Source organism: Triticum aestivum, chromosome 2B (assembly GCF_018294505.1).
Source record: "Triticum aestivum cultivar Chinese Spring chromosome 2B, IWGSC CS RefSeq v2.1, whole genome shotgun sequence".
In the NCBI taxonomy this organism is placed as follows: Eukaryota; Viridiplantae; Streptophyta; class Magnoliopsida; order Poales; family Poaceae; genus Triticum; species Triticum aestivum.
Genome location: NC_057798.1, coordinates 142,852,786 through 142,923,302, shown reverse-complemented (window position 1 = coordinate 142,923,302; position 70,517 = coordinate 142,852,786). Strand labels below are relative to the sequence as shown.

General features: G+C 46.3%; 5 protein-coding genes across 8 annotated transcripts; 3 read left to right on the top strand and 2 right to left on the bottom strand.

Annotated features, from left to right (window-relative positions):
- The first annotated feature begins 20,600 nt into the window (after positions 1–20,600).
- LOC123040849 (hydroquinone glucosyltransferase-like) lies at positions 20,601–22,265 on the top strand. The gene has a single exon (XM_044463592.1). The coding sequence runs from the start codon at positions 20,639–20,641 to the stop codon at positions 22,115–22,117; it is 1,479 nt and encodes a 492-aa protein (XP_044319527.1). The 5' UTR covers positions 20,601–20,638; the 3' UTR covers positions 22,118–22,265.
- Positions 22,266–35,489: 13,224 nt separating this feature from the next.
- On the top strand, positions 35,490–37,105 carry LOC123043943 (uncharacterized). The gene is made up of 3 exons (XM_044466555.1): positions 35,490–35,663; positions 36,584–36,746; positions 36,840–37,105. The coding sequence occupies exons 2-3, from the start codon at positions 36,585–36,587 to the stop codon at positions 36,885–36,887; spliced, it is 210 nt and encodes a 69-aa protein (XP_044322490.1). The 5' UTR covers positions 35,490–35,663; position 36,584; the 3' UTR covers positions 36,888–37,105.
- Positions 37,106–37,404: 299 nt separating this feature from the next.
- LOC123043941 (uncharacterized) lies at positions 37,405–40,397 on the bottom strand. Of its 4 annotated transcripts, none has more exons than XM_044466552.1 (5): positions 40,253–40,397; positions 39,520–39,881; positions 38,629–39,424; positions 37,791–37,898; positions 37,405–37,722 (listed from the first exon to the last, which is right to left on the bottom strand). In XM_044466552.1, the coding sequence occupies exons 2-4, from the start codon at positions 39,877–39,879 to the stop codon at positions 37,876–37,878; spliced, it is 1,179 nt and encodes a 392-aa protein (XP_044322487.1). In that variant the 5' UTR covers positions 39,880–39,881; positions 40,253–40,397; the 3' UTR covers positions 37,405–37,722; positions 37,791–37,875. The 4 variants fall into 4 exon arrangements, with proteins under 4 accessions (XP_044322487.1, XP_044322486.1, XP_044322485.1 ...); XM_044466551.1 differs by having other exon boundaries at positions 40,060–40,310; XM_044466550.1 differs by having other exon boundaries at positions 39,520–40,008; positions 40,253–40,293.
- A 494-nt stretch (positions 40,398–40,891) lies between these two features.
- LOC123043942 (E3 ubiquitin-protein ligase SP1) lies at positions 40,892–46,492 on the bottom strand. The gene is made up of 11 exons (XM_044466554.1): positions 46,207–46,492; positions 46,064–46,116; positions 44,375–44,499; positions 44,192–44,287; positions 43,228–43,365; positions 43,087–43,152; positions 42,870–42,982; positions 42,684–42,794; positions 42,211–42,254; positions 42,029–42,128; positions 40,892–41,408 (listed from the first exon to the last, which is right to left on the bottom strand). The coding sequence occupies exons 1-11, from the start codon at positions 46,281–46,283 to the stop codon at positions 41,306–41,308; spliced, it is 1,026 nt and encodes a 341-aa protein (XP_044322489.1). The 5' UTR covers positions 46,284–46,492; the 3' UTR covers positions 40,892–41,305.
- A 161-nt stretch (positions 46,493–46,653) lies between these two features.
- Positions 46,654–50,282, top strand: LOC123043940 (DEAD-box ATP-dependent RNA helicase 57). Its single transcript, XM_044466549.1, has 11 exons — positions 46,654–46,978; positions 47,059–47,195; positions 47,481–47,572; positions 47,709–47,805; positions 47,899–47,979; positions 48,058–48,290; positions 48,797–48,991; positions 49,066–49,156; positions 49,436–49,558; positions 49,682–49,832; positions 49,915–50,282. The coding sequence occupies exons 1-11, from the start codon at positions 46,747–46,749 to the stop codon at positions 50,115–50,117; spliced, it is 1,635 nt and encodes a 544-aa protein (XP_044322484.1). The 5' UTR covers positions 46,654–46,746; the 3' UTR covers positions 50,118–50,282.
- The last annotated feature ends 20,235 nt before the right edge of the window (positions 50,283–70,517 follow it).

Sequence of the window (70,517 nt, the reverse complement as noted above, 5' to 3'; positions counted from 1 at the left end):
GCTGGGCATAAAACCCTTATAATTTTGAGCTTCTGTAAAAGAAGCCCCCAGGTATAATGAGTGCGGATGGCACATCAAGTGTATGTGAACAATGCGAAAGTGGGCCCTTAGGGGCTTTTTAATAAAAAAGGTTATGAAGAGAGAAACAAAAGGCAACCGAAGTGTAAAAATTTGGACGGAGGAAGGGGGCGAACTCTTAGTTCGGCGCTAGGCATAGAATCTTCGGAGGCGGGCTGCGTTCCATGGGTTCGGCTCGAGTCGGTTATCCGACGCATTTCGTAGACGGTACGCCCCGCCAGTCAGGACTTGATCGATAATGAAGGGACCCTCCCATTTGGGCTTGAGCTTGTCCTTTTTCTTGTCCGGCAGTCGTAGAACTAGTTCACCAACGTTGTAAGTCTTGGCCCGTACTTCTCTGCTTTGATATCTTCGGGCCTGCTGTTGATAAAATGCGGAACGAGCCTTCGCGACGTCGCGTTCTTCCTCCAATGTGTCCAAGTTGTCCTGCCGATCCAGCTCGGCCTCTCTTTCTTCGTACATGCGCACTCGAGGTGAGTCATGAATAATGTCGCAGGGCAAGACTGCCTCTGCGCCGTAGACCATAAAGAATGGTGTGAATCCGGTAGTGCGGTTAGGCGTTGTCCGCAGTCCCCAGAGTATGGAGTCAAGCTCCTCGACCCAGTGCGTGTCAGATTTAGTAAGTGACCGCACTAGTCTGGGTTTAATGCCGCTCATTATTAGACCATTTGCTCTTTCCACTTGACCGTTGGTTGGGTGATAGACTGAAGCGTAGTCGAGCTTGATGCCCATATTTTTGCACCATGACTTAACCTCGTCGGCTGTGAAGTTCGTGCCGTTGTCGGTGATGATGCTATGGGGGACTCCGTAGCGGTGTACTACCCCGGATATAAAGTCTATCACTGGTCCAGACTCTGCCGTTTTGACCGGTTTGGCCTCTATCCATTTGGTGAATCTATCCACCATGACCAATAAGTATCTTTGCTTGTATGTTCCCCCTTTTAGGGGTCCCACCATATCAAGCCCCCAGACCGCGAACGGCCAGGTAATGGGTATAGTTTTGAGGGCGGTGGGCGGCATGTGGCTCTGATTAGCAAAGAGCTGACAGCCAACGCATTTCTGGACTAAGTCCTGGGCATCTGCCCGGGCCGTCGGCCAATAAAATCCTGTACGGAATGCCTTTCCTACAAGGGCCCGGGCTTCTGCATGGTGTCCGCCTAGTCCGGCATGAATTTCAGCCAGGAGGCTTCGCCCTTCCTCTTCGGAGATACACCTTTGAAGGATTCCGGTTGTACTTTTCTTATAAAGTTCTCCCTCATGGACCTTGTAGGCTTTCGATCGCCGGACAATGCAGCGGGCCTCGTTTTGGTCTTCGGGAAGTTTCTGCCTAAGCAAGTAGGCTAGGAAAGGTTCTGTCCATAGGGCGATTACTGCCATTATAACATGGGCTGAAGGTGTTATGTCATCGGCTGAATTGCCGATTGGCGCGGTTTTTTCCGGTTTGTCACTTCCGGACTCCTCTTCCCATAGTACGGATGGCTTGAAGAGCCGTTCCAGGAAGATATTTGGAGGGACAGCATCACGTTTGGCACCGATGCGTGCCAGTACGTTGGCCGCTTGGTTATTGTCTCGGGCTATGTGATGGAATTCGAGTCCTTCAAACCGAGCTGACATTTTTAGGACAGCGTTGCGATATGCTGCCATTTTCGGATCCTTGGCGTCAAAGTCTCCGTTTATTTGGGATATTGCGAGGTTTGAATCCCCGCGCACCTCTAGGCGTTGAATGCCCATGGAGACTGCCATCCGGAGACCGTGTAGCAGGGCCTCGTATTCGGCCGCATTGTTGGAGTCCGGGTACATTATTTGAAGTACATACTGGACTGTGTCTCCGGTTGGGGACGTCAATACGATGCCAGCCCCCAGTCCGGCCAACATTTTAGAGCCGTCGAAATGCATAGTCTAGTTGGAGTATGCGCTGTACTCTTTAGGGAGTTCGGCTTCGGTCCATTCGGCAACAAAGTCCGCCAGAACTTGTGATTTTATAGCTCGCCGAGGTTTGTAAGTTATATCGAATGGTAAGAGCTCAATGGCCCATTTTGCAATCCTGCCCGTTGTGTCACGGTTGTTTATAATGTCGTTGAGTGGTACTTCAGAGGCCACTGTTATCGAACACTCTTGAAAGTAGTGCCGGAGTTTCCGGGACGCCATGAACACCGCATATGCTATCTTCTGATAATGCGGATAGCGGGACTTGCAGGGGGTTAACACAGTGGATACATAATACACTGGTTTTTGAAGAGGGAATTTGTGCCCTTCTGTCTCTCATTCGACGACGAGGACCGCACTTACAACTTGATGCGTTGCTGCGATGTATAAAAACATTGGTTCGCCCGGTTTGGGTGCAGCCAGGACCGGATTTGTTGCCAATATGGCCTTTATTTCTTTGAGTCCGGCAGTGGCAGCATCCGTCCACTCAAAGTGTTCGGTGCGCCTGAGGAGGCGATAGAGGGGCAACGCCTTTTCTCCTAGACGGGAGATAAAGCGGCTTAGAGCTGCCACGCATCCTGTTAATTTTTGTATTTGTTTGAGGTCTTTTGGAATGTCCAACTATGACAGAGCTCGGATTTTAGCCGGGTTTGCTTCGATTCCTCTACCGGACACGATGAAGCCCAGCAGCTTTCCGGCTGGTACGCCGAAAACACATTTTCCGGATTCAACTTGATGTCGTATGCTCTGAGGTTGTCGAACGTGAGCCTCAAATCGTCTACTAGAGTTTCGACGTGTTTTGTTTTGACGACTACGTCGTCTATGTATGCTTCGACTATTTTGCCGATCTGGGTAGCCAGACATGTTTGAATCATGCGCTGATATGTTGTGCCAGCGTTTTTAAGTCCGAAGGGCATCGTGTTGAAGCAGAATGGTCTGTAAGGGGTGATGAATGCCGTGGCAGCTTGGTCTGCCTCTGCCATCTTGATTTGATGGTAGCCAGAGTATGCGTCGAGGAAACACAATGAATCGTGCCCTGCGGTAGCGTCGATAATTTGGTCAATGCGGGGGAGAGGGAAGGGATCCTTTGGGCAAGCCTTATTGAGGTCTTTAAAATCGACACAGAGGCGCCAGGATTTGTCCTTCTTTGGTACCATTACCAGATTTGCTAGCCATTCCGGATGTTTGATATCTCTGATGAATCCGGCTTCCAATAGTTTGGCTAGCTCTTCTCCCATTGCCTGTCTTTTGGGTTCGGAGAATCGTCAAAGGGCCTGTTTGACTGGCTTGAATCCTTTTAGGATGTTTAGGCTGTGTTCTGCCAATCTGCGTGGGATTCCGGGCATATCCGAAGGATGCCAGGCGAAAATATCCCAGTTTTCCCGAAGGAATTCGCGCAGTGCGGCGTCTACTTCGGCGTTCAATTGTGCCCCAATGGAGGCCGTCTTTGTTGGGTCCGTTGGATGGACCTGGAATTTTGTTATTTCGTCTGCTGGTTTGAAGGAGGTGGACTTGGATCTTTTATCGAGTATCACGTCGTCCCTGTTCACCGTGGAGTGCAGCGCTATGAGTTCTTCTGCCGCTAAGGCTTCGGATAGTGCCTCGAGGGCTAGTGCGGCTGTCTTGTTTTCGGCGCGGAGTGCTATGTCCGGATCACTAACGAGAGTGATTATTCCGCTGGGCCCAGGCATTTTGAGCTTCATGTACCCGTAATGAGGTACTGCTTGAAAAATTGTGAATGCCTCTCGTCCTAATATGGCGTGATATCCGCTGCTGAACGGGGCCACTTGGAACGTGACTTCTTCGGATCTGTAATTGTCCGGCGAGCCGAACACCACATCGAGTGTGATTTTTCCGGTGCAGCGCGCTTCCCGGCTAGGGATTATTCCTCTAAAGGTTGTGCTGCTTCGCTCAATACGGCTCCAATCGATTTCCATTTTTCGCAGAGTTTCCTCGTAAATGAGGTTTAGTCCGCTGCCGCCATCCATGAGGACTTTTGTTAGTCGAAAGCCGTCCACTATGGGACTAAGTACCAGTGCGGCTGGCGCTCTGGTTTTTCGGAATTTAGGCTCGTCGCTGGCGTTGAAGGTAATAGCTGTGTCGCTCCATGGATTTGCTGTTGCTACCTGGTAGACTTCGGCGAGTCCGCGGATTGTTCGCTTTCGCGTATTGTTAGATGCGAAGGTCTCGAAGACTGTTGATACCGTACTGGTATTGTTGGAGTGGTTTTCCGGGGCTAGAAGCTCCTCGCCACTTTTGGCCACCTGCCGTAATATCCAACATGCTCGAAGGCTATGTGTTGGGACGGCTCCCTCTGTACTATGAAGCTTACAGGGTCCATTGAGCCATCCCTCCAGTACGGTTACGTGCCCCTTATTGGGTTTTTGCTTTTTCTTTTTTGCATATGGGGCCTGAGTGTGAGGCGCCCTCTTGTTGTGGACTGGGGCTGGGGCCGGATTATCCCAAAATTGATTTTCGGTTTTTCGGAAACTCTCCATCGCACAGTACTTTCGTACTATGGACGCCAGATCGGTGAAACTTGTTATTTTGCGACGATCGATGGCGTTCAATATTCCCTTGTCCGTGCAATTATTGCAGAAGATTGAGATTGCGTTTTCCTCTCGGCAGTCCTTTATCCTGTCCATAACCAGGAGGAATCTGGCACAGTAATGGTGTACTGTTTCGGCGGGCTCTTGCCGTATTAGAGATAGATCGCATATGTCTGGGCGGGTGGGTGGACTAAAGTCCGGATCCCTGCCCATCTTGGGGCTCAAAGGCCGAGGAGTTTCTGAATTTGGAAGCTTGGTTTGCTGGACACGATCCAGCGAGTCCGGAGCGATGCATGATTTTAATTTCAATGCTCGATCGAAGTCCGTCCCTCCGCGGAAATCCGGCATGGAGGGTTCGGGAATTCGGACATGAATAGTTTTCAATACAGGCGAAGAGTCGCCGTATTGCTCCTCTACCACTGCGACGTGGTGTGTGGCCTGGGGAGAGTTAATCTCTCTCAGATCAGTTTTAAGCCTAATCTGGTCGTAGTCCGTAGCGACTCCCAGGGCGGCGATGCGATCCAAGAGCTCATTAACAGACGAGAGCTCGATTGGATCCAACCGTTCGGCAGCTTTCGGGCTGACGCGAAGATTGCTTCTGACGACTTGAGAAGCCATTGTCGAAGCGGCGGCCGGACAGGTGGTCATAAGAAAACCACCTAGCCGGATAGTTTGGCCGGCGGCCAAGGCCCCTTCGGCGAGAACACCATCTTTGAAGACGGGTGGAGGCATCTGCCCTATCGGTGACGACACAGAGGAACTCTAAATGAAAGCACCAATGTCGGTGTCAAAACCGGCGGATCTCGGGTAGGGGGTCCCGAACTGTGCGTCTAGGCGGATGGTAACAACAGACGAGGGACACGATGTTTTTACCCAGGTTCGGGCCCTCTCGATGGAGGTAAAACCCTACGTCCTGCTTGATTAATATTGATGATATGGGTAGTACAAGAGTGGATCTACCACGAGATCAAGGAGGCTAAACCCTAGAAGCTAGCCTATGGTATGATTGTTGTAATGTATGTTGTGTCCTACGAACTAGAGCTCTCCGGTTTATATAGACACCGGAGAAGGCTAGGGTTACACAGAGTCGGTTACAATGGTAGGAGATCTACATATCCGTATTGCCAAGCTTGCCTTCCACGCCAAGGAAAGTCCCATCCGGACACGGGACAGAGTCTTCAATCTTGTATCTTCGTAGTCTTGGAGTCCGGCGGACGATGATAGTCCGGCTGTCCGGACACCCCCTAGTCCAGGACTCCCTCAGTTAGGAAACATAACCATCTTTGATTAATGAGCTAGTCAAGTAGAGGCGTACTAGTGACTATATGTTTGTCTATGTATTCACACATGTATCATGTTTCAGGTTAATACAATTCTAGCATGAATAATAAACATTTATCATGATATGAGGAAATAAATAATAACTTTATTATTGCCTCTAGGGCATATTTCCTTCAGTTTCCGGTTAATACAATTCTAGCATGAATAATAAACATTTATCATGATAAATAATAACTTTATTATTGCCTCTAGGGCATATTTCCTTCAGTCTCCCACTTGCACTAGAGTCAATAATCTAGATTACATAGTAATGATTCTAACGCCCATGGAGTCTTGGTGCTGATGATGTTTTGCTCGTGAGAGAGGCTTAGTCAACGGGTCTGCAACATTCAGATCCGTATGTATCTTGCAAATCTCTATGTCTCCCACTTGGACTTGGTCCCAGATGGAATTGAAGCGTCTCTTGATGTGCTTGGTCCTCTTGTGAAATCTGGATTCCTTTGCCAAGGCAATTGCACCAGTATTGTCACAGAAGATCTTCATTGGTCCCGATGCACTAGGTATGACACCTAGATCGGAAATGAACTCCTTCATTTGCTGCTTCCGAAGCAGCTATGTACTCCGCTTCACATGTAGATCCCGCCACGACACTTTGTTTAGAACTGCACCAACTTACAGCTCCACCGTTTAATAAAAACACGTATCCGGTTTGCGATTTAGAATCGTCCGGATCAGTGTCAAAGCTTGCATCGACGTAACCATTTACGACTAGCTCTTTGTCACCTCCATATACGAGAAACATATCCTTAGTCCTTTTCAGGTATTTCAGGATGTTCTTGACCGCTGTCCAGTGATCCACTCTTGGATTACTTTGGTACCTTCCTGCCAAGCTTACTGCTAAGCATACGTCAGGTCTGGTACACAACATTGCATACATGATAGAGCCTATGGCTGAAGCATAGGGAACATTTTTCATTTTCTCTCTATCTTCTGCTGTGGTCGGGCATTGAGTTTGACTCAACTTCACACCTTGTAGTACGGGCAAGAACCCTTTCTTTGCCTGATCCATTTTGAACTTTTTCAAAATTTTGTCAAGGTATGTGCTTTGTGAAAGTCCTATTAAGCGTCTTGATCTATCTCTATAGATCTTGATGCCCAATATGTAAGCAGCTTCACCGAGGTCTTTCATTGAAAAACTTTTATTCAAGTATCCCTTTATGCTATCCAGAACTTCTATATCATTTCCAATTAATAATATATCATCTACATATAAAATTAGAAATGCTACAGAGCTCCCACTCACTTTCTTGTAAATACAGGCTTCTCCAAAAGTCTGTATAAAACCATATGCTTTGATCACACTATCAAAGTGTTTATTCCAACTCCGAGATGCTTGCACCAGTCCATAAATGGAACGCTGGAGCTTGCACACTTTGTTAGCACCTTTTGGATCAACAAAACCTTCCGGCTGCATCATATACAACTCTTCTTCTAGAAATCCATTCAAGAATGCAGTCTTGACATCCATTTGCCAAATTTCATAATCATGAAATGCAGCAATAGCTAACATGATTCGGACAGACTTAAGCATCGCTATGGGTGAGAAAGTCTCATCGTAGTCAACCCCTTGAACTTGTCGAAAACCTTTTGCAACAAGTCGAGCTTTATAGACAGTAACATTACCATCAGCGTCAGTCTTCTTCTTAAAGATCCATTTATTCTCAATGGCTTTCCGATCATCAGGCAAGTCAACCAAAGTCCATACTTTGTTTTCATACATGGATCCCATCTCAGATTTCATGGCTTCTAGCCATTTTGCGGAATCTGGGCTCATCATCGCTTCCTCATAGTTCGTAGGTTCATCATGGTCAAGTAACATGACTTCCAGAATAGGATTACTGTACCACTCTGGTGCGGATCTTACTCTGGTAGACCTACGAGGTTCAGTAGAAACTTGATCTGAAGTTTCATGATCATTATCATTAGCTTCCTCACTAATTGGTGTAGTTGTCACAGGAACAGGTTCTCGTGAGGAACTACTTTCCAATAAGGGAGTAGATACAGTTATCTCATCAAGTTCTACTTTCCTCCCACTCACTTCTTTTGAGAGAAGCTCCTTCTCTAGAAAGGATCCATTCTTAGCAACGAATGTCTTGCCTTCGGATTTGTGATAGAAGGTGTACCCAACAGTCTCTTTTGGGTATCCTATGAAGACACATTTCTCCGATTTAGGTTCGAGCTTATCTGGTTGAAGTTTCTTCACATAAGCATCGCAGCCCCAAACTTTAAGAAACGACGACTTTGGTTTCTTGCCAAACCACAGTTCATAAGGTGTCGTCTCAACGGATTTTGATGGTGCCCTATTTAACGTGAATGCGGCCGTCTCTAAAGCATAACCCCAAAACGATAGCGGTAAATCAGTAAGAGACATCATAGATCGCACCATATCAAGTAAAGTATGATTACGACGTTCGGACACACCATTTCGTTGTGGTGTTCCAGGTGGCGTGAGTTGCGAAACTATTCCACATTGTTTCAAGTGTAGGCCAAACTCGTAACTCAAATATTCACCTCCACGATCAGATCGTAGAAACTTTATTTTCTTGTTACGATGATTTTCCACTTCACTCTGAAATTCTTTGAACTTTTCAAATGTTTCAGACTTGTGTTTCATCAAGTAGATATACCCATATCTGCTCAAATCATCTGTGAAGGTGAGAAAATAACGATACCCACCGCGAGCCTCAACATTCATTGGACCACAAACATCAGTATGTATGATTTCCAACAAATCAGTTGCTCGCTCCATAGTTCCGGAGAACGGCGTTTTAGTCATCTTGCCCATAAGGCACGGTTCGCAAGTACCAAGTGATTCATAATCAAGTGATTCCAAAAGTCCATCAGTATGGAGTTTCTTCATGCGCTTTACACCGATATGACCCAAACGGCAGTGCCATAAATAAGTTGCACTATCGTTATCAACTCTGCATCTTTTGGTTTCAACACTATGAATATGTGTATCACTACTATCGAGATTCAATAAAAATAGACCACTCTTCAAGGGTGCATGACCATAAAAGATATTACTCATATAAATAGAACAACCATTATTCTCTGATTTAAATGAATAACTGTCTCGCATCAAACAAGATCCAGATATAATGTTCATGCTCAACGCTGGCACCAAATAACAATTATTCAGGTCTAAAACTAATCCCGAAGGTAAATGTAGAGGTAGCGTGCCGACCGCGATCACATCGACTTTGGAACCGTTTCCCACGCGCATCGTCACCTCGTCCTTGGCCAGTGCTCGCTTATTCCGTAGTCCCTGTTTCGAGTTGCAAATATTAGCAACAGAACCAGTATCAAATACCCAGGTGCTACTACGAGCTCTAGTTAGGTACACATCAATAACATGTATATCACATATACCTTTGTTTACTTTGCCATCCTTCTTATCCGCCAAATACTTGGGGCAGTTCCGCTTCCAGTGACTAGTCTGCTTGCAGTAGAAGCACTCAGTTTCAGGCTTAGGTCCAGACTTGGGTTTCTTCTCTTGAGCAGCAACTTGCTTGCTGTTCTTCTTGAAGTTCCCCTTCTTCTTCCCTTTGCCCTTTTTCTTGAAACTAGTGGTCTTGTTGACCATCAACACTTGATGCTCCTTCTTGATTTCTACCTCCGCAGCTTTTAGCATTGCGAAGCGCTCGGGAATAGTCTTGTTCATCCCTTGCATATTATAGTTCATCACAAAGCTCTTGTAGCTTGGTGGTAGTGATTGGAGAATTCTGTCAATGACACTATCATCAGGAAGATTAACTCCCAGTTGAATCAAGTGATTATTATACCCAGACATTCTGAGTATGTGTTCACTGACAGAGCTATTCTCCTCCATCTTGCAGCTATAGAACTTATTGGAGACTTCATATCTCTCAATCCGGGCATTTTCTTGAAATATTAACTTCAACTCCTGGAACATCTCGTATGCTCCATGACGTTCAAAACATCATTGAAGGCCCGGTTCTAAGCCGTAAAGCACGGCACACTAAACTATAGAGTAGTCATCAGCTTTGCTCTGCCAGACGTTCTTAACGTCGTCAGTTGCATCAGCAGCAGGCCTGGCACCCAGCGGTGCTTCCAGGACGTAACTTTTCTGTGCAGCAATGAGGATAATCCTCAGGTTACGGACTCAGTCCGTGTAATTGCTACCATCATCTTTCAACTTTGCTTTCTCAAGGAACGCATTAAAATTCAACGGAACAACAGCACGAGCCATCTATCTACAAACAAACATAGACAAGCAAAATACTATCAGGTACTAAGTTCATGATAAATTTAAGTTCAATTAATCATATTACTTAAGAACTCCCACTTAGACAGACATCTCTCTAGTCATCTAAGTAATCACGTGATCCAAATCAACTAAACCATAACCGATCATCACGTGAGATGTAGTTTTCAATGGTGAACATCACTATGTTGATCATATCTACTATATGATTCGCGCTCGACCTTTCGGTCTCCGTGTTCCGAGGCCATATCTGCATATGCTAGGCTCGTCAAGTTTAACCTGAGTATTCTGCATGTGCAAAACTGGCTTGCACCCGTTGTAGATGGACGTAGAGCTTATCACACCCGATCATCACGTGGTGTCTGGGCACGACGAACTTTGGCAACGGTGCATACTCAGGGAGAACACTTCTTTATAATTTTAGTGAGAGATCATCTTAAAATGCTACCGTCAATCAAAGCAAGATAAGATGTATAAAGGATAAACATCACATGCAATCAATATAAGTGATATGATATGGCCATCATCATCTTGTGCTTGTGATCTCCATCTCCGAAGCACCGTCGTGATCACCATCATCACCGGCGCGACACCTTGATCTCCATCGTAGCATCATTGTCGTTTACGCCATCTATTGCTTCTACGACTATCGCTACCGCTTAGTGATAAAGTAAAGCAATTACAGGGCGTTTGCATTTCATACAATAAAGCGACAACCATATGGGTCCTGCCAGTTGCCGATAACTTCGGTTACAAAACATGATCATCTCATACAATAAAATATAGCATCACGTCTTGACCATATCACATCACAACATGCCCTGCAAAAACAAGTTAGACGCCCTCTACTTTGTTGTTGCAAATTTTACGTGGCTGCTACGGGCTGAGCAAGAACCGTTCTTACCTACGCATCAAAACCACAATGATAGTTCGTCAAGTTGGTGTTGTTTTAACCTTCGCAAGGACCGGGCGTAGCCACACTCGGTTCAACTAAAGTTGGAGAAACTGACACCCGCTAGTCACCTGTGTGCAAAGCACGACGGTAAAACCAGTCTCGCGTAAGCGTACGCGTAATGTCGGTCCAGGCCGCTTCATCCAACAATACCGCCGAACCAAAGTATGACATGCTGGTAAGCAGTATGACTTGTATCGCCCACAACTCACTTGTTTTCTACTCGTGCATATAACATCAACGCATAAAACCTAGGCTCGGATGCCACTGATGGGGAACGTAGTAATTTCAAAAAATTTCCTACTCACACGCAAGATCATGGTGATGGCATAGCAACGAGAGGGGAGAGTGTTCATCCACGTACCCTCGTAGACCGTAAGCGGAAGCGTTAGCACAACGCGGTTGATGTAGTCGTACGTCTTCACGATCCGACCGATCCAAGCACCGAACGTACGGGGCCTCCGAGTTCAGCACACGTTCAGCTCGATGACGATCTCCGGCCTCCGATCCAGCGAAGCTCCGGAGATGAGTTTCGTCAGCACGACGGCGTGGTGACGATGATGATGTTCTACCGGCGCAGGGCTTCGCCTAAACTCCGCGACGATATGACCGAGGTGGAATATGGTGGAGGGGGGCACCGCACACGGCTAAGGAACGATCCGTAGATCAACTTGTGTGTCTATGGGGTGCCCCCCCCCCGCCCCCGTATATAAAGGAGGGAGGGGGGAGGTGCGGCCGGCCCCTTAGGGGTGCGCCTAGAGGAGTCCTACTCCCACCGGGAGTAGGACTCCCCCCTCTTGCCTTGGTGGAGAAGGAAAGGGGGGAGGGGAAAGAGGAAAGGGCCCCCCCCCCTTCCTTGTCCTATTCGGACTAGGGGGGAGGGGGCGCGCGGCCTGCCCTGGCCGGCCCTCCTCTTCTCCCTCTTGGCCCACTAAGGCCCATTATCCCCCGGGAGGGTTCCGGTAACCTCCCGGTGTTCCGGTAAAATCCCGATTTCACCCGGAACCATTCCAATGTCCAAACATAGGCTTCCAATATATCAATCTTTATGTCTCGACCATTTCAAGACTCCTCGTCATGTCTGTGATTACATCCGAGACTCCGAACAAACTTCGGTACATCAAAACTTATAAACTCATAATAAAACTGTCATCATAACGTTAAGCGTGCGGACCCTACGGGTTCGAGAACTATGTAGACATGACCTAGAACCATTCTCGGTCAACAACCAATAGCGGGACCTGGATGCCCATATTGGTTCCTACATATTCTACGAAGATCTTTATCGGTCAAACCGCATAACAACATACGTTGTTCCCTTTGTCATCGGTATGTTACTTGCCCGAGATTTGATCGTCGGTATCCAATACCCAGTTCAATCTCGTTACCGGCAAGTCTCTTTACTCGTTCCATAATACATCATCTTATAACTAACTCATTAGTTACAATGCTTGCAAGGCTTAGGTGATGAGTATTACCGAGAGGGCCCAGAGATACCTCTCCGACAATCGGAGTGACAAAACCTAATCTCGAATTATGCCAACCCAACATGTACCTTCGGAAACACCTGTAGAGTACCTTTATAATCACCCAGTTACGTTGTGACGTTTGGTAGCACACAAAGTGTTCTTCCGGTAAACGGGAGTTGCACAATCTCATAGTTGTAGGAACTTTGTATAAGTCATGAAGAAAGCAATAGCAATATACTAAACGGTCAAGTGCTAGGCTAACAGAATGGGTCATGTCAATCACATCATTCTCCTAATGATGTGATCCCATTAATCAAATGACAACACATGTCTATGGTTAGGAAACATAACCATCTTTGATTAATGAGCTAGTCAAGTAGAGGCATACTAGTGACTATATGTTTGTCTATGTATTCACACATGTATCATGTTTCTGGTTAATACAATTCTAGCATGAATAATAAACATTTATCATGATAAATAATAACTTTATTATTGCCTCTAGGGCATATTTCCTTCAACTTTCTCACCCGTAGCGATGCTTAAGTCTGTCCGAATCATGTTAGCTATTGCTGCATTTCATGATTATGAAATTTGGCAAATGGATGTCAAAACTGCATTCTTGAATGGATTTCTGGAAGAAGAGTTGTATATGATGCAGCCAGAAGGTTTTGTTGATCCAAAAGGTGCTAACAAAGTGTGCAAGCTCCAGCGTTCCATTTATGGACTGGTGCAAGCATCTCGGAGTTGGAATAAACGCTTTGATAGTGTGATCAAAGCATATGGTTTTATACAGACTTTTGGAGAAGCCTGTATTTACAAGAAAGTGAGTGGGAGCTCTGTAGCATTTCTAATTTTATATGTAGATGACATATTATTAATTGGAAATGATATAGAATTTCTGGATAGCATAAAGGGATACTTGAATAAAAGTTTTTCAATGAAAGACCTCGGTGAAGCTGCTTACATATTGGGCATCAAGATCTATAGAGATAGATCAAGACGCTTAATAGGACTTTCACAAAGCACATACCTTGACAAAATTTTGAAAAAGTTCAAAATGGATCAGGCAAAGAAAGGGTTCTTGCCCGTACTACAAGGTGTGAAGTTGAGTCAAACTCAATGCCCGACCACAGCAGAAGATAGAGAGAAAATGAAAAATGTTCCCTATGCTTCAGCCATAGGCTCTATCATGTATGCAATGTTGTGTACCAGACCTGACGTATGCTTAGTAGTAAGCTTGGCAGGAAGGTACCAAAGTAATCCAAGAGTGGATCACTGGACAGCGGTCAAGAACATCCTGAAATACCTGAAAAGGACTAAGGATATGTTTCTCGTATATGGAGGTGACAAAGAGCTAGTCGTAAATGGTTACGTCGATGCAAGTTTTGACACTGATCCGGACGATTCTAAATCGCAAACCGGATACGTGTTTTTATTAAACGGTGGAGCTGTAAGTTGGTGCAGTTCTAGACAAAGCATCATGGCGAGATCTACATGTGAAGCGGAGTACATAGCTGCTTCAGAAGCAGCGAATGAAGGAGTCTGGATGAAGGAGTTCATTTCCGATCTAGGTGTCATACCTAGTGCATCGGGACCAATGAAGATCTTCTGTGATAATACTGGTGCAATTGCCTTGGCAAAGGAATCCAGATTTTACAAGAGGACCAAGCACATCAAGAGACGCTTCAATTCCATTCGGGACCAAGTCCAAGTGGGAGACATAGAAATTTGCAAGATACATACAGATCTGAATGTTGCAGATCCGTTGACTAGGCCTCTCTCACGAGCAAAACATGATCAGCACCAAGACTCCATGGGTCTTAGAATCATTACTATGTAATCTAGATTATTGACTCTAGTGCAAGTGGGAGACTGAAGGAAATATGCCCTAGAGGCAATAATAAAGTTATTATTTATTTCCTCATATCATGATAAATGTTTATTATTCATGCTAGAATTGTATTAACCGGAAACATGATACATGTGTGAATACATAGACAAACATATAGTCACTAGTATGCCTCTACTTGACTAGCTCATTAATCAAAGATGGTTATGTTTCCTAACCATAGACATGTGTTGTCATTTGATTAATGGGATCACATCATTAGGAGAATGATGTGATTGACATGACCCATTCCGTTAGCCTAGCACTTGATCGTTTAGTATATTGCTATTGCTTTCTTCATGACTTATAATGTTCCTGAAACTATGAGATTATGCAACTCCCGTTTACCGGAGGAACACTTTGGGTGCTACCAAACGTCACAACATAACTGGGTGATTATAAAGGAGTACTACAGGTGTCTCCAAAGGTAGATGTTGGGTTGGCGTATTTCGAGATTAGGTTTTGTCACTCCGATTGTCGGAGAGGTATCTCTGGGCCCTCTCGGTAATGCACATCACTATAAGCCTTGCAAGCAATGTAACTAATGAGTTAGTTATGGAATGATGCATTACGTAACGAGTAAAGAGACTTGCCGGTAACGAGATTGAACTAGGTATTGGATACTGACGATCAAATCTCGGGCAAGTAACATACCAATGACAAAGGGAACAACGTATGTTGTTATGCGGTTTGACCAATAAAGATCTTCGCAGAATATGTAGGAACCAATATGGGCATCCAGGTTCCGCTATTGGTTATTGACCGAGAATAGTTCTAGGTCATGTCTACATAGTTCTCGAACCCGTAGGGTCCGCACGCTTAACGTTATGATGACAGTTTTATTATGAGTTTATAAGTTTTGATGTACCGAAGTTTGTTCGGAGTCCCGGATGTGATCACGGACATGACGAGGAGTCTCGAAATGGTCGAGATATAAAGATTGATATATTGGACGACTATATTCGGACACCGGAAGTGTTCCGGACGTTTTCGGAGAAAACCGGAGTGCCGGAGGGTTACCAGAACCCCCCGGGAGAGTTAATGGGCCACATGGGCCTTAGTGGGAAGAGAGAGGGGCGGCCAGGGTGGGCTGCGCGCCCCCTCTCCCTCTGGTCCGAATTGGACTAGGAGGGGGCGGCGCCCCCCTCTTTCCTTCCCCCTCTCCCCCCTCCTTCCCCCTCCTAGTAGGAGTAGGAAAGGAGGAGTCCTACTCCTACTATGAGGAGGACTCCTCCTCCTTGGCGCGCCCACAAGGGCCGGCCGGCCTCCCCCCTTGCTCCTTTATATACGGGGGCAGGGGGGCACCCCATAGACACACAAGTTGATCTACGAATCGTTCCTTAGCCATGTGCGGTGCCCCCCTCCACCATATTCCACCTCGGTCATATCGTCGCGGAGTTTAGGCGAAGCCCTGCGCCGGTAGAACATCATCATCGTCACCATGCCGTCGTGCTGACGGAACTCATCCCCGAAGCTTTGCTGGATCGGAGCCCGGGGATCGTCATCGAGCTGAACGTGTGCTGAACTCGGAGGTGCCGTACGTTCGGTGCTTGGATCGGTCGGATCGTGAAGACGCACGACTACATCAACCACGTTGTGCTAACGCTTCCGCTTACGGTCTACGAGGGTACGTCGACAACACTCTCTCCTCTCGTTGCTATATCATCACCATGATCTTGCGTGTGCGTAGGAATTTTTTTGAAATTACTACGTTCCCCAACATCATCATCACCGCGATCTACACCAACAACTTCACCGCCCTCATCACCAACTCTTCCCCCCTCTATGCAGCGGTGTAACCTCTCTTTTACCCGCTGTAAACTCTACTTAAACATGGTGTTCAACGCTACATATTATTTCCCAATGATGTATGGCTATCTTATGATGTTTGAGTATATCCGTTTTGTCCTATGGGTTAATTGATGATCGTGATTGGTTTGAGTTGCATGTTTTATTATTGGTGCTTTCCTATTGTGCTCTCCGTGTCGCGCAAGCGTGAGGGATTCCCGTTGTAGGGTGTTGCAATACGTTCATGGTTCGGTTATAGTGGGTTGCTTGAGTGACAGAAGCATAAACCCGAGTAAGGGGGTTGTTGCGTATGGGATAAAGGGGACTTGATGATTTAATGCTATGGTTGGGTTTTACCTTAATGATCTTTAGTAGTTGCGGATGCTTGGTAGAGTTCCAATCATAAGTGCATATGATCCAAGAAGAGAAAGTATGTTAGCTTATGCCTCTCCCTCAAATAAAATTGCAATAGTGATTACCGGTCTAGTTATCGATTGCCTAGGGACAAATAACTTTCTTGTGACAAAAAGCTCTCTACTAAAACTAACTTTATTGCTTCTTTATCTTCACAGCCCCTAGCTTTTATTTACGTGCTCTTTATTATCTTGCAAATCTATCATATCGTACCTACAAAGTCCTTCTAGTTTCATACTTGTTCTAGGTAAAGCGAACGTCAAGCGTGCGTAGAGTTGTATCGATGGTCGATAGAACTTGAGGGAATATTTGTTCTACCTTTAACTCCTCGTTGGGTTCGACACTCTTACTTATCGAAAGAGGCTACAATTGATCCCCTACACTTGTGGGTTATCACACACAACTAAAACACACACAAACCAATGTATATAACAAAATGCTAGTTGCAAATGTGAAAAGAACAATATTTTTATTTTAAAAACCATCATATGAAATCATACATGGTAAATTTGAAAAAATGTATAAAATGAAAAAATAAAAATAAGCCATGCTCTTAATGATAAAAAATGACATGTTATTACTAACAAAATCGCAATGCTCTACAAAAATAAAAATAAAATGCCATGCTCTACAAAAATAACCATGCTATTTAAAAAAATGACATGCTCTTAACAAAAAAATGCCATGGCCTAAAGAATATATATCTCATGGTATATACAAATGCCATGTTCTTTAAATAAAAATGTTGTGCTCTTTGAAATAAATGTGCTATGCTCTTAATAACAAAAATGTCATGATGGGGCACATGTTTCATGTTTGACACACTGTCAGCCTCCATACCCTCGGCCTCTCACTCGCCTCAAATCCATCCCGAGAATAGCTTCCTCCGGTGCCCTCGCCCCACCACCGCCTAAGACCCCACCGCCTTGTGCCAACCCCGCGTTGGTCCCTTCCTCCATGCGCCGTGCGCAGGAGCGCTGCTCCGCAGAGATCCCCATCAAGCAGCGGCTCTCCCCAGGCGTCCTCCTCATAGATTGACGACGACATGCGTAGGGTATGAGTGCATTAGGGTGGAATCAGGTGTCGTGCCTACTAGAGCGGTGTCAGAGCCGAGCGTGCAGAGCTCCAGCGGTACCTCGGCCCTCAGAGATGGAGGACACAGTGAAAGGGGGGAGGGGGCATGCGAGCGCTACAAGTCACCCTGTGCGTTCGGTTTATTCGGTTTACATGGTTTGGTTTATACGTTTTTTCGGTTTGTATGGTATTAATACCTCGGTAAATACAGTATGAAAATAAAATACGGTTCGGTTTTGGTATATACCAAATTATTTCGGTATGATTTCGGTATATACCATAAAAACCAAAGTTGACGCGAATTTAAAAATGATGTATAATAATTTGCAAATTTATGACTCAAAACACATACTATTTTACACAAATAGTATATGACTACATATATAAGTATATATGAATGCTTTGAATCATCTGTTGATGGTTATGGACGTGCTCGTATTTTTAAACGAGAAAAATGATTATGTTACAAGAAAATTTACGTGCTTAGTAGTGAATTTAACTCATGTACAAGAAAAATGACAACTTTTATGGTTTTTCATCTCAAGAAATATAAATTTATTTTTTACTTCGGTTATTCGGTTAAGTGTTTGGTTTTTCGGTATATACCATAAAAACCAAAGTTCAAATCGGTATGAAAAGTTCACACCATACCGAAAGCAGAAACCATAAAAACCATAAAATTGGATCGGTTCGATTTATTTTTGATATGGTTTTTCGGTTCTGTTTTTAAACGCACAGAGTGAGCTACGAGTGGTTAAGGAAGTCCGTGAGTGGGTACATTCGCCGGGTTCCTCACCCCAGCGAACGAGATCGTGTTGCCGATGTGGCAGATGGAGCTGCACCCAGATTCGTGCGGCCCATCCAACCAAAAAGCCATTTTGCACGTTAATGTAGCATTACATCTGCTACCACACATTTTGTTTTTGTGATTCGCGCTAGCCCATGCATATGTACTCCCTCCGTCCCATAATGTAGGACGTTTTTTGACATTAGTGTAGTGTCAAAATACATCCTATATTATGGGACGGAGGGAGTATATTTTTTGTTTTGGTCTTTCAGTTTCTGGTATTCCTATTTAATAAAATCAACTATCAGTCAGATGGGCCCCGCAATACTACTTTTGTCAATGACAGAAACTACTCATACATTTCTCCTCTCTCTCCCTCCGAGATAAATCCAAAGACTTTATTTTATCTTAGACAATTTAAATCAATCATATCTTTAAAATATAAGTTCATTTATGAAATAATTTATATATTTGAACTCCAGGCGCGAAGGCCTTTAGAAGTAGACAAATCTTGGATACATTTCAAGCATGTTTAAAATTTGACGTTTCACATTTCATATGTGAAATAAACCTATTTCACTAGAAAAATATGAACATGTGAAGCTTATTACTTGTAAATGTGTAACAGTTTGATTTCGAAAGAGTGAAATATGTTTTTTTAATATGCAGTTGATATAGATGTCATTTTTTTGAAAAAAAAAACACTAGTGAAATGTGAAATGTGGGTTCTGAAATATGTTATTTATGAACTTTTTTTGAATGGGTGGACTATGTTATTAGGAAATATTTTTTGAAATGACTCAAATATGTTTGAAAGTGTGTGAAATATGTTATTTATGAAATCCTTTTCAAAATGAGTGGAATATGTTATAAAATATTTTTCAAATGAGTGAAGTATGTTAAATGAAATGAGTGAAATATGTTTTTAAATTTATTAAATCTGATTTAGAATGAGTGAAATATGTTATTAGAAAATCTTTTCTAAAATGAGTGGAATATGTTATCATAAAGAATGTGAAATATGTGAAATTGGTATTTTTAAACCCGTTCAAAACATATTCAAGGTCAGTCTTGTTTTAAAGGTCTGTTCGCCATGAATTTAAATATGTAAAAAAAATTCAAAAACAATTTTTTGGTAAAAAAAAGTTGTAAGCCATTCAAAATGATATTAGAAAAATAAATGCAAGTCTTTAGCTGGAGAGGGGATCTTTGTGCATGCAGGTTTTTTTTCTCCTTCTCACTATCTTATGTGGACCCCTCTATATTTATATTGATGTGTATTCATCTGAGAAAAAAAATTGACATCTTATACAGAAAAAAGTAGCACTAATCTGGATGCAAAGAGGAACGGTTGAGGATGTGTCAGTACCTAGCGATACTGCACAATTTTTCACTTTACCCATCCAACGTGAGTTAAGGCGTTAGGGCATGTACAATGAAGGCACTGGTATAGTGCTGCTCCAGATTCCACGTAAGAGGGGAGACGTGAAGCACTACATTCATCCAACCCAACATGGTCCCCTCGTGTGTCATCTCTCTGTCATCTTTTTTCTCCTAAGCTTAAATCCTGTACACTTTAGTCCATCACTTTGCCTCTTTCTTCCCTTTCTGTCCTACTTTTCTGGTGAAGCACCGGCCTCTTCTGCAGGAACCGGTTCGACCCTGCAGGCAGCTACATTTTTTCGTTTTTCCTCCACAACTGCGTCGCATCCGACGTGTAGGGCTGAGGTAGTTGTCCAATATGGAGCGTTGTCCATGCCCTTATGGGGAATAAAAATATGACGTTCCCAGATAAGATTTGCCATATATGTTTGTTCAAATTTCAAATTTAGAAAAATGTATGTGCCTTACGAAAATGATTTTTTTTGCGTGTGTGTCGGTGGATGGGTGGATGGGTGGGTGGGTTGGGGGGGGGGGGGGGGGGGGGGGTAATCGAATGGAGGAGATTCGACACAAATCACAATATATGTACAGATGGTGAGCAGTGGCACAAAACGCGCACATAATTGCACAATAGTGCACTGATGCCCAAGTGCATGTCGGCATTGGTATCACGAGTAGCACACATTCGTATCACGCGTAACACGCGGTTTTCTCCTTATATGTACACGGCATGGAGGTCGCACAAGCATAGCCGGCGTATGGAGTCGTTGAGCAGCGTGGGCTCCGTGGCCGCAGCGCCACCTGCAGAGCGGCTGGCGGAGCGCCCGCACGTCGTACTTCTGGCTAGCCCCGGCGCCGGCCACCTCATCCCCCTGGCCGAGCTGGCGCGGCGGCTCGTCGAGCTCCATGGCTTCGCGGCCACGGTTGTCACGTTCACCAACTTCTCCGCCCCAGAACTACTTGCTTGCCTCCCCGCCTCCGTCGCCACCGCCGCGCTCCCCGCCGTTCAGATCGACGACCTCCCCGCCACCGCCCGCAACGGCGGCGTGCTCGTGGAGCTCAGCCGCCGCTCCCTCCCCAATATCCGCGCCCTCGTCCGCTCCATCAGCAACTCCAGTACAGCCCCGCTCGCCGCGCTGGTGCCGGACTTCTTCTGCTCCAGTGCGCTGCCCATCGCCGTCGAGCTCGGCGTCCCGGGATACCTCTTCGTCCCTAGCAGCCTGGCCTATGTCGCCTTCACACGCCACATCGTTGAGCTCAACCAAGGCGCCGCTCCCGGCGAATACCGCGATCTTGTGGTGCCTCTCGAGCTTCCCGGCGGCGTCTCGCTATGCGGCGCGGACCTCCCGGACCCGGAGCACCAGCTTTACCCGCAACTTGTCGAGTGGGGCCGGAGCTACTGCCTCGCCGATGGCGTGCTGGTGAACACGTTCTACGAGATGGAACCTGCTACCGTGGAAGCGTTCAAGCAGCTGGCGGTGCCGGAACAAGGTTCATGCGCGTTCTTCTTCCCGCCGGTGTTCCCCGTGGGGCCATTCGTCAGGCAGACAGACCGCCACGAACCCACCGCCGGTGCGTTGTCGCCGTGCTTGGAGTGGCTTGATCGTCAGCCGGCCGGTTCTGTGGTGTACGTCGCCTTCGGGAGCGGCGGAGCACTTTCTGTGGAGCAGACGGCCGAGCTCGCGGCTGGTCTCGAGGCGAGCGGCCAAAGGTTTCTTTGGGTCGTGCGGATGCCAAGCACCGACGTCGGCCGTTGCGGTGCCGGCGGCGACGATCCGTTGGCGTGGCTCCCCGAGGGCTTCTTGGCGAGGACAAGTGGGAGGGGCCTAGCCGTGGCGGCGTGGGCGCCTCAGGTGCGCGTGCTGGCTCACCCTGCGACGGCCGCCTTCGTGTCGCACTGCGGGTGGAACTCGACGCTGGAGAGCGTGGGCTGCGGCGTGCCCATGCTCGCGTGGCCGCTGTACGCGGAGCAGAGGATGAACGCCGTTCTCCTGGAAGAGAAGCTCGGGATGGCGCTGCGGGTGCCGCCAGCACGAGAGGACGGCCGATGCTTGGTGACGCGCCACGAGATCGCCAAAGCTGTGAAGGAGCTCGTGGAGGGCGGTCAGAAGGTGCGCCGCCGGGTCGAGGACCTGCAGAAAGCGGCAGCACGTGCGTGGTTGCCGGAGGGGCCGTCGCGCCGGGCGCTCGAGCAGGTCGCCGTAAAGTGGAAGGCGGCGCTCGGCACCGCGAAGTAAAACACATGCAGGAATGGGCGTGCGCATGCATGTACTGCATGGTCTCCATGGCGCTCATCGTATTTATTTGCAGTGTCGTGCATGAAGTACTTTATTATTTTGTTGTCGTCTTGTGGTCATTTCGTCTGAAGTGATATAACGCGTGCTACATCTATGAATACGTGGCATATGGATCTGGTTTTTATTTTAAAAAACCGACTCTAAGTCCTAACACACCCATTAGGTGTTATCGTGTGGTAAGCAATTCAAATTATTTTAAAAATAAAAGAGTTTGTCTAGGTCTCAGTCGACTGAGACTTGACGAAGTCACAGTCCACTGACGTGGCATGCATGTGGCCCTGACGAGCTGACCATGTTGTTGGAACGTGCCCACGTCCCGCACGTCAGGTGGCTAGCCATGCAGCCCGAGTCATGCGCCTCTCCATCAGCCCACGTACATCGTACTTATCTTCTCCTGCATGCTAGCGATAGCCGGCTCATGCCGTTGTACTCTCCCACGTTCTCTGCTTCTCTCTCCTGTAATTTGTATATATGTACTCTAATGGATGAATAAAAGCAAGTGTGTGAGTGTGACATATCTCAACTTGGTATCAGATATCAGCATCCCGATCCCTCTTTCTCTCAACGCTTCCGCCATGCATTGTTTTTTCCGCCGCACCCGCTCGGCCGACTTCGACGCGCCGGCGTCCGCTCCGTTCGCCGCCGTTCACGTCGCCGCGGCCATTCCCGCTGCGGCTGCACCTTCTCAGGCAGCTCCCGCTGCCGCGGTCACCACCACCCCGGCTGCACCCGCGCCCCGCCGTGCGCACCTCGGCGACTTGGGCAAGACGCCAGTCCCTGAAGGCGTCGCGGCTCCTTCCTCGTCCACCTCGGCGCCCCGTGCGGCGCCCTCTGCCCAGCCAGCCACCGGCGTCCTGCGCACCGCCGGCAGCACCCCCGTCCCGCGCCTCACGCTGGGCGGCCCCGGCAGCGCTGTCGTCACCCACCTCGGCCCGGGGCGCTCCGACGCCGGTCCTTCCTCCACTGCCGGCCTCCCGCCCTCCATCGCGCACTACTTCACCAGCAAGCTTCATCTCGAGTCCGGTAACTACTCGCGCTGGCGTCAACTATTTTACATCATCGCTTGCAAACATGAGGTTCAGCATCACCTCGACGCCGCCACCGACCCGCTCGGCCAGAGCGCCGTGTGGCGAGACGACGACTTGTCCATGGTGTTGTGGATGCACGGCGTCGTCACCGAGGAGCTCCTGGACGTCGTGGCATCCCCGGACAGCACCGCCTATGACATCTGGACCCAGCTCCACGTCCTCTTCATGGACAACCAGCCGGGCCGCGCCGTCATCCTCGGCGCCGAGTTCCGGAACCTCGTCCAGGGCGACCTCTCCGTCGCCGAATACAGCAGGAGGCTCAAGTCCCTGGCCGACGCTCTCGAGGACGTCGGCGAGCACATCTCCGATCAGGCTCTCACGCTCCAGCTCATCCGCGGCCTCAACCGCAAGTTCCAGATCATGGCGACGCTCCTCCCGATGCAGTCGCCATTCCCCTCCTTCGTGCAGGCCCGCTCTCGCCTCCTCATGGAGGAGATCTCCGCCAACGAGCGGGCTCGGCTGGACGGCCGTCCGGAACTCCCCGCCGCTGCTCTCACCTCGGGCACGCCCCGAGTGGTGGCCCCTCTCCCTTCCCTGGTCGCGGATCAGGCAGCGACTCCGCCAACAAGGGCAAGGGCCCCACTGCATCTCCCCCAGGCGACAGGGGCAGTGGCTCGCGCGGGCGTGGGCGTGGTCGTGGCCGCGGCCGCGGCCGCCAGTCATCTGGTGGCGCTCCCGCTGGACGCAGCGCCGCTCCAGCCGGGCCGCAGCCCCCGACTGGCTTCTTCGCTCCATACGGCGCCCTCCTCCCCGGCCTGCCTGCACCACGGGCCCCTTGGGCTGCGCCGAACGCCGCCGGCGTCCTAGGCCCACGTCCTCCTGCACCACATCAGGCCTACCCCGTGCACTCGTCGTCTTCGAGCGGGCCTACCTGGGAGCAGTACAATCAGCTGTACGCTGCTCTCCAGGGCCTCTCCATGCAGCAGCAGCACGCCGGCGGCACGCCGGACTGGTTCCTCGACACGGGCGCTACGTCGCACGTCGCTGGTAAGACGGACCTCCTCACCTCGTATGGCTCTCCCTCATTGCGTCATTCCTCTGGCATCCTAGTAGGCAACGTTTCTCGTCTCCCCATTACAGTCGTAGGTTCTGCCTCTCTTTCAAACTTTGCACTGAATGATGTACTTATATCTCCTACTATCATCAAGAACTTGATTTATGTACGTCGTTTCACTCAAGATAATTTTTGCTCCATCACGTTTGACCCTTTCGGTTTTTCCGTGAAGGACCTAGCCACGGGGAAGCTAATCATGAGGTCCAATAGCCATGGGGACCTCTATCCTTTCTTCAACAACTCCGGCGTCCAAGCAGTGCTCTCCGTCGCCACCGATGACATATGGCATCTTCGCTTAGGGCATGCTAGCAATAAATCAGTTTCTATTCTTGCACGTGATTTTCTTCCAACTTGTAATAAACATATGCCTAGCACTTCCGTTTGCTCATCATGTCAACTTGGCAAGCAGCCTCGACTGCCTTTTTCCCACTCCATTACTAAAACAAGTGCGCCCTTCCAGTTAATACATTGTGACTTGTGGACCTCGCCGGTGCATAGCTTCTCTGGGTTTCAATATTACCTCGTGCTTCTTGATGACTACTCCCACTACTCCTGGACGTTTCCCTTGCGTAACAAATCCGACACCGCCGACACCATCACTCGCTTCTTTGCGTATGTTCGTACACAATTTCACGTCACGATTCAATGTATGCAATGCGACAACGGTGGCGAGTTCCTCACCACTTCCTTACGCGAGCTCTTCTCCAAAAACGGTGTCTCCTTCCGTTTATCTTGCCCGCACACCTCACCACAAAACGGGAAAGTTGAGCGCCTCATACGCACCACCAACGACGTACTCCGTGTGCTCCTCATCCACGCACACCTCCCACCCCCTTTTTGGGTCGAAGCACTCCATACCACCACCTACATTCTCAACCGCCGTCCCTCCTCAGCCATCAACTTCGTGACGCCTCACTTCGCTCTTCTTGGCCAGCATCCCACATATGACCACATGCGTGCCTTTGGGTGTTTGTGTTTTCCCAACACCATCGCTACTAGTACGCATAAACTCGCTCCCCGCTCATCTCGTTGTGTTTTCCTCGGGTACCCCCTAGAGCACAAGGGCCATAGATGCCTAGATTTATCCACTCGCAAGGTGATTATTTATCGGCACGTCACGTTCGACGAGAGTGTTTTTCCCTACTTCTCTGCCGATCACCGCGCTCCTCCGCAACTCCCCTGGCCACAGAAAATCCCGACCCAATCCACCCCGTATCCTACGCACCTACCTCGTACCCGCCCTCGGGATCCCCGCGCGCCCCCGAGCCAATCCGGTCTCCCCGCCCCGATCCACTCGGCTCGCAGGACCCGCCTCCCCTACATGCATCGCCTGCGCAATCCCCTCGCCCGCCAACCCCCGCGCGCCACTCCCCTGCCAGCCCGCGGGACCCGCCACCCACACCAGCCAGCCCACTGGCCGCCTCGCCCCGCGCGCCTTGCTCCCCTCCCCCTGCATGCAGCCCCACCTCTCCACCACCTGCCGCCTCAGATAGCTCCCATGCAACCAGTACATGCGCGCCAACTGTCCCAACCACTCTAGTCCATGCAACCCCTCTACCACCACGCGCTGTCCCGGTTACACCACCGGCTAATCTACACAGCATGCGCACCCATAGCAAGTCCGGCTTTGCACAACCAAAAGCACTTCACGCCTCGACGCCTTCCATCAGTCCTATCCCCTCTTCCTATCGCGCTGCCCTTCGAGACCCCAACTGGTATGCTGTGATGCTAGAGGAGTATAACGCACTGATGCGGAATAATACTTGGTATTTAGTGTCTCGTCCTGTAGGTGCCAACGTCGTTACAGGGAAGTGGATTTTCCAGCACAAGTTTCATCCGGACGGCACTCTCGCCCGGTACAAGGCGCGGTGGGTGCTTCGCGGCTTCACGCAACGGGCCGGTGTCGACTACGACAAGACGTTCAGTCCGGTGGTCAAACCGGCCGACGTCCGGACTGTCCTGAGCCTCGCCGCCGGCAAGTCGTGGCCCATACATCAGCTGGACGTCAAGAACGCCTTCCTCCACGGCCATCTTGCGGAGACGGTCTACAGCCACCAGCCTTCCGGCTTCGTCGACGCCACCTCGCCCTCGCATGTGTGCTGGCTGAACCGTTCTCTCTACGGTCTCAAGCAGGCGCCTCGGGCGTGGTTCACCAGGTTCACGACGTACCTGCGGAGCCTTGGCTTCGTCGCATCGCGGGCGGACTCGTCGCTCTTCGTCCTTCGGCGTGGTGCTCACCTCGCCTACCTGCTCCTCTACGTCGACGACATCATCCTCACCGCCAGCTCGGGCGCGGTGCTCGACTCCGTCATCCAGGCTCTTCACCGCGAGTTCTCTATGACCGACCTCGGCGCGCTCCACCACTTCCTCGGCATCAACATCACCACCACTACGCGTGGCTTGTTCCTTTCCCAGGAATAGTACGCCCTAGAGATCCTCGACCGTGCCGGCATGCTCAACTGCAAGCCCATCTCCACTCCGGTCGACACGCTGGCCAAGCTCTCCACCGACACTGGCCCGCTCTTCCACGACCCGTAGCTCTACCGCAGCCTGGCTGGGGCGCTGCAGTACATCACGTTGACGCGGCCCGATCTCTCTTATGCCATTCAACAGTGTTGTATGTTCATGCATGCCCCCCGTGACCGACCTCGGCGCGCTCCACCACTTCCAGCTCGTGAAGCGCATCCTTCGGTATCTGCGTGGCACGACTCACCTCGGCCTCTGAATCCATCGCGACGCCGGCACCGAGCTCGTGGCTTACTCCGACGCCGACTGGGCCAGCTGCCCCGACACGCGCAAGTCCACCTCGGGCTATTGTGTCTTCCTCGGCTCCAACCTCCTCACGTGGTCATCTAAACGGCAAAGCACCGTTTCTCGTTCGAGCGCCGAGGCCGAGTACAGGGCGGTCGCCAACGTCGTCGCCGAGTCGGTGTGGCTCCGCCAACTCCTTGGCGAGCTTCACCAACCGCCATCACGTGCCACGGTCGTCTACTGCGACAACATTAGTGCTGTCTACATGTCGAGCAACCCGGTGCAACACCAACGCACCAAGCACATCGAGATCGACCTTCACTTCGTGCGTGAGCGTGTGGCACTGGGTGAGATCCATGTTCTCCACGTACCGACGAGCTCGCAGTTCGCCGACATCTTCACCAAGGGGCTACCAACGGGCGTCTTCCTCGACTTTCGGTCCAGTCTCAACGTCGACGAACCCCACGTTTCGACTGCGGGGGGGGGGGGGGGGGTGGAACGTGCCCACGTCCCGCACGTCAGGTGGCTAGCCATGCAGCCCGAGTCGTGCGCGTCTCCAATAGCCCACGTACATCGTACTTATCTTCTCCTGCATGCTAGCGATAGCCGGCTCATGCCATTGTACTCTCCCACGTTCTCTGCTTCTCTCTCCTGTAATCTGTATATATGTACTCTGATGGATGAATAGAAGCAAGTGTGTGAGTGTGACATATCTCAACTCATGTATGCCTCTGCTTTCGCTAGGTCGTGACTTCTCCATGTTGGGCTGGATCGGTAGTTGGTTTTTCTTCTTACTATAAGCCCTCGTCAAGTCCGTCGCTAGTGGGGCTAGCAAAAGCAGCCCATTTTTTGGGCAGATCAATTCTATAACCTTCACTTCCGGTCCATTTTCCTGCTTTCTTCATTATTTTGATAATATTTCTTTTTACATTTTTCGTACTGTTAATATAAATGAAAATTAACAAATAAAAAAACCATGCCTGCACCAGTTTCATTCGTGTTGTACCCCTTGTTGGTGATGGTAGGTTGCGACACCTATAGTTGCAGCTCTAATGATGGACATGCAATTCCTCCCCTTCAGTTGCAGTCGCATTGTACCTTTGCAGTTGCAGGCGGGTTGCAACACTTGCAGCTGCAAACTCTAGCGGTGGACATGCAGCTGGCCCCCTCACCCTCTAGTTGTCACGTTGTATCCCTTACAGTTGCATGTGGGTTGCGACACGTGCAGTTGCAACTCTAGTGGTGGAATGCAACTGGACCCCTCACCCTCCAGTTACAATCGCGTTGTATACCTTGCAGGTGCAGCTGGGTTGCGACATGTGTAGTTGCAACTCTAGTGGTGGACATGCAACTGGCCTCCCTCACTCTAGTTGTAGTCGTGTTGTACGCATTGCCGCGGCAAGTGAGTTGCGACATGTGCGGTTGCAACTCTAGTGGTGGACATGTAACTAGCCGACATCCCTCCTCCTCTAGTTGCAGTCGCGTTTTAACCCTTGCAGTTGCAGGCGGGTTGTGATGCGTGCAGTTGCAATTTTAATGGTGGACATGCAACTGGTCGACATCCCTCCTACAGTTGCAGGCAGGTTGCGACACGTGCAGTTGCGACTCTTGTTGTGGACATGCACCTAGTCGACACCCCCACTCCAGTTGCAATCGTATTGTATCCCTTGTGATTGCAAGCGGGTTGCAAAACATGCCGTTGCAACTCTAGTGGTGGACATGCAACTGGTAAACATCCATCCCCTCTAGTTGCAGTCACATTGTACCCCTTGCAGTTGCAGGCACGTTGCGTAGGTGCAATTGCAGCTCTAGTGATGGACATGGGGGGGTGGAACGTGCCCACGTCCCGCACGTCAGGTGGCTAGCCATGCAGCCCGAGTCGTGCGCGTCTCCAACAGCCCACGTACATCGTACTTATCTTCTCCTGCATGCTAGCGATAGCCGGCTCATGCCATTGTACTCTCCCACGTTCTCTACTTCTCTCTCCTATAATCTGTATATATGTACTCTGATGGATGAATAGAAGCAAGTGTGTGAGTGTGACATATCTCAACTCATGTATGCCTCTGCTTTCGCTAGGTCGTGACTTCTCCGTGTTGGGCTGGATCGGTAGTTGGTTTTTCTTCTTACTATAAGCCCTCGTCAAGTCCGTCGCTAGTGGGGCTAGCAAAAGCAGCCCGTTTTTTTGGGCAGATCAATTCTATAACCTTCATTTCCGGTCCATTTTCCTGCTTTCTTCATTATTTTGATAATATTTCTTTTTACATTTTTGTACTATTAATATAAATGAAAATTAACAAATAAAAAAACCATGCCTGCACCAGTTTCATTCGTGTTGTACCCCTTGTTGGTGATGGTAGGTTGCGACACCTGTAGTTGCAGCTCTAATGATGGACATGCAATTCCTCCCCTTCAGTTGCAGTCGCATTGTACCTTTGCAGTTGCAGGCGGGTTGCAACACTTGCAGCTGCAAACTCTAGCGGTGGACATGCAGCTGGCCCCCTCACCCTCTAGTTGTCACGTTGTATCCCTTACAGTTGCATGTGGGTTGCGACACGTGCAGTTGCAACTCTAGTGGTGGAATGCAACTGGACCCCTCACCCTCCAGTTACAATCGCGTTGTATACCTTGCAGGTGCAGCTGGGTTGCGACATGTGTAGTTGCAACTCTAGTGGTGGACATGCAACTGGCCTCCCTCACTCTAGTTGTAGTCGTGTTGTACGCATTGCCGCGGCAAGTGAGTTGCGACATGTGCGGTTGCAACTCTAGTGGTGGACATGTAACTAGCCGACATCCCTCCTCCTCTAGTTGCAGTCGCGTTTTAACCCTTGCAGTTGCAGGCGGGTTGTGATGCGTGCAGTTGCAATTTTAATGGTGGACATGCAACTGGTCGACATCCATCCTACAGTTACAGGCAGGTTGCGACATGTGCAGTTGCGACTCTTGTTGTGGACATGCACCTAGTCGACACCCCCACTCCAGTTGCAATCGTATTGTATCCCTTGTGATTGCAAGCGGGTTGCAAAACATGCCGTTGCAACTCTAGTGGTGGACATGCAACTGGTAAACATCCATCTCCTCTAGTTGCAGTCACGTTGTACCCCTTGCAGTTGCAGGCACGTTACTTAGGTGCAATTGCATCTCTAGTGATGGACATGGGGGGGGGGGTGGAACGTGCCCACGTCCCGCACGTCAGGTGGCTAGCCATGCAGCCCGAGTCGTGCGCGTCTCCAACAGCCCACGTACATCGTACTTATCTTCTCCTGCATGCTAGCGATAGCCGGCTCATGCCATTGTACTCTCCCACGTTCTCTACTTCTCTCTCCTGTAATCTGTATATATGTACTCTGATGGATGAATAGAAGCAAGTGTGTGAGTGTGACATATCTCAACTCATGTATGCCTCTGCTTTCGCTAGGTCGTGACTTCTCCGTGTTGGGCTGGATCGGTAGTTGGTTTTTCTTCTTACTATAAGCCCTCGTCAAGTCCGTCGCTAGTGGGGCTAGCAAAAGCAGCCCGTTTTTTTGGGCAGATCAATTCTATAACCTTCATTTCCGGTCCATTTTCCTGCTTTCTTCATTATTTTGATAATATTTCTTTTTACATTTTTGTACTATTAATATAAATGAAAATTAACAAATAAAAAGACCATGCCTGCACCAGTTTCATTCGTGTTGTACCCCTTGTTGGTGATGGTAGGTTGCGACACCTGTAGTTGCAGCTCTAATGATGGACATGCAATTCCTCCCCTTCAGTTGCAGTCGCATTGTACCTTTGCAGTTGCAGGCGGGTTGCAACACTTGCAGCTGCAAACTCTAGCGGTGGACATGCAGCTGGCCCCCTCACCCTCTAGTTGTCACGTTGTATCCCTTACAGTTGCATGTGGGTTGCGACACGTGCAGTTGCAGCTCTAGTGGTGGAATGCAACTGGACCCCTCACCCTCCAGTTACAATCGCGTTGTATACCTTGCAGGTGCAGCTGGGTTGCGACATGTGTAGTTGCAACTCTAGTGGTGGACATGCAACTGGCCTTCCTCACTCTAGTTGTAGTCGTGTTGTACGCATTGCCGCGGCAAGTGAGTTGCGACATGTGCGGTTGCAACTCTAGTGGTGGACATGTAACTAGCCGACATCCCTCCTCCTCTAGTTGCAGTCGCGTTTTAACCCTTGCAGTTGCAGGCGGGTTGTGATGCGTGCAGTTGCAATTTTAATGGTGGACATGCAACTGGTCGACATCCCTCCTACAGTTGCAGGCGGGTTGCGACACGTGCAGTTGCGACTCTTGTTGTGGACATGCACCTAGTCGACACCCCCACTCCAGTTGCAATCGTATTGTATCCCTTGTGATTGCAAGCGGGTTGCAAAACATGCCGTTGCAACTCTAGTGGTGGACATGCAACTGGTAAACATCCATCCCCTCTAGTTGCAGTCACGTTGTACCCCTTGCAGTTGCAGGCACGTTGCGTAGGTGCAATTGCAGCTCTAGTGATGGACATGCAACTAGAAAACATCCCTCCCCCACCCTCCTCAAGTTACAGCGGTGTTGTATTCCTTATAGTTACAGACGCATTGTGACACGTGTAATTATAGGTTGCGTTATAGACATTCACACAACTCATGTTACATACAATGAAAAGGACCATGCAAAAAAGCATACAATGAAAGCTAGTGCAATAGAAATATAAAGAATACCAAAAAATAAAAAATAAAAACAGGAACAAATTATCAAAAAAAGGCTAAAATAAAAATTAAGAGGAAACATCATATAACTAAATAAATAAATGAGGAAGAGCACAAAACACATGAAGAAGGAAAAGAGAAGGGAAAATCAAACATATACAAAAGGAGTAAATAGAAAATGAAAAACAGATAGAAAAAAATGGCAGACCAACAAACAAATGAAGAGAAAAACCGACTGACAAAGAAAAAGGCTCCAACCCCTGGGCAGCCCACCACGCAAGCAAGCCTCACCCTCACAGAAAAAAAAACAAAGACAAAAGAAAGCAGCCCAATACAAAACGTCGGGAGCTCCTAACCGGCGCCTTAAGCGCCGGTTCAGGCAGCTGGCGCTCGCATGCCGCACCCCATGGGCCGGCCCACCGCGCGCAGTAGAAGGTAAAAACGTCTCGCGAAAAAAAGTGCAGATACAGGCACTCGACCTCACTACTTGCGGCTACAACAAAGGAACTGTTTCGCTAACCACTACGGCTCGTCATGACTAGTGACTACAAAGAACGCGAAACAATTATGAACCAATGCATCGGCGCTATTTATTAGATTTGCGAATTATTTGCAAACAATTTGGAAAATTTGAATTTTTTTATGAAAAAGACTAAATCAAATTTTGAAAAAACTTAACGAAATTAAAAAAATAGTTCATTGATGTTTAATAAAAGTTGAGTGAATTAGAAAAAAGTTCATCGATTTTAAAAAATGCTCATCGAATTTGAAAGAAAAGTTCATCAATTTGAAAAAAGTTCATCAAATTAGGAAAAAAGTTCATCGAATTTGAAAAAAGTTTATCGGTTCTACGAAAAGTTCATGAAATTTGAAAAAAAAAACGTTCATCAATTTTGAAAAAAGTTCATCGATTCTGAAAAAGTTCACCGATTTTGAAAAAAAGTTCATTGGTATTGAAAAAAAGTATACAAACTTCAAAAAAAGTTCACAAATTTAACAAAAACGTTCAGTGTACATCAAAATATGTTCAATGGGTATTTAAATGGTTTTTCAGCGCATATCACAAAATTGTTCAATGTGTAGTTAAAAATTGTTCAGATTATATTACAAAAATGTTCAATGGGTATTTAAATGGTTTTTCAGCGCATATCACAAAATTGTTCAATGTGTAGTTAAAAATTGTTCAGATTATATTACAAAAGTGTTCAATGTATAAATTTTGTTCATCTTATATCAAAAAAATGTATAATATGTTTTAAATTATTTCAATGTATATCACCAAAATGTTCGCTGTGTAGTTAAAAATTGTTCATCATACACCAAAAAAATGTTCAGTGTATATTTGAAAATCACTCATCGTATATAAATTTTTGTTCATGTTCTCAATAATTGTTCACGTTTTAAAAAGTTCATGTAATTTTAAAATTTTCGTCGAATTTTGAAAAAAGTTCATCGATTTGATAAAAGTTCATTAAATTTTAAAAATTTCACGAATTTTAAAAAGTTCCCATTTTCTTGTTGGTAGAAAGGAAAAAAATAATAGGAAAAAGAAAAGGAAGAATAAAATGAAGAAATGATAAAGTAGTGGAAAGATTGTCTGTAAACACGTGCATGCTATTGGTTGAGTTGGCTAACGCAGCTTCGTTGCACGGCGAGGTCGTAGGTACGAAACCTGTTGCTCGCACTCTTTTTTGCATCACTTATAGCCGGAAAGTGGGACGCGATATGGGCCGGCCCATCTCAGCGCTGGGGGTGTGCGCCGTAACAAAATCTAATGCCTAGGCTGGTCGACTGAGACTTCACTAGAACTCAGTCGACCGAGTTTTAGCGCTACCCAAAATAATAATCCTAACACAGCCTTCTAACCTGTTTTTTCAAACAGGGAAAGACCGGCCTCTCTGCATCATCATGATGCACACTGCAAAGACAATGTGCTAAATACAAACATCAAAAGCAACCCTAAGATATAACATTCGAAATGTTAGACAAAGGTCTAACATGGGCACCTGTGCTGCATTCCTCATCTCCTACAAAACAACAGAAGACTATGCAAAAAAAGGAAAGATCACAACCAAGTTTATCACCGACACCAATCCGTTGCCATTTGTGTCGTCTGGCACATCGCTGGGTCACCCAAGATGGGCGTAGGCGAATAAAATGGTGGCAAAGTCGCGTCACTGGCCAAGAGGGGACCATGGGTTAGCCATTAGTAGTGAAGAAGTGACAAAAAAGAAAAAGAAACTAATCACTTGCCTTGTTATTGCTTTAAACATGGGGTTCATTTTTATATTGCATTTCTTTTGGGGAACCAAAAGTTTTAGTTACATTTTTTGAGATAAAAATTTCAATTATATGAGCTAAAATACTGAAAAGCATGCAAAAATTGTCCTAACAGCCCAATTCGGCCCACACTCTTCACTGGTTTCTTCCTAGGTTGGGCGGGCCATAACCCAGTTTTTGCCCCCTATGTAGCTGCGCCATTACCTACGTCAGTTCTCGCCGCTGAGAGGAGAAAACCCCTAGCGTGAGGCGAAAATGGAGTAGGAGCTTAGGATGCAAGTGAAGTTTCAGTAACATTTTAAAACGCCTGTTGAATCTATGAACATGAAAAAACAACCTAGTGGACTGAAACATTTTAGTAGCTAGACAAAAAAGAAAGCAAAAGCTTTTGCTTGGAAACTTGCAACAAATTCGTTGGCTATGATGGAAAATAAACTGATTCGCAAGCTTGCAAAATTTGATGTGTTCTTATTATGTGAAATGGACCAAGAGGATACCTTCTATGCTTTTTGTATATGCCCTCTGGCCGTCCAACTATGGCGAGCAATGAAGAAATAATTTCATATGACAAATGTCAAAGACGTTATCGACATTGGGGCGGATTGGTTGGTCCACCAGATAGCCAACTGCGATGAGCAAGACTGCCTTCCATTGCCGATGATGCTTTGGAGGATACAACATGTGAGAAATGAGACCGTCCATCACAAGCAACCGCCGCCGGTGGAAGCCTCCAACCAATTTTTATGCAGGGACATCGGGTCCCTTTTGTGCATACAACAGAACCCACTAGGCATATTGGGGTAAGAAACAAGAATAAGCAGTAGTAGGGCATGGCTCAAACCATTGGTAGGCCACTGTACCATTGGGGCAATTCGCCCGCAGACTGGAACAAGTTGAATGTTGATGGGGCCTATGACGCAGATGCGAGCAGGAAGGGGTTGCTAGCTTGATCTCCGAGAATAAGAAGGATCGGTCACCTTTATGTCATGCCATCACTTGCACACTTGCAAATAGCCTGCTAGAGGTAGAGCTAGATGCATGTATTGCCTTAGACTACGACTGGAGCACGGAACCATTCATTGTCGAAATCGACTCTGAGGTGGCTGCTAATATGATCAAGAAGTTAGACGTGGATCTATCCCCGAATGCCTCCATCATTGGTGAGATAAAGAGTCTTCTTCAACCAGATAGACAACTATTACATTGGTATAGCGCGTCATTGCCGGTAACAGTGTTACCCATTGTCTTGCTCAATTAGGTCACCATAACATGTGAATTGATGTGTGGCTGAGAGCAGGCCCCCATGAGATTGATTTTCTGTACCAAAACGATTGTAATCCCCAAGGTTAAGCATTGAATTTTTTTTAATATCTTTCTCTTGAAAAAGGAAACAAAAGAAAACAAAAATTCCCTGCATTCTTTACGACCCACCATAAATTCCCAGGTCTTTGATGGGCCGACGAAGAGGCCCAACTGACCCAACAACCCCACGGCACCCGCTCGACCCCTTCTTCCCCTCCCTTCCTCGTCCCTTCCAGGTCACAACGCTACCCCCAATCCCCAGCCTCCAGATCCACCCGCCGCCGCCGGCCACCCCGTCGCTTCCCGCCCCCCGCGCGCCCCAGCCAGCCAGGTACGCGGCGATCTCCCTTCTCCCCTCCTACCCCGATCTCCCCACGATCTCTCGTAACCCAGCACGAGGGGACGAGAGGCCCCGCTTCCTCGATGCGATGCGAGGCGAACGAGCCGTCGTGTGCGTCCGTGCGGTTTCGTCAATCCCTGCGTATGCGTGGTGGATCTAGTCGCTGGTCCGCGACGCGCCGCTGACCCCCTCGATGCGTTTTACTGGTCCGGGAGATTCGCCTGGCGGCGCGGACATTTCGATGCATATGCTCTTGCGCTTTAGGGTCGGTGGTTGTCTCCTCGGGCCTCGGTCTCGGTCCGATGTGCTCTACTGGCGTTTGTTTAGCCTAGGTTGAGATTGGGTAATCTGTTTGAAATGCCTTTCTTTGGAAGCATTATGTTGTTGCTAGGTTAGTAATGTTGTGCGTGCTCATCGAAATCTCTTTGGTTCATTATTAGATCTGCTGTAACTTGGTGAGCGCACATGAATTTTTTTGGGTTCCTGATTCAATGGTATGTGGGTGGTTCTGGTCATGATCAATGATAGCCTAGAAATTTCCATGTTACTGGTAGAAGATATACAACACTTTGAATTTGCTGATCATGGAAGTGTTGTGTTAATGTGCTAAATTCAAATACATTGAGTTGCTCAGAAAGAATCCTTTGGGTTAAAAAATGCCTATTAGATGAAGTAACGTAGTGGATTGTACATTAAGTAATCATTCCCCATTTCGGTAGTTGCTTGTGAGAGTAGCTGATTAACTGTTAGAAACCTGCATAGGAGTTAAAACCAGCTTCATGTATTCAAAGTTCGTTGTTGCTGAATCTTGAGATGTTCACAGCTGTAATGCAATGATTATACTAGAACTATCTATGGCAATTGCTCTTCCATCTAAGGGTTAGGATTGAAAGAGTAGTTTTTGTATGCAGGATGACGCTAGAAGAAGCACCATTTTACCCACGCGAGAAGCTCGTTCAGAAGCAGCAGTATTTCCAGAAGCTGAGCAAGCATATCCACCTTAAAGGCCGTTACGATGTGGTCACCTCTGTTGCCATTCCCCTTGCGCTTGCTGGCGCCAGCTTGTTCATGATTGTAAGTTCAAAATCTCATCTGATGCCTTGGTTACTTGTGCTCTTTGATATCGCGTCTACTCAGTCATTGACATGTCTCGTGGCTAACAAACAGGGTCGTGGGATCTACAACATGTCTAACGGGATCGGGAAAAAGGAGTGAATTTCTGTGGCTTTTGCTAGTATCTCAGTAAGCGGCATGGAAGCGATACTGCCCAAGCTATGATGTCATCTTCGTATGCAAATAATATTGTCAGAGAAAGACTCGAGTCCATTTCCAGTTCTCTTTTGTCGGTATTTGTGGATATTTGATGTCAGCAAATTGATGCTAAACTGGCAATGATGATTCTATAACATCGGCATCATTATCCTTTCAGTTAATTGCGTTGTTTATGCTCTACGTTTCCTTTTCAACTGGTGCTTCCTCTGTGCACGTCATGTGCGCATTCATGGCATATTTCTTTGTCTGCGAATTCACCAGCTCGTTTGTATGGATGCAGCAAGTTCTACACAGTTTGAGGTTGAAACTCAAAATATATCGACTAATCTGTGGTCATCGAGCTTATATATTGTAAGGCTTTGTTATCTAGTGGGATTGTGTGTATTTTCGTGACAAAGTAACATAATTAGCTCACGCCACTGATCATCAGGACACTGAACAGTTTTTTTGGAGAGAGAGAGAGAGAGAGAGAGAGAGAGAGAGAGAGAGTAATTTCCTTGCTACGCGTCTGATGAGCTACAGTTTTGGGTGGCTGTTGTTTTGCTCAGGGAATCAAAGACTCAGAATGGATTGGAATGCTGTTGGAATCGGACAGGTTGCCCATTACCCAGGGCCTCAGGCCGTACCATCTTCCACTGAGCCCGGTGCAAGGAAAGGAATGCCAAGGCTTCTCAGTTAACAGGATAGCCTATTAGAACACTTAAGATGGACGCTAGATATATACTCCCTCCGTTCCAAATTACTCGTCGTGAACTAAAACCATGACGAGTAATTTGGAACGGACTCGTCGTGAACTAAAACCATGATGAGTAATTTGGAACGAAGGGAGTAACAATTTACACATGTGCTACTCCCAAAATTTCAATTGCCATTCCTGCAACTAGACTGAATTAGAGCTTCTAGAGCTTCACTCCTCCCATGCCGCCTTAAGCTAAAAATGGCGAGATTGCACACCTGAAAAAGGGGATGAGACAAGAATCAGATTCACCGGACAAGGAAAAACATTCCAGATCATTTGATTCCCTCAAGTCTGAACAAGATGACAGAAAATATAAACAAACGAGGACAAACCCTATGCACAGAATGAGAGTCATGACTTCCAACAGATACGGGGCATTTTATCTGTTATCAGATGGCATTTTATCCCTCAAAAAATAAAAATAAATCAGATGGCCTTCTAAATTCGTGCAAGCGGGTGGCGTTGCTATCTACACCTAAGAACAAGCTAGACAAAGAGTGTGTTCTTGACTTCTAACACATACACAGATACCCCCTCATAGTAGAAACTAGCACTCCACAAATGTTGGTTATGCTAGTTGTTCAGCAGTTGCAAGCATGAGCTTGTATGGAGATTGATAATTGTCCTTAAATACTACTCCCTCCGTCCACAATATAAGATCATTTTTCAAGCTAATATCTTATACTGTGGGACGGAGGGAGTGCAAGCAATGTTCATAGACAAACATGAATAAATATGCAAGTCTAGAACAAAAGCGAATAGCCCATCTATGTTCAAAATCGATATACTAATTGTCTAATTGATAGGAATGTAGGCTACAGGTTCTACTTTGTTGTATCCAAAATGCCAATGTTGGACACGGACATTCAGAATAACCAAGCCTGAAACTATTATTGCAATGAAGCACGATGCGTTCATACAGGATTTGAGGATCAGTCAACATACCATTGAGCATCTTGAGTATGTACTCCCTCCTGTAGATTTCAGGGAGTGCCAAAAACATGCCCATCTGGTCGGGTTCCTTTGCGAAAACACTTGCAGCGCTGACCACCTCGCTCCCGGTAAACCCAAGCTTTTGCATCTCGGCAATGGCCCTTACTCTGGCATCCTGTTGGGGCACCTCAGGCGACAACCTTTCTCGCAGATCAGCATGAGGCTCAATAGCTGCTTCAGTCGCGCTGCCATTCTGGGTGATACTTCGAAACTGATCATGTGCATCCTTGAACTGCTCCAAGGCTGTTGTGGCGGTGCTCGCATTCTGAACAACGCTCTGGAATTGATCATATGCGCCCTTGAACGCCTCCATTGCCGCTGCCATTGCGCCGACATGCTGAACAACGCTCTGAAAGTGACGATGTACATCCTTGAACAGCTCCATCGCTTCCGCCATCGTGTCGACATGCTGGCTGGCGCGCTGATAGTGACCACGCACATCCTTCAACGTGTCCGAAGACAGGCAATTCGATTCAGCCCTCTTCCTCTTACCGCCATACTTACAATTCTTCCGTTTCTCATAGCTCGACGTAGCGTCCAAGGGTCGGCCGGACGGTCCATCGGACACCCCATCTTCCTCCCCTTCATCATCTCCGGCCTCACTCGTATTCCCATTCTCCATGTCGGCGGTCGCCTCCTCGGACACTTCCACCACTTCTCTAGCGGCTCTATCCTTGCCATACACCGCATCAAACACATCGAAATGCGGAAATGGAACACCATACATCCCCCTAGCTCTAGGATTATCCTGCAGAGACGAAACAAGTCAGTACAAACTAGAAAGGCACATCACAAAGAAAGGCTTATTGCAATGCCAACTTCACTAACTAAAACATGGCTCACTTTGCAGTACTCATCGTATCGCTGCTTCTCGCACCGGACGACCTTCCTGGAGCCGTCCCAGGAGAACCCCGGCGACGCGAGCATCTCCTTGATCGCGTGGAACTTGCGCTTGAGCACCTTGAGCCGGGAGTCGACGTGCGGGTTGGCCTTGATGCCGCGGCCGGGCAGCCGCTGCGCGAGCAGGCTCTCTATCCCCTGGGTGTAGCAGTTCTTGAAGCCCCCTCCTTCGGCCCTGAACCTGGCGTCGGTGGACACCTCGCAGAGGGCCCTGACCAGCTCCTCGTCCTCGTCCATTGTCCACTTCCTCTTGTTCCTGCCTCTGCCCCGCACAACCTTGGCGGAGCCCTCGCTCTGATCCATCACTACAACATAGTATAAAATACGACAAACTTAATTTGATTGATTGATTCTGATTGATTGATGTGCAGCAGAGTCATGAACTTATCGGAGCAAGCGCGGATCACTATTCATGCAGCAGAGCGCAGCGTGCTTCAAAGGGGAAAAATAATAATCAGTGACTGCTATGAAGTGGATGCAGACCCGTAGGTGGAGGATGGGTCTCGCGCCGCCGCAATGCGATGCGACGGCGAGCTCTAAGGCGCGAGCGGAGACCGGAGAGGTAATCTGAGGCAGGACACGGAAGAGATCGGTACGCATCGGCGGCGGAAGAAAGTGAGGGTGTTTCAGACGCCGTCGTCTGTCTGGGGAGTGAGGGAGGGGGCGGGGGTGATACCTCGGGAGCGGCGGAGCAGGCGGTGGCTCGGAGAGACGGCGGAGGCGGGGCGGCGGGGGGAGATGGGATTGGGATTGGGAATCCGGAGCAGGGGTTGGGGGGGAGGAGTACCGGAGTAGGGTTACACGCGCAGATGGGACTGGGAGTCTTCACTCTACAGATCGGCTATTCCCGATGTACCTCATCCACCCACGTCGGTCGCCACGCGGTGTGTGAGGGTATGGGCTTTGGATTAGGATTCCCCGTGAGGTTGTTTGGCAATGGTGGTAATCCGAATCCCTGATGCACCAAAGCCTGTAAGCCTGTAGCCACAGCGAACTCTTTTGAACGCTCAATCTAATTCGATTCTAACCATGGCACAATGTTTAAGGAGAGCTGCTGGAGTTGAAGAAAATTCAGGGGAAAATCCTTTTACAAGCGTCTCCATATGCGATCCAGGAGATATACTCAGAGAGGAACCGTTGGATTTGCCCTAATCCTTCTCAAAAAAAAAAAAAATGGTGTCGAGAATCTTGACCGTTGATAACAGCACCGAGTTTATGCATACAAGAAAGCAAGCTTGAGAAAGCACCGACATTTTACATATTTTCTTCTTCTGTGGCTAGACAAAATCAACCGAGCAGTGAGCACACAAGAACATCAGGAGGCGGTGTCCGATATATATCAGAAGAAATGATTATCCTTTACAATGTCAAACAACATAGCGTTTCCGTCGGATAGAATCAATTGATCCACCAGTAAATACTACTAGCATCCATGTTGTCAATCAGAGCGCTGTTAGAAACAAGGCGCCTACACAAGAACACTCTGTACACAACTGTAAAGTACAAGCAAGATCAGCAACTGGCGCAGCGTCAACCGCAAACTATGAGCCTCCATTGCTTCAAGTTTCAGCTAAAGCAAAACTCCAATTCACAAGCTCCAGCTAGTTCCGCGTTCCAGATATCGGCACACTGGCAGCCATGGCGACCGGAACTTGAAGTATCAGGTGGTTTCGAAAGTTGTGGTTCACCTGGTGTTATCAGGCGCGGGATCTTGCATCATGTAGTGCCATCAGTGACGGAATGTTCTGACAGCTTGGTCAATTCTTCGTCGGCAGAGTGGACAGTTTGTTACGTGAGAAGAGCAGTTCATACAGCAGCACATGTGGCCACACCTGCATAATATTCGGTTATGACTCGCTCATGAACATTTTGGTGGCGACAATATAATAAGAGCATAGGTAGCAGGGAAAGATGCTTATCAACAAGCATAGCTGGAGATGATTCAGGAGAAAAACATCTTCATAATGAACAGAGCTAAAAAATGTAAATGAAGCCTGGAATGTCAAAGGCAAAACAACCCATGGTTCAAATATTTGATTCCAGCTAAAATTGAAATGCATAACTTAATATCATGTTCACTAACTTGCTAAATCATTTAGAGTGGTAGGCAAGTTAATGCAAGGTGTTAAACACACACACGCAAAAAAAACATTCCACCAAAAAATAGACCCACATGCAATCCCTGTGGCTTTTTAAATAGGGGCAGACAACCACGAGGCGCCCTGTGTGGAGCACAGAAGCTCAAACGAGGATAGCTGGCTGCAATCACACCCAGGTGCCTCTAGCCAACTGGTCGAGGTCCGGTTCTTGACCAAAATGAAACAGTAAACAGTACAAATGTTTACTACATATGTTCAGGATAATCCACAATGAAAACGTCAAAAGAAAAACAGCTTCATCATTAACATGTAAAATTATATGATGAAATGTGAGTATAAAATAAGGTACTTACGGCACAAAAACTGCATTATACTCCTGTTCAAGGCATATGACACATATTTCTAATACCAATTGATCCTTCTTAGGCTCTCCGTCTGATGTGCCATTGCCCCCTTCATATAAAAATAGTAAAAGATATCATAAGACAGCAACTAGTATTTACAAGACAGACTAATCAATCTATAAGAAAATCACCTTCAGCGTCCCTAGCCTGCCTTTGTGCTGCAGCAGCACGAGCCCTGTATGTAAAAATGAATACATAAGTTTACATAACACCAATGTTCCGAAATTCCAAATTAAGAAAATGTTTGGTGCTTCCAAAGTATCTTGGTATTCAGTCCCATGCATGATTGCTAATTTGTGGTACTGACTGAAAATGAAAATAGTTCCCTGAGTAAAACATTTCACATACAGTGTCTTCAGTGCATTTTTCTTTCAACTGCATGTGATCTTTAGAGAAATATATTAGTTGCAGGTGGACAATGCAGTTTTCGCAAGACATTAAAATACTACTCGGTGATCAAGATAAAAAGGGACATAATTCTAATGATGTCAAGCACAGATGAATGAACCCCCTGAACACTTGAACAGAAAAGGAATGAAATTGCTTTCCAAAGAACCTCCCCCCTTTGTTATTCTAAATAAAAGAAACTGATGTTTGTCCATACTTCTTGTGAAATTCACGCTGGCGCTTTCTTTGTAGAAAATGATCAAGTGCACGCTTCGCAAGAAGAAATACACCAAAAGCTGCAAAGCCCATGGAAGCAAGTTGGTATAACCTGTTGTAGAAAGACATGCAATTAGCAGCAAGATCCCTAAACAAAGACACAGAATGTTGTACATAATCTCCCTACTTGGCCCATTTCCCGAGATTCAAGATAAGTTGATCGATGCTTTTTGGAGATGCATAAAATGGTCCTTTGTGTGGCCGCTGAATCCGAATAGTTCCAACATCATCTTTAATGGCCTGGTCATACAGCATAAAAATGCAGAACAGAAGGGACTAAAAATTTAGCTATGTCAACAAAATTTCACAGTACCTTGAAACTCAATGAAATCTACGGTTATTACCTCACCAACAACAGTCAATGAAGTTCCAGTTGGAAGAACCCTTTCAGTTCGCTTTACTCCGAGCATCTACAATGATTAATGCTAAATTATGAATAGCAATCCTATAAGCATTGGTCTTGCTCAAAATGTGATTAGACAAACCTTCAGTCCTTGTAAATAATCTAGAGTTCCACGTACAAGGGTTCGCCCTGACTCCTCAAAAACCTCACTGGCAACAGTTAAAATTAACCCTGCCGCAGAACGAGCGCCAACAACATAGACACGCCCAGTGCCATCATCCTGGCGATGAATTATATGTTAGAAAAGAACTGAACTTGCAAGGTATCACAAAATCACAAGATATTTTCAAACTAAATAAACAAATAGTGATTTTAGAATTACAATTTATCTTTTCTTTTATGAGCAGTCACTTCGTTTACGTTTATATAACAACTTCATGTGGTTTAAGCTTATTTCTTCTGTTAAACAAGTATAGGCATATCATCAATACATTAACAGTGCCTAAGCTAAGGACTTAACGGCTAAAGTGGGTGCTGAGTGCATGCTTTTTTTGAAATAATACTGTTAGCTGCTCTCGCCATGAGCCATCCATAACACATAGCACCGCATATACTCCCTCCGTTTGGAATTACTTGTCGCAGAAATGGATGTATCTAGACGTATTTTAGTTCTAGATATATCCATTTCCGAGACAAGTAATTCCGAACGGAGGGAGTAGGTGCTATTGATACCAAATATTTTACAGTTTCGTTTTATCCGTGAAGAACAGATGATTAAACATCACCAGCCAAGCTTAGTTTTGTGCTATATATACTATACTTAGCAACCATGCGCACAGTGCTGGCCATTAATTCTAACACATTTTCTCACCTATAGCACTATCTTAGCAGCTAGGGACGCATATGCTCTTCTTTGCTATAAATCTGGTCTACAAACAGAGAAGGCAGTCCAGACTCCAGAGTAGACAGAGGGAGGTTATAACCCAAGCTTTACAGAAATAAACTTCTAGACAATTCCAAGTTTGGACACATAATAGGAATAATCAAAGGCTAAATTGAACTACATGTATTGACAGAGCAACAAAAAAAGAACTAGAACACATTACCAGGTACCATGGAACCTCTTTGCTAACAGAAAGCATCACAGCAGAATCTTGAATCCAGGATCCAGCATCATTGTGCTTCAGGAAGTGTTGCTCTGCCTACAAAGAACACAAAGTTAGCATAGTGCCACAATTACCAACAACAAACCCATCTGCTAATAACAGAAACAACAAATCAGTAGCTACCGTTTCCTCGACTATTACACCTCTCATACCACTTTGCTGGCATATAAGTGGTGTATCTGAACTAACTCGCCCAGAAACTGCCACTACAAGTGGCAGGACTTTACTTGCAGTGTCCAAGATAGCAGCTGTTCAAGAGAGAGAAGAAATGTTAAAACATATCCTCTTTTTTACGTATTTAACCAAGTATACCAAATGACAATCTCCGTAGAAAGAGTATATCACATGTAAAGCATGCTGATAAGAAAGGTCTAACTCTTGACCATATTTGAAGTAAATGCTGGACTTTGACCATATTAAAGCCATAGTTAAAAAAGGCAAGCCTAGATGTGCACTTACGCACGCCCAGGCGCTGGGCAATAGCAGTATGCTCAGCGCTTAATCACACTAGGCATGCCTATATGCTGTGCGTCAGCAGAACACCTAGCTCTTATTCATGCTAAGCATGCACTTAGGCGATATAGGCACTACACAGAGGCAAAACTAGGAATTGCGCCAACCGCTTTTTTGAACTTCATTTAAAGCCAACAAGATAAATCCAGAACTCTTGGATTGCAGAAGAACAAATTATGCTGCCGTGGAGACAGTGGTGACAAATATGGGCAGAGCCAGCAGGTATTCATGTTGGTCTCATGAGTCATGACCACCCAGCTCATTTGCCAAGAACATCCAGAGTAGTTCGGAGGCCCAATGAAAATTATCAAAAGCCTACACAAAGCAAAACTAGGTCCAAATAAGCAGGCCTGCACCAGCTAGACCCAGGACCTGCTACATGTATCTATATCCTGCTTCTTCCGAGCAGCACAGAGGTGATCAAGCCATCAAAGGAAAAACTATTGGGAGCTTCCCATGTTTCTCTCGCTCAAACAGCCTCACCTGATGCCTGTTCCGAACCTGAAAACGGAGCCACGGCGGCCAGTGGACGTGGCAACGGACAAAGGGAAGCAGTCACAGCAGGCAGGCAGGCAGGCAGCGAGCTGAGCAGGACAGGGCTGCTGGGCGAGCAATGTGGGGGCAAAGCGCAGTGCACGTTCGTGGTTTGCAGTGGCTGGTCAGTCGGCCGCACGGCAGCTGCAGCAGTGGGCAGGGCCATGGGTGCCATCCGCTGAGGGCGCCAGGACTGTGGCAGGTAGCAAGCACTAGGAACCAATGCCTATGTCAGTATATCTCAGTGAGTTCATGCAAGGTGAAGGATAAAAATTAATTACTAGTCCCCTTGCTAGCTGATACTTGCTAATTTGGGTTGTCTTCACTGTTGTGCACCCCCAACAAATTTAGGTAATCAATTTAATTTTGAAAATTGCCAATTTCAGTTTCTTACATTTAGGAACAGAGGTAGTACTTATCTACTTACAAACCCAAAGAAACCACTGATGATCCAAAACAGGTACTCCCTCTGATCCCAAAAAAAGTGTCGTGGCTTTAGTTCAAGTTTGAACTAAAGCTGAACTAAAGCGACGACACTTTTTTTTGGATCGGAGGGAGTGCCATTTTACCAACTTATGCACAAAATATCACCACGAGCTGGAAACCAAATCACCAACATGGGAGGCTAGGATCAGATTAGCTCAGAGCAGCAGCACTCGCCAAAAACTAGAGCTCAAATGAATTTCACCGCTGCAGTAATTGCTACTTCTGAAGCCAATCAAACAACCTACGACAGAGTGACAGACCAAACCCTAGCTCACCCACCCAAATCCTTCAGGCTGCCTGTCCTCGCCACTGATCGCAGCACCTCCGCGTCCCTGAGTCAGCAGCAAAACCACCACCAATCAGCGCCCCAGAAATCGCCAAGCAGGAAACGATTTCTCTCTATATAATTTTTTTTTCCTCACCTCCCGCTGCTCCTCCCGAGGAGATAGAGCGCCGCGGCGCTGAGGCAGCACCCGACCCCGCCCCACGGGACCAACATCTCGCGCGGGGAAATCGTCCGGCGAGCGGCAGATCCGGCGCGCGGGAATGGACGGCGGACCGGCAGGCGGGATTCCGGCGAGGCTGGAGCTACGGATTTTTATTTTAGGGCAGGATTACGGCGAGGCGGGCAAGGCACTGGATACCATACCAGAAGCGGAAGCAGACGGCAATGGTCATGGTCCGTGGGTCCCACCTGTCATTCCCTGCTTTGCTGAGACGTGGGGCAGACGGTCGGATAAGCACGCCAGCGTGGAGCCCACGGCGACCGACGCGCTGGATGGCGTTCGTGGTCAGATCTCAGCCGTCGAATTTTGATCCGCGGGAACAGCCCGAGCTCTGTGGCTTACATGTGGGGCCAGGCGAGGAAAGCAGGTTCATTTCGCTGCTCGTGGGGCCGTGCTAGGGTTTAAGACGAGGAGGAGGTTTCCCCGGCGGCGGCGGCGGCGAATCCAAACCCAACCATGGAGGAGAAGCCGAGCCTCTCGTCGGCGCTGTTCGCCGGCACCCGCTTCGACCGCAAGCGCTTCGCGGGGGACATCGCGCGGTTCCGGACGGGCGCGCAGCCCGCCCCCGCGGCCCCCGACGTGGCGCCGCCGGCCCCGGAGAAGAAGCGGAAGCGCAAGAGCAAGGCCAACGCGAAGAAGATCAGCAAGAAGAAGAAGAAGCGCGCCGACGGGGCCGCCTCCGCGTCCGGTGAGGCTTCGGTTCCTGCTTGTTTGGTGCTTGGAGTGGCTGTGCTCGTGGTTTGAGTCCCGTTGGGTTTTCTTCTGCAGATGTTGTGGAGGGGTTCAGCGTGTTCAAGGGGGCGGAGGCGAAGGAGGTGGTGGAGGAGTCTGTGGAGGTGGTGGTCAGGGAGGACGAGGACTCGGCCGTCGTGAGGCGGCGGAAGGAGGCCGAGAGGGAAATCGAGGTAATGCTGTTTTGCAATGCACCAATGTTCGCAATCAGGGTTCAGTAGTATATGTATTTATTTTCATAAGCAAACTGTGTTGAGCTAAATTAGTAAGCATTATAGGTTATTTTGCAACACAAACCTTTGTATATGTAAATATGATGAGCAAAGTGGTTTTGTTATGATTCCAGCACGGTCTTGATTGAATTGAAAATAGTGCTAGATTTTGACTTGGGATTGGTCTGTTTGCAAACTGTAACCGCTTAACTGTTGGTTTTTAATATTTTCCGTATTTGTTTCTAGAGAGCTGCCATCCTCAGGAAGAGGTATGACATCCACATTTCGGGACATAATGTTCCAGCACCACTGGAGAGCTTTGAAGAATTGGTTTCAAGGTTAGCATATTTTTGTCATTGTGGAGTCCAGACATAGTACTTATTATTGACATGCAGCACTATAGCAACATCAACATTAGGCCTTTAAGTAATCATTTGAGGCTGTTAAGCTGACCCTCTTTTACTTCTGCACTAGGTATGACTGTGATTCATATTTGGTTGGGAACTTGTCAAAACTTGGGTTTCAAGAACCTACACCTATCCAGAGGCAGGCCATTTCTATCCTTCTTTCAGTGAGTGATCTTTTACTCTGTTTTGAACCTTAGTCCCCTTGGCATGAAAACATATAGCTATTTACAGTAATCATTTCGCATTACTTGCTTCAGGGCAGGGAGTGCTTTGCTTGTGCACCTACAGGCTCTGGCAAGACACTGGCATTCTTGCTCCCGATGCTTATGAAAATCAAGGTATTTATCTTCATGGTATTGTGTAATGTTGTTTATATTTGCTTGACATGCTTTATGATGAGTATATTGTTCTAATAGCCAGGGTCTAAAGGAGGCGTTAAGGCTGTTATTCTTTGCCCAACAAGGGAATTGGCAGCACAAACTACGAGAGAGTGCAAGAAGTTGGCAAAAGGGAGGAAGTTTGGTGTCAAACTAATGACCAAAGATCTATCACAAGATGGTAATTTCAAGGATATGCACTGCGACATCCTTGTATCAACCCCGCTTCGTTTGGACCATGCTATACGAAAGAGAGATCTTGACTTAAGTAGGTCTGTGATCATGTTATGATTTTTTTTCTGTTTAGCTATTTAACATATTATGGTTATTTTATTATAAATAATAATCTTTTAATAGCACACTCGATACATTGAGATCTTTTTTATGTTTGATTGTAATTGTTACTTGGGGTTCCAATTAATAACATTTTCATTGACACTAAATGACTGCTTGGGTGCACAGATAGTACTTACATTACAAAGTGGTAAAATTGTACCTAAATGAAAAGAAATTAATTTGATCAGAAAAACTGTGGCTGTTAGGTGTTTTCATTTATCAAGAAATACTGAATAACCTGCATTACAATCATTGCTAGTGAATTTATTCCGGAATAAAAAATATAAGAATCCAAATCAACTACCTTGATCCTCTCTTCCATATCATCTTGGTCATTCGTATTGTCGTGGTTTACGGAGGAGCCAGGAATTTTCATTTTGCTTAAACATTTTCTTTCAGATCTGCGCAAACTTCAGCAATAACACATAACTGCCTCATGCAGGGTGGAGTACCTTGTGTTGGATGAATCTGATAAACTTTTTGAGCTTGGATTTGTCGAAGTGATTGATTCAATTGTCAAATCATGCTCAAACCCTTCAATAATTCGTTCTTTGTTTAGTGCCACATTGCCTGAAACAATAGAGGCTCTTGCACGTACAATAATGCATGATGCTGTTCGGATCATTGTGGGACGAAAGTGAGTATCCTACTTGTGAACTAGCAGATCTGTTTTGCATGGGATATCTTCTTAATGTAATTTCCAACTTGCAGGAATTCAGCTTCCTCAATGATCAAGCAAAAGTTGATTTTTGCTGGAACCGAGAGGGGGAAGCTGATAGCTCTTCGCCAAAGCTTTGCAGAAGTATGTTCTGATCTTTCACTCGCAGTTCTTTCTCCTGGTTTCCATGCATTTCGTTGTTGTAGAACTGGTTTGTACTGGTCATGCCAAACCAGCAGACTGCAGTTTAATGCATGCCCGCATATAAGTAGCAAAACTAAACCTTATGTTGTGCTGCTCGTAGCCGTAAACTGACTGCTTGCAAAGTATTTAAAACGTTGAACTGCACATTTGTCCTTACTAAAAAGGAGTCTCAGTGTGTGTTTTCAAAACTTACTGTTGTTGTATTGTCTTCAATTGTAGTCCCTGAATCCACCGGTATTGGTCTTTGTTCAAAGCAAAGAGAGGGCAAAAGAGCTCTACAGAGAGCTGGTATATGACGACATTAGAGTTGATGTAATCCATGGAGACCTTACTGAAGAGCAGGTATTACTTTTGCATGATTTATTGATACTTATTTTGATAGCTGTTCCTGTAGTTTTCGTTTTCACTGGTTTAATACTGTCGACATCAGGCTCACTGACTGAATTCTGTATTTCCTTACTTTAGCGTCAAGATGCTGTTGACAACTTGAGAGCTGGAAAAAGCTGGGTGCTAATAGCAACAGAGGTTCTTGCGCGGGGAATGGATTTCAAAGGTGTCAACTGTGTAATCAACTATGATTTCCCTGAGTCCGCGTCTGCCTACATTCACAGAATAGGTAAGAAAGATATCCGGCTTTCCCCCCTGGACATAGTTGTTGCAATAAGATTCTAATAACTCCATTCCCCTGTTATATGTAGGACGGTCTGGAAGAGCAGGCAGGTCGGGGGAGGCGATCACGTTCTTCACGGAGGAGGACAAGCCGTTCCTGCGGAACATCGCCAACGTGCTGGTATCTTCGGGCTGCGAGGTCCCTTCCTGGATGGTGGCGTTGCCCAAGCTCAAGAGCAGGAAGCACAGGGTGGACAGGGACCGCATCTCCTTTTTAACCGACGAAGATTGAGAGTGATCTTGTGTAACCGTAACAATTTTGTAGAGATGACACGTTTGGCCTCAGTTTTCCCTGTTTGAATGCCTGTTGCGTGAATCATTCAGCTTGCCTGACTAAAACCTGATATGGGCATATACATCCGAGCATATCTTTATGATTTGCTACAGCTTTAGTGCATTGGCTGTTCGAATGTCATTTCACTCCTAATCACAACTCATCCGCCGATTCTGAAACATCAGCGGACAGTATTGATAAAATAATCCTACATCTATGAGCAGGCTACAGATGTTCAATGGAAACTTTCAACTCTCCCCCCTCCTCCCACTTGAATTTCATCGGGGTTGACCCCTTCCCTCCCCCTATTTTCATTCATAAGCTTCCATATCACCATTTCTAAGAGCATCTCCGACAGTTTCCCTACCATCGTTTATTGGAACTTGGAGCAAAAAAGAGTTCAATAGTTTCTGTAGAGTGACCGTAACTTTAGAGAATCCTGTAAAATCGGCCTATGATCTTTTTGTAAAGTTTTGGCGGGTTAGTAACCGCCTAAAACTTCGTGGCGTGCTGCCTATGCCTCATTGGAACGCCGCCGCCGCCTCCCGCCTCATCGATGCACCGAGGCGCCACCGGCGCCCATGCCAGGCCACCACAGCCGTGCCGCCCCGCTTCAGCATATCACCTCTCGCGGGCGGCCACCGCACTACCTCACGCTGCCCCGCGCCGGAGGCCGACTCGTGTGTCATTGACTGCAGGCCCTAAACAATTATCTAGTTTTGTTTATAAAAAGTAAATTAAAAACATGTTAGGGGAAGAGTCTACGGGAACTGAAAAAGTTGCTCCCAACTCCAACTAAAATTTACAGTCAGTTTTACGGAAAGATTTTTAAGGGGACTATTGGAGTTGCTTTAAGTCTGCAGATGATCTTCTGTAGGTGCATTTCCTTTTTTATGTGGGTAGGTACATTTTGTATTGATATGCTATCACGCCATTAGAGCAACTCGAACAAACGATATAAAACAGCCGTTGTGCCCAAAAATTGTCGTTTGAGGCATTTGGGGCCTAAAATACTGCTCGAGATGATGTATCTTTATTTGGTGCCAAAAAAATATGTTAGTAGCAACTTTGAATTTTAGCTCCAAGTGTTGCAAATTTGCAACACCACTGCCGACTGCCGCAAAGCAAAGACTCAGCCACACGAACGTGAACCGCCTCTTGAAGTTTCTCCGCCACCACATGTCGATTCCAACTAGATCTCACCATTGTCGCGAGTCCGTCATCCACCACCGGCCTAACCATCACCCTGCTGCCCATTCATGTCGCTCCGGACACCCGGAGATGGGGACTCACATCCTCTTCTTCTACTCGGCGACACGAGTTTTGTTGTATTTTGTCCATGAGGTTCTTGAGCCTGACTGGGAGGCCCTGGACCTGGACGAGTTCCTTCAAGCTCGTGCCAACCAAATCAGGGGAGGAGACGCCTCTTTTGGATGGTATTTGCGGCGCTAGCATGAATTATGTGAACGACGCGCAATAGGATGGTGATTTGAGCAGGCCATTCTTCGGCGGGCCTCTGATTCAATCTTCAAATTCCTTCCGTTTTTGCAGCACCGGCACGTGCTATTTAGAAAACGGAATTGCGATCGCCTGGGACTTATGATGGATGCCAGGACTGCTACTGCGTGCCGAGTCGCCTCACAGTAGGCCCTTTGAGATTACGGCCATTTGATGGTCTTTCTTTCTCTCTTTCTTTTACGCTTCCTTGGATGTGTTTGTGTTGTTGCCCTAACAGTCTATGTTACTTTGCTGTATTTAAACCTTGTGTATGGACGGGATGATGGCTTTATTCATAAAATGGGGCGAAAGCATATTTTGAGAATTAATTTTTGAAGAAAAGTTGTTGGGTTTTGTTACAAAAAACATCACTATCTACCGAACGACTGAATTGATCAGCTCTGCTATATCATGGTTCTTGCTAAATTCCTCACTGGCTATCATGATCTGAGAGACACATCGAACTACTTCTAAGGGACAATGGTTATCATGGTTCTTGCACCGTTGACGCGCGAAACCTCTCTGGCATACTTAGAAACATACTACACTTATTTTGGGACGGAGGGAATACATGTCTTTAGCATTTGTCATACATACATTTCACTGTGACCTTTTCCAGGGCCATCGAGTTGGAAGAGGACCGTCTTTCTCCAAGGTCCCTAGTGAAGCACGTAGTCCGTTGAAATTTCCTCGAGTTCTCTCTGTACCACGGCTTGACCCATCGCTGTTTCCGTACCTAATCAACAACGAGCTATTTGGACAGGTCGCAGGCTCTAAACATACAGTGGCCGAGAGAACTTGTGCCCAGTAGTGACGATGATGAAAACAACCGAGCCTCCTGTCAACACGTGGAGTCAGTTCTTTGTCTCACACATGCGTACATAATACCCCTTCGATTTCTCCTGCCTCACTGTAAGCACCAAATTGCTCTCTCGATCTAGCTATTAACCAACCAATTCTCAGTACATGGGGGAATTTGAATTCAGCGTACAGAGAGGAAGAAGAAGCAAGAACTAGCTAATTGTAAGCACCGTATTTCTCTCTTGATCTAGCTATTAACCAACCAATTCTCAGTACATGGGGGAATTCAAATTCAGCATACAGAGAGGAAGAAGAAGCAAGAGCTAGCTAGCCACACACACAAGCCTATCCATCCGACCGAAGCCGTTCCTTCCCTCCTACCCCTTTCAGTCATTCTAACCGTTGCATATATAGAATAGTGGTTCACTGGGTCCACTCTGGGCCGACTATGCGTGCAGGGGCCTGCTTGTTTCTCCTGGGCCTGGGCTGCTTCTCACTTGTCGCTGCTTCCTGTAGCACTTCCTTTGTTGTCGGACCATTGTTGCTAACAATCTCCCCTGGACGAAAAATGGCTTGCCCCCAAGCCTGAGCATGAGGGAAATTTTGCTTAAGCAACTCCTGGTCCTCCCAAGTGGCCATGGATTCTGGCGAATGGCTCCACTTGACCAACACTTGGGCAACTGTCTTGTCACCTCTGGAATCAGCCTCCTGTCTAGGATCCGGGCTGGCACCTGCAATCGAATGTCAGGAGACGAAAACATGGGTAATACCTGTTGATCCGGCTTTAGATAGTGCTTAAGGAGCGAAACATGGAAGACTGGATGCACCCGACATTGTGCTGGTAATTCCAATCGGTAAGCAAGCACCGACGCGTCCTGTGATCTTGAATGGCCCAAAATATTTGAAAGCCAACTTGTGGTTTGCCCTTGGAGCAATAGACGCCTGGATGTACTGCATTTTAAGAAACACTATATCCACTACCTGGAAGATCCGTTCAGTACGCTGTTTGTCAGCTTGTAACTTCATACGCTGATGCGCTCGTAACGAGTGCTGTTTAACTGACTCCATTACCACCCGACTATCTTCCAACCACTGATTGATGTCAGAATTTATGACGGCGTCCACTAGAGAGATACCGAAATAGCTAGGAGCATGCCCGTAGATAATCTCAAAAGGAGAATGTCTAGTGGAAGAATGCCAATTTATGTTATACCACAGTTCACATTGGGCAGCCATTGATACCAGCAATGAGGATGGGCGCTGATAAAACATCGCAAATAACCTTCCACCTATTGGTTGACACATTCCGTTTGTCCGTCCGTTTGAGGATGCTGACCAGAGATCATGCAGAGTTTGATACCAGTCCTGTTGCACAGCTCCTTCCAGAACAAACTAGTGAAGATCGGATCACGATCTGAGACGAGTGAGAGAGGTAAACCATGGAGACGGTAAACGCGGTCCAAGAAGGCTTCAACCACTTTACTAGCAGTGTAAGGATGCTTTAGAGCTATGAAATGGCCATACTTGGATAGCTTATCCATAAGAACCAGTATGCAATTGCGTTGTTGGGAGCTGGGAAGGCCTTCGATAAAGTCCATTGTCATCATTTCCCACGGTGTAGACGGCACTGGCACTGGTTGTAGAAGACCTGGATACAACACTCGCTTTGGCTTGGCCAACTGACAGATTTCATAGTGTTGCAGAATGTTTTTGATATTGGTTTCATGTTTTTCCAGTGGAAAAGCTGAGAGATCCGTCTGTAAGTTACAGGTAACCAGAATGGTCACCTGCAGAACTGACGTGCAAATTGCTAACAATCTTGCTATGTAGTTGGGTATCTATACCCACCCAAATGCGATTTTCTCAAAAGACCACCATGCAAGGTAAACTTGGGCCCGGTGATACATCTCCAACGTATCTATAATTTTTGATTGTTCCATGCCATTATATTATCAATCTTGGATGTTTTATATGCATTTATATGCTATTTTATATGATTTTTGGGACTAACTTATTAACCTAGAGCCCAATGCCATTTTCTGTTTTTTCCTTGTTTTTGAGTTTTACAGAAAAGGAATACCAAACGGAGTCCAATTGACGTGCCAATTTTTGATGATTTTTATGGACCAAAAAAAGCCCCCAAAGTAAAATAGTTGGGCCAGAAGAGTCCCGAGCCGTCCATGAGGGTGGAGGGCGCGCCCTACCCCCTTGGGCGCGCCCCCTATCTCGTGGACGACTCGGAGACCCCCCTAATGTGAGACCGACGCCAAAAATTCCTATAAATACAGAAACCCCTAGAAATAAACCTAGATCGGGAGTTCTGCCGTTGCAAGCCTCTGTAGCCACTAAAAACCAATCGGGACCCTGTTCCGGCACCCTACCGGAGGGGGATCCATCACCGGTGGCCATCTTCATCATCCCGGTGCTCTCCATGATGAGGAGGGAGTAGTTCACCCTCGGGGCTGAGGGTATGTACCAGTAGCTATGTGTTTGATCTCTCACTCATGTTCTTGATTTGGCACGATTTTGATGTATCGCGAGCTTTGCTACTATAGTTGGATATTATGATGTTTCTCCCCCTCTACTCTCTTGTAATGGATTGAGTTTTCCCTTTGAAGTTATCTTATTGGATTGAGTCTTAAGGATTTGAGAACACTTGATATATGTCTTGCATGTGCTTATCTGTGGTGACAATGGGATATTCACGTGATCTACTTGATGTATGTTTTGGTGATCAACTTGTGGCTTCAGTGACCTTGTGAATGTATGCATAGGGGTTGGCGCATGTTTTTGTCTTGACTCTCCGGTAGAAACTTTGGGGCACTCTATGAAGTACTTTGTGTTGGTTTGAATAGATGAATCTAAGATTGTGTGATGCATATCGTATAATTATACCCACGGATACTTGATGTGACATTAGAGTATCTAGGTGACATTAGGGTTTTGGTTGATGTGTGTCTTAAGGTGTTTTTTTTACCATGATCTCTAGGGCTGTTTGTGACACTTATAGGAATAGCCCAATGGATTGATCGCAAAGAATAATTTTGAGGTGGTTTCGTACCCTACAATAATCTCTTCGTTTGTTCTCCGCTATTAGTGACTTTGGAGTGACTCTTTGTTGCATGTTGAGGGATTGTTATATGATCCAATTATGTTATTATTGTTGAGAGAACTTGCACTAGTGAAAGTATGAACCCTAGGCCTTGTTTCCCAGCATTGCAATACTGGTTTCGCTCACTTTTATTACTTGTTACCTTGCTGTTTTTATAATTTCAGATTACAAAAACTTATATCTACCATCCATATTGCACCTGTATCACCATCTCTTCGCCGAACTACTGCACCTATACAATTTACCATTGTATTGGGTGTGTTGGGGACACAAGAGACTCTTTGTTATTTGGTTGCAGGGCTGTTTGAGAGAGACCATCTTCATCCTACGCCTCCCACGGATTGATAAACCTTAGGTCATCTACTTGAGGGAAATTTGCTACTGTCCTACAAACCTCTGCACTTGGAGGTCCAACAACGTCTACAAGAAGAAGGTTGTGTAGTAGACATCACTCGGCCATTGGGTCAATTGACAACTTTCGCAGAACAACCAGTGTGTTCTGGTCAGCCGAGTAGCTCTGTATGATCTCTTGCAACCAAGCTGGCTGAACCGAGGAAATGGTATAAATGCCAGCAGATTGATTACCATGAGGGAGACACGATAAGGCATCATCAGCCCTATTATATGTTCCCTTTCTGTAAATTATCTTATAGTCTAAACCAGGGAGTTTAGTAAGAGCTTTAATTTTGCTGCCTGGCTATGTGCAGCGTTGATCAGATAAATTGACAAGAGCTCGCTGATTGGTCAGAATAGTAAACTCCTTAAGTTGCAGATAAGAATGCCACTGTTGAACTGCTAATAGGACTACCAGAAATTCATTCTCGTACACAGAGAGTGTTTGGTTCCTTGGCCCCAAGGCTTTACTCACAAAAGCAAGGGGATGGCCCTCTTGCATTAACACTGCACCAATGCCGCGATCACTTGCATCTGTCTCAATTGAGAAGGGCTTCTAGAAATTTGGGAGAGCCAGGACAGTAGCAGACACTAGCGCAGATTTCAGAGTTTGAAAAGCCGTTTCTTCGACCTCTGTCCACATAAACAGAGTACTTTTGTGCAACAAATTAGTGAGAGGCTTGGTAATAACTCCATAATGGCGAATGAATTTCCGATAATAACCTGCCAGCCCAAGAAAACTTCGGACCTCCTTAACTAAAACCGGAGCAGGCCACTGTTCAATGGATCTTATCTTACCAGGATTAGTAGAAACTCCATCCCTACTAATGACATGACCAAGGTAGAGCAACTTTTGAGAGGCAAACTCACATTTGGAAAATTTAACATACCACTTATCCTTTTGCCAAACTTGCAGCACTGATACATCTCCAACGTATCTATAATCTATGAAGTATTCATGCCATGTTTACAACAACTTTATATGGTTTTGGTATGATTTGGATGGAACTAACCCGGACTGACGCTGTTTTCAGCAGAACTACCATGCTGTTATTTTTTGTGCAGAAATGAAAGTTCTCCCAAAGCAGCGAAAGTTTTTGATGATTTTTGAAAGAAAAGAGAAATAATGGAGCAAAGAACAACCAGAGGGGGCCCCCTGCTGCCTAGAAGAGACCAGGGCGCGCCAGCCCCCTTGGCGTGCCCTGGTGGGTGGCGGGCCCCCTGAAGCCCATCTTCGCGTGAAACTGACGCCAAAAAATTCTATAAATACAGAAACACCCAGAAATAACCCTAGATCAGAAGTTTCGCCGTCGCAAGCTCTGTAGCCATGAAAAACCAATCTAGACCCCTTTCCGTCACCCTGTCGGATGGGGAAATCATCACCAGAAGCCATCTTCACCATCCCAGCGGCCACCATGATGAGGAGGGAGTAGTCCACCCTCGGGGTTAAGGGTTTGTACCAGTAGCTATGTGCTTAATCTCTCTCTCTCTCGCGCGCGTTCTTGAGATGGCACACTCTTGATGTATTGCGGGCTTTGTTAATATAGTTGGATCATATGGTGTTTCTCTCTCTCTATCTTGTTGTGATAAATGGAGTTTTCCCTTTGAGATTTCATCGTATTGAATACTTTTATGGATTTGAGAACACTTGATGCATCTCTTGCTATGAATACCCGTGGTGACAATGTGGTATCATATTGATGCACTTGATGTGTGTTTTGGCACTAAACTTGCGGATTATCGAGGTTACATTGGGGTAATCTATCCATAGGGGTTGATGCACGTTCTTGTCTTTGTTTCTACGGTAGAAATCTTGGGGAACTCTCTGAGGTTCTTTGTGTATTTATCTAAAATTGTTCGATGCATATCGTATAATCAACTCACGGATACTCGCAGTGACATTGGAGTACCTAGGTGACATTCAAGTTGGTTGATGTGTATCATATGGTGTTATTTTAGTACGAACTCTTGAATAGATCGATCAGAAAGAATAACTTGGTGTTATTTTAGTACAAACCCTTGGATAGATCGATCGGAAAGGATAACTTGGTGTTATTTTAGTACAAACTCTTGGATAGATTGATCAAAAAGGATAAAGTTGAGGTGGTTTCGTATCTTACCAACAATTTTGTATTATGTTCTCCGCTAGATAAGAAGTTTGTAGTGATTCTCTATCGCACGTATGATCTAACTATGTTAGCATTGTTGAGAGATTGCACTAGCGAAAATATGAACCCTAGGCCTTGTTTTCAAGCATTAAATACCGTTTGTGCTCCGTCTTATCACTTGCTACCTTGCTGTTTTTATTTATTCAGATTATAAATATATATTTCTACCATCCATATTACACCTATATCACCATCTCTTTGTTGGGCTAGTGCACCTATACAATTTACCATTGTATTGGATGTGTTGGGGACACAAGAGACTCTTTTTTATTTGGTTGTAGGATTGTTTGAGAGAGACCATCTTCATCCTATGCCTCCCACAGATTGATAAACCTTAGGTCATCTACTTAAGGGAAATTTGCTACTATCCTACAAAACTCTGCGCTTGGAGGCCCAACACGAGTCTACAAGAACACGTTGTGTAGTAGACATCAAGCACCCTCTTCACATGTTGTAAGTGTTGCTCTAGTGTCTTACTGAAAACCAGAATGTCATCAAAGAACACAAGTACAAAGTGTCTTAGCACTTCAGGTTCCTGTGATAAAGAGCAGTACATGCCCCCTTGGAATGTATTTGGTGCACTAATCAATCCAAAACCCATGACCAAGAATTCAAAGTGACCATGATGGGTTTGAAATTTTGTTTTATACTCCTCACCAGGCGCTAACCTGATTTGATGGTACCCAACACGAAGGTCAAGTTTGGTGAACCACTGTGCTCCATGCAATTCATCTAATAGTTCATCAATCATAGGCATAAGGAACTTCCCTTTTATGGTCAGTGCATTCAAGTGTCTATAATCCACAACCAATCTCCAGGTGTGATCCTTGTTTTTAACTAACAATATTGGAGAAGAGAAAGGACTGTTGCTTCTTCTGATCACTCCCAAGTCCAACAATTCTTGTATCTGTTTCTCCACCTCATCCTTCAGTTCAGGTGCTAATCTATTGGGACAGAGAGAGAAGGGTCTGGCCCCAGGAATAAGAGGGATGGAATGATCACAAGCTCTCTCTGGTGGTAGCTCTATTGGCACAACAAAAACATCTTTGAATTTCTCCACCAGTTCCTGAATCTCTGGCAATAGTTCAGGAGCATTTTCATCAGTTATGACTGATAACTCAATGGTAGTATAAGGAAACTCCACATGCACTGCTCCTTGCAATGTTACTGAACGACCATTAATAGGGAATGACATCCATTGTTGCTCCCAATCGACCATCATCAGACTATGTTGTGCCAACTAGTCCAACCCCAGAATACCATCATAACAACTGAGAGGAAGCACCCTGAGATCATCTTCAAACTAAACTCCTTGCACAGACCACTGGCATTTTGGAATAATGTTGCTGCAGCTCATGAAACTTCCATTTGCTACTTTAACCTTCATCATAGCACAACTCTGAACACCAACAGTTGTGCGCTGCAGAATTAGTATCTATGAAGGAGTGTCTGCTACCTGAATCGACACGAAATATTTTCTGGTGCCCATTGAAATTAACAGTAAGCTGGAAAGACTTGCTATGAGTAGTCTTGCTTTCAGCTGCTTCTGATATGGCCATGAGGTTTACTTCCTCTTCCCCATCAGTTTCACAATCCTCAGAAGCAGAACATTGAAAAAATTCCACCATTTCTTGCACCATGTGTAATGAAACCGATTGCTTGCGTTAGTGGTCACGGCTCCTTTTCTCCCCACACATGAAACACAGACCCTTGGCCTTGCGGTAAGCACACAAGGCACTCCATTTGTCCTCCCCAGTAGCTTACTTGTGAGACTCAAATTTATTCCTTCCATCTTCAACAGACTTGACAGTTGGATGTTTGATTGAAGTTGTCGACAAATTGTACTGCTCCCTTTTGATACTAGTACCTTGGTGAGGAGTAGGAACTGACACAGTTTCATGTAACAGGGCTAGTTCGTACACTGCATCCAAGTCTTGCGGCTGATGCAGGGCCACCATCACTCTCACTATTGGCTGCAACCCATTAATGAACTTGGTGACATAATGCACTGATTGAGGACCAGACTCATAAGCGGACAACTGATCATACAACTCCGCGAGTTGCTCCACATATTCTTCCACAGTGCCGACTTGGTTGACGCTGTGGAATTTGTGAAATAACACTTGGTGTTGATTTCTGCCAAACCTGCACCATAGCAACCTGCAGAAAACTCTTCCCACATCGCGTTTGGAGCTCCGCGCTGTATTGATTCCAGCCATCTCGCCGCTGGGCCCTCAAACATGGTAGAAGCAAACTATGCCCGAAGCATACGGGGCATTCCACACATGCTGAAGTAATCTTCACACCTCATTTGCCACAACCTCGGATTTGTGCCATCGAAATGGGGCAGATCAATTTGAGGACTGTAGGTATATGGATCGGTGGTGATCAGCGAAACGAGAACTGGATGCAGGGCTGAGGTCGGATCTCGTACCTTTGGCCTATGGAGGGATGTAAGGAGCATAATCCTTCCCCTTGGTGACCGGATCAGATTGACTACCTTCCAGGCCGGATTCGCCGCTTCCCATCACTGATTGGTAAGGTTGTTGACGGTCACCCGAAGCCATGGTGATAGCAGGCAGTGGACGCTCCATTCCGGCACGGATCTCGTCCATGTCAACTCCGATCAACAACTTGAGGTTGTCAATCCTCATCGTCAGATTGCCCATGATGGATCACATCGATTTTGCCGCGTCTTCATCTTGGCGCTTGAAACTACATCAAGGGACTCCGCCAGGTCGTCCTTGAGGAACCCGTACACAGCCTTCATCGCGGCGTCAGGCTCTCCATGATTTCTCATTGGCGGCGGGCCGCGAACCTCGTCGCGTGCGTATGGTGGCTTGGAACTCGCTGCTCCGGGATCTACAGTTCCAATACCAATTGTAAGCACCGAATTGCTCTCTCGATCTAGCTGTTAACCAACCAATTCTTAGTACATGGGGGAATTCGAATTCAGCGTATAGAGAGGAAGAAGAAGCAAGAGCTAGCTAATTGTAAGCACCGAATTGCTCTCTCGATCTAGCTATAAACCAACCAATTCTCAGTACATGGGGGAATTCAAATTCAGCGTACAGAGAGGAAGAAGAAGCAAGAGCTAGCTAGCCACACACACACAAGCCTATCCATCCGTCCAAAGCCGTTCCTTCCCTCCTACCCCTTTCGGCCATTCTACCTGTTACATATATAGAATAGCAGTTCACTGGGTCCACTCTGGGACGGCTATGCGTGCAGGGGCCTACTTGTTTCTCCTAGGCTTGGGCTGCTTCTCACTTGTCGCTGCTTCTTGTAGCATTTCCTCTGTTGTCGGACCGTTGCTGCTGACACTCACATGCCTACACTATAAAAGCATGTACTAGTATTGAAAGCTTTACTAAAATCCAAGGCCACTTGGTGGCACTAAGTTTTTTTGATAGGTTTTTCAAATCTTTATTGATCCACAAGATCATTTAGAGGGATAAGTAAGCCATAATCGGTGAGCATGATCGAGCGAGAAAGCAATTTTGGTAAAGTTGTGAGCTTCATAATTTGATGCTTGACCTTCAAAGACAAAGCTACAACATTTTTGTCACAAGAACATGGTGACTGACATGGAAGGACCATCTCAAGCAAATCAGGGGGAAGCCCTCCAAGCACAACTGATGGCTTCCCAGATCTACAACCTGACGAGCGTGGAAAGCTGATAGCGTCAATGATACTTGAAGCCATCCTTTCACACAGGAAAGGAAGGTGACCAAAGAACAGAATAACTACCTCTTAGCACTTGTGTGTGCACCTCTCCTTCCTCTCAAACCCCAGATTCACCCTTATTCTGAGTGATTCTTGTATCGGATTTGTGTTGTCATCTAGTGTATCACTGGAGAATTTTAATTGGCTGGCACTTCTCTTTTGGTTGCATTGGTGGAACAGTCCGACCTAACAACGATGTGTTAGGTTTCCTGTATCCCTCCTTGATCTGCCTCCACCATACCATTTCTAGGTTGCTTGGTTCTCTATTTGCATCATTCAGGCTAGACAGCGTCATGTGATGTGATGCAAACAACGTCGTTGAGCAATATAAAAGGGTATTCTTGTCGGATTCAGGGCTCCGCAGACCCAAGAAAAGGTTCGAACTCTGGGGCGTGTGTGAAGAACTCAACCCCTTCAGCCAAATAGTTCATCGCCCCCACAACCTAGCTCGATGAACAAGGAAGAAGATGGACACGACAGTGCTACCTCTTGAGCTTGCGTTGGTTTTCCCTTGAAGAGGAAAGGGTGATGCAGTAAAGTAGCGTAAGTATTTCCCCCAGTTTTGAGAACCAAGGTATCAATCCAGTAGGAGACGACGCACAAGTCACCGAATACCTGCACAAACAATCAAGAACTTGCAACCAACACGATAAAGGGGTTGTCAATCCCTTCACGGCCAATCGCAAAAGTGAGATCTGATAGAGATAGTAAAGTAATATTTTTGGTATTTTTGATGTATAGATTGGAAAGTAAAGATTGCAAAATAATAGATCGGAAACTAGCAAGATGTAAACGAGATTCAATAATATGGAAAAGAGACCCGAGGGCCATAGGTTTCCCTAGTGGCTTCTCTTGAGATAGCATGTATTATGGTGGGTGAACAAATTACTGTCGAGCAATTGATAGAAAAGCGCATAATTATGATGACATCTAAGGCAATGATCATGAACATAGGCATCATGTCTGTGTCAATTAGACCGACTCCTGCCTACATCTACTACTATTACTCCACACATCGACCGCTCTCCCGCATGCATCTAGAGTATTAAGTTCATAAGAACGGAGTAATGCATTAAGCAAGATGACATGATGTAGAGGAATTAACTCAAGCAATATGATGAAAACCCCATCTTTTTTATCCTCGATGGCAACAATACAATACGTGCCTTGCTGCCCCTACTATCACTGGGAAAGGACACCGCAAGATTGAGCCGAAAGCTAAGCACTTCTCCCATGGCAAGAAAGATCAATCTAGTAGGCTAAACTAAACCGATAGTTTGAAGAGACTTGCAAAGATATCAAATCATGCATATAAGAATTCAGCGAAGAACCAAATAATATTCATAGATAATTTGATCATAAATCCACAATTCATTGGATCTAGGCAAACACACCGCAAAAGAATATTACATCGAATAGATCTCCAAGAACATCGAGGGGAACTTTGTATTGAGAATCAAAGAGAGAGAAGAAGCCATCTAGCTAATAACTATGGACCCGAAGGTCTGTGGTAAACTACCCACACTTCATCGGAGAAGTAATAGTGTTGATGTAGAAGCCCTCCATGATCGTTTCCCCCTCCGGCAGATCGCCGGAAAAGGCCCCAAGATGGGATCTCACGGGTACAGAAGGTTGTGGCGGTGGAAAAGTGGTTTCGTGGCTCCCCCTGATGTTTTTAGGGTATAAGAGTATATATAGGCGAAAGAACTAGGTCGGTGGAGCTACGAGGGGCCCACGAGGGTGGGGGCGTGCCTACCCCCCTGGGCGCGCCCTCCTGCCTCGTGGCCTCCTCGTTACGTCTCCGACTTCATCTCCAAATCTTCTGGTTTGCTTTCGATCCAAGAAAGATCATCACGAAGGTTTCATTCCGTTTGGACTCCATTTGGTATTCCTTTTCTGCAAAACTCTAAAATAGGCAAGAAAACAAAAACTGGCACTGGGCCTTTGGTTAATAGGTTAGTCCCAAAAATAATATAAAATAGGATATTAAATCCCATTAAACATCCAAAACAGATAATATAATAGCATGGAACAATAAAAAAATATAGATATGTTGGAGACGTATCAAGCATCCCCAAGCTTAATTCCTGCTCGTCCTCAAGTAGGTAAATGATAAAAACAAATTTTTTGATGTGGAATGCTACCTAACATATTTATCAATGTAATTTTCTTTATTGTGGCATGAATGTTCAGATCCGAAAGATTCAAGACAAGAGTTTAATATTTGAATAAAAACAATAATACTTCAAGCATACTAACAAAGCAATCATGTCTTCTCAAAATAACATGGCCAAAGAAAGCTATCCCTACAAAATCATATAGCTGGGTTATGCTCTATCTTCATCACACAAAGTATTTAATCATGCACAAACCCGATGACAAGCCAAGCAATTGTTTCATACTTTTGATGTTCTCAAACTTTTTCAATCTTCACCACAATACATGAGCGTGAGCCATGGACATAGCACTATAAGTGGAATAGAATGGTGGTTGTGGAGAAGACAAAAAGGAGAAGATAGTCTCACATCAACTAGGCGTATCAACAGGCTATGGAGATGCCCATCAATAGATATCAATGTGAGTGAGTAGGGATTGCCATGCAACGGATGCACTAGAGCTATAAGTGTATGAAAGCTCAAAAAGAAACTAAGTGGGTGTGCATCCAACTTGCTTGCTCATGAAGACCTAGGGAACTTTTGAGGAAGCCCATCATTGGAATATACAAGCCAAGTTCTATAATGAAATCTTCCCACTAGTATATGAAAGTGACAACATAGGAGACTCTCTATCATGAAGATCATGGTGCTACTTTGAAGCACAAGTATGGAAAAAGGATAGTAGCATTGCCCCTTCTCTCTTTTTCTCTCATTTTTTGTTTGGGCCTTTTCTATTTTTTATGGCCTTTTTTTTATTTTTCGTCCAGAGTCTCATCCCGACTTGTGGGGGAATTATTGTCTCCATCATCCTTTCCTCACTGAGACAATGCTCTAATAATGAAGATCATCACACTTTTATTTACTTACAACTCAAGAATTACAACTCGATACTTAGAACAAAATATGACTCTATGTGAATGCCTCCGGTGGTGTACCGGGATGTGCAATGATTCAAGAGTGACATGTATGAAAAATTATGCGGTGGCTTTGCCACAAATACGATGTCAACTACATGATCATGCAAAGCAATATGATAATGATGGAGTGTGTCATAATAAACGGAACGGTGGAAAGTTGCACGGAAATATATCTCAGAATGGCTATGGAAATGCCATAATAGTTAGGTATGGTGGCTATTTTGAGGAAGGTATATGGTGGGTGTATGGTACTGGCAAAAGTTGCACGGTACTAGAGAAGCTAGCAATGGTGGAAGGGTGAGAGTGTGTATAATCCATGGACTCAACATTAGTCATAAAGAACTCACATACTTATTGCAAAAATCTATTAGCTATCGAAAAGAAGTACTATGCGCATGCTCCTAGAGGGATAGATTGGTAGGAAAAGACCATCGCTCATCCCCAACCGCCACACATAAGGAAGACAATCAATAAATAAATCATGCTCCAACTTCATCACATAACGGTTCACCATACGTGCATGCTACAGGAATCACAAACTTTAACAGAAGTATCTCTCAAATTCACAACTACTCTACTAGCATGACTCTAATATCACCATCTTCATATCTCAAAACAATCATAACGAATCAAACTTCTCATAGTATTCAATGCACTTTATATGAAAGTTTTTATTATACCCATCTTGGATGCCCATCATATTAGGACTAATTTTATAACCAAAGCAAATTACCATGCTATTCTAAAAGACTCTCAAAATAATATAAGTGAAGCATGAGAGATCAACAATTTCTATAAAATAAAACCACCACCGTGCTCTAAAAAGATATAAGTGAAGCTGTAACATCCCAAATTTTCAATTTGGAATGTTATACTTTAGATCATATTTGCATATCATATTTTATTGCATTTTGGCTTGATCCTAGAAATTCTACGCAACTCAAGGACCCACGGAGAGAGTTGGGGATTTCGTTAGTTTCATATTTGAGTTTTCTCAAATTTTGAAAAAAAGGATCATTTGATTTTAATTATTATTCTCTTCGAATATTTCTTTTATGAAAAATATAAGAGAGGGATAAAATGACTTCCCCCAAAAAATTAAAGAAACATTGGAGGTTAAATAATAAAATCAAATAAGAATTTTATTCGAAGTTTGTTGATATTTTATTTGAATTAGAGAAAAATTGCACGTTTTAAAAATTGCATTTTTACGCCAAGAAAATGTTCATCTTGTTCTAAATATTTTATTTAGACGGTGAAAATTTGTTTTGGCATTTTTAGATTTTTATTTAATTTTCTAGGATTTGTTTTCGGTGGAATCTTCTTTAAAAAACTGTTCGCGCGCCCGACTGGGCCAGCGGCCGAGCCGAGCCGGGCCGGCCTCGCCAGCGCCCCGCCCCGCCCGACCAACTCCGACCGGAGTCCGGCCGGAGCACGCCGCCGCCACCGAGTCCGAGGAGGACTCCTCCTCCTTGACCCCTCCCCCAAGCCGCCGGAGCCCCCTCCCCTCCTCAAATACCCACCCCGCCACCTCTCACCACCACCCTCCCACCCGCCGCCACCGCCGCCGCCCTAGAGCCGCCGCCGCCGCGCCGCTGAGCCCCGCCGCCGCACCTCGCCGTCGCCCCACCGCCGCCTCGCCGCCGCCCTGGAGCCCCGCCGCAGCAGACCCTGCCGGAGCCTCGTCGGAGGTAGCCGCCGCCGCTTCCGATATGGTTTTTTTAGAACCTCTCGGTTTTTTCGAAACCTAGGTTTATTTTTTTAGATTAGATCGGTTCGGTTTTTCTCAGTTAACCTAATTAGCGCACGTTCGTTCGTACGTTCGTTTCAACGAACGGAGTTCACCCATTAGTCGCAGACAGCAAACATTCGTTCGTTAGTCTGTTTGTCAGTTTTTCTTTTTCCAGGGTTTTTCCGCGATTATTTTCAATCGCGATTTCTGCCCTGATTTTTCGTTTTAGTTTATCTTTTCGTTCGTTTATCGGAATCAGGCGATTCAAGCACCTAGATCTTCGTCTCGAAGCCCTCTTTCTGTTTAATCAACTTGAAAGAGATTTTGGTACTGTAAAATTTGACTTAAGTCCAGATTAGTAAATGAAGCTTGTTTCTCTCGCAGTTTGAGTTTCGTTGTTTCATTTGATTTGATTCTTTTTGCAAACCGGAGTTCTTAAGTTGAACTTTCTAGTTAGATCTCTTATTTGAGTTTTACCCGCTGTTCTAGTTGAGTGCTTATTGTATGATTGTTTGTTTGCAATAGAGTACCCAGAGTGCGAAGCGTGCTACTACGAGTCTCTAGGTTTCGCGGATCATCAGCAAGGCAAGTAACACTTTGATCATACCTCTTTACTACCCAGTTTTATTGCATGAGATCAATCCTTAAACAATTGCATGGTTAGGATCTGATTTTAACATGTGAGTTTTGGGAAGTAGATGATGAGATAGAACCTATTGCCCTGTTTACTTATCAAACCATTGGGAGTTACTTCTACATGGCTTATATTGCTATGCTATGTTTGTAGACGTGGTTTGGTTGGAGTGATTCATGACAGATGTGAGAGTTATTATTAATGGTTAACTTAAGGTGGCTACTTTAATACACATCTAGGTGGATTGCTTGAAGGCACCCTGGAGTACCCAGTGGTTGTCAGTGCATGTGGAGAATCTACTAATGTCCTAGGATATCCCGGAGTCCCCGTGTGATCATCCTACGGTCCGCCACCCAGGCTCAAAGGGATCATAAGATTATTCATTCTAGAAACTTCCGTGTGCAGCCACAAGCTATTATGGGCTCTAGCATAGTTGAGTTAGTTGCAAGACCTCTTTTAGTGGTGGGTTAGCAGATGTAGGGGAAAGTAGGTGTAACTGTCCACCCAGAGTAAAGAGTTATTGTTTCAGAAAGACTGTGTCTCGATTCTCTGACCATGGATGTATTCGAGTCTTGTGGGGAAAAGTGCGCAAACCTCTGCAAAGTGTATAAACTAATCATGGTTAGCCGTGTCCCCGGTTATGGACATCTTGAATATCTAGTTATTGGATTATTATGTTGATCTCATCACTCTTAATATAATTTGATTGGGTTTAAAGATGATGTTTAATTGGGATTGAGTTGGAGGAACCTTCTCAATATTTAACAACCACCATGATAGTAAAATAAAATTTATTCCTTTGTTGTAGGAAAAAATTGGCTTTATGCAAAACTGTAACCATAGAGCTTTCCACCAGCCATATATGCATGCAGTGATAGCAATTATTCTGTTCATTACTCTCTATGTGTTACATTGCCAACATATTCCATGTGCTGACCCGTTTCGGGCTGCAACGTTCATGTTGCAGACTTTTCAGATGACGAGTAAGGTGCCATAGGTCATTGTATTTCACTCAGTGGTGCCGTTGGAGTTGATGGACTCACTTTATCTTCCAAGCCTTCCGCTGTTATCGATTTTAGATGGCCTTAAGCCATATTATTGTAATAAGTTCTCTTTGGAGACATTCGATGTAATAAGTGTGTGATTGCTACTCTGTTATAAATCCTCAAGTATGGTGCGTGTTAGCATTACCGATCCAAGGATGACACTGATGCACAGAGATCAGACTGTTTGAGGTCTGGTCGCTACAAGATGGCATCAGAGCACACACTGACTATACGACACGACCACTAAGCTAAAGCCCTAGATCATTACTCTCTCCTCATTTCTGACTCCTCTCCTTTTTCTACTCTTTAGGATGGCAGATGCAAGGAACAAGTTTACTCAACCGGATGAAGATACACCTTTTGGATGACATTTGAAGGAAGTCACTAGATACCCGAACATTGGAATACCAAGCTTCACCGGGACTTACATCGCCACTTTACCAGAAGAGGAGCGTTAGATGATTCAAGTTCAAGTTCCAGGAAGGACGTTCATGCCAGTCACTAAGCCTATAGAGTTTTCCTTTGATGCACCAACCTGGAGTCTTGGAAAGAGCATGGCAACCCACATCACCATGGGACGCATTGGAGAAGTTTACCACAAGAATCTCAAGGATACTATCTACTAGATTTGTGGGCGCCGAGATGAGCAATGGGAGATAATCAACACCTGGAAGGATAGATCTATTGCAGCTTTCATCCAGGAGTTAAACCAGCACATTCGTCGCCAGGAGAACCAGATGTGTGCAGGCATAATAGATCTGAAGAAGGCAATGATCAAGATCACGGAGCTGGACGAAGAACTCAAGTCTACACGCGATGGATATGAGGAGGAAATGACGATACTCGTGGAGAAGAATGACGATCTGACAAGGAAGCTAGGAGTATTCATGGGAGACCCCATGCTAGGAGGAGAAGACGACGATTCCATTCGTTCAGAAGACTACATCATCATCGACAACACCGACTTAGACCCCGACGATAGTGATGATGACTATGTTGATGAAGCTGGAGCAGATATCATGGAGTCTTCCACTGATCAAGTTTTCTAGTCGACCACCATAACTGTCGTGGTGGGCGCATGACAGATGCCAAGGGATGGCTAAAGAGAGGCGAAGGCTCCAGGCGCCGGTGGGCTCTAGAGGCGGGGTTGGCATGAGCGAGCGCGGGACGCCGGACATACCCAGGTTCGGGGCTCTCCGGAGAGATAACACCCCTAGTCCTGCCGAGTGTAGTTTGATGTTTGATAGTACAATGTTGCTCCTAGAGCTGTATGGGAGAGGAAGAGAGCTAGCCAAGGCTTAGGCTGCTCCTTATCTCTGGGTTTGCTGCTCCGGTGGCTAGTTCCGTGCTTACTTGCTTCTCTCCTCTACCTGCCTTACATGCCTGTATATGCGTGGGCTCCTGGGGGGTTTTATAGACCAACCCCCTAGGGGTACAATGGTAATGTTGCGAGTCAGTGGGTCCGGGTTGTCGGCGTCCGGGGACCCGGGCTGGGACCCGTTGGGGGCCTGTGGTTCACCGGGTTCCCCTAGGTGCGGACCCCGCATGCCTAGGGGGACTATGCACCGTCTTGTCGATCGTCAGGGTGAGGCCAAGTCGAGTCATGTACAGTGGCGCTTCGTCAGGTCGCCGCTTGCTGTCATCAGTGGTGAGGGCGGGGGAACTATAGCCACGCTAGCCCTGGTCAGCGGGTAGGTGAGGGGCACTGTTGCTACGCTCCGGCTGACCATGCGCATGGGCGGGACACTGTTGCCTTGGTCATTAGTGATTGAGGACTCGCCCCGTCGTACGGCCTGGATGGGATGGGCGCTGACCCGTGGCTGGATTGCGGAGCACGCCACGGGTGGAGCTAGCTTGTTGAGGAAGATTTGGTTGCGCCGAGTTTGGCTGTCTTGTGTCAGTTGCTGAGGCCGAGTTGACGTGTCTTGCCGGGTCGGAGAGCTCGGCCGGGTTGCGGGGCTTGGCCGGGTCGAGCGACCCAGCCAGGCGCATGCCGGCTTAAGGGGCGATGCTGGCCCCATTGTTTTTGAAAAGGATCCGGGTTCCGTTGCCTGCCCGGGGTTCATCCCCCCGACAATAACAGTAGTAGTATTTCCCCATGTATATAGTATAGTCCGAGCACTTTTGTAATGATAGTTAGACCGATGTATGCCCTTGTTTGAATTGATTGAAGTGA

Bases quoted from the DNA above. Each gene is read 5' to 3' on its own strand.
- LOC123043942 (XM_044466554.1), bottom strand. From the start codon at position 46,283: ATGTTGGTCCCGTGGGGCGGGGTCGGGTGCTGCCTCAGCGCCGCGGCG. The intron at 46,117-46,206 runs GTGAGGAAAAAA...CTGCTGACTCAG, and splicing joins CTCGGGAGGAGCAGCGGGAG to GGACGCGGAGGTGCTGCGAT. The intron at 43,153-43,227 runs GTTTGTCTAATC...TAATCATTGTAG, and splicing joins ATTATTTACAAGGACTGAAG to ATGCTCGGAGTAAAGCGAAC.
- LOC123043941 (XM_044466552.1), bottom strand. From the start codon at position 39,879: ATGGATCAGAGCGAGGGCTCCGCCAAGGTTGTGCGGGGCAGAGGCAGG. The intron at 39,425-39,519 runs GTGAGCCATGTT...TCGTCTCTGCAG, and splicing joins GATACGATGAGTACTGCAAA to GATAATCCTAGAGCTAGGGG. The intron at 37,899-38,628 runs GTATGTTGACTG...CCCCTTTTTCAG, and splicing joins CATACTCAAGATGCTCAATG to GTGTGCAATCTCGCCATTTT.
- LOC123043943 (XM_044466555.1), top strand. From the start codon at position 36,585: ATGACGCTAGAAGAAGCACCATTTTACCCACGCGAGAAGCTCGTTCAG. The intron at 36,747-36,839 runs GTAAGTTCAAAA...GCTAACAAACAG, and splicing joins GCGCCAGCTTGTTCATGATT to GGTCGTGGGATCTACAACAT.
- LOC123040849 (XM_044463592.1), top strand. From the start codon at position 20,639: ATGGAGTCGTTGAGCAGCGTGGGCTCCGTGGCCGCAGCGCCACCTGCA.
- LOC123043940 (XM_044466549.1), top strand. From the start codon at position 46,747: ATGGAGGAGAAGCCGAGCCTCTCGTCGGCGCTGTTCGCCGGCACCCGC. The intron at 47,806-47,898 runs GTGAGTGATCTT...TACTTGCTTCAG, and splicing joins CCATTTCTATCCTTCTTTCA to GGCAGGGAGTGCTTTGCTTG. The intron at 48,992-49,065 runs GTGAGTATCCTA...TCCAACTTGCAG, and splicing joins CGGATCATTGTGGGACGAAA to GAATTCAGCTTCCTCAATGA.